The 72,089-nt window shown below is 36.8% G+C and overlaps 2 protein-coding genes and 1 pseudogene across 2 annotated transcripts in view; 2 read left to right on the top strand and 1 right to left on the bottom strand.

Annotated features, from left to right (window-relative positions):
* LOC113233872 (probable cytochrome P450 9f2) overlaps positions 1-4,867 on the top strand; it is a 13,505-nt gene extending 8,638 nt beyond the window's left edge. Inside the window, exons 8-10 of the mRNA XM_026469096.1 lie at positions 1-81; positions 3,452-3,620; positions 4,591-4,867. The exon at positions 1-81 is cut by the window's left edge and continues 20 nt beyond it. Of these exons, the coding sequence (XP_026324881.1) occupies positions 1-81; positions 3,452-3,620; positions 4,591-4,763 (423 nt within the window). The 3' untranslated portion in view covers positions 4,764-4,867. The remainder of the gene's footprint in view (positions 82-3,451; positions 3,621-4,590) is intronic.
* A 3,769-nt stretch (positions 4,868-8,636) lies between these two features.
* LOC113233866 lies at positions 8,637-28,305 on the top strand (annotated as a pseudogene).
* Positions 28,306-31,360: 3,055 nt separating this feature from the next.
* Positions 31,361-64,384, bottom strand: LOC113233928. The gene is made up of 21 exons (XM_026469163.1): positions 64,272-64,384; positions 63,657-63,856; positions 60,705-60,868; positions 60,271-60,408; positions 59,652-59,854; positions 58,231-58,366; positions 56,673-56,768; positions 55,952-56,173; positions 55,092-55,192; positions 54,044-54,212; positions 53,408-53,571; positions 46,703-46,902; positions 45,496-45,659; positions 45,221-45,358; positions 44,812-45,014; positions 41,282-41,417; positions 37,003-37,095; positions 35,125-35,346; positions 34,057-34,157; positions 32,911-33,079; positions 31,361-31,598 (listed from the first exon to the last, which is right to left on the bottom strand). The coding sequence occupies exons 2-21, from the start codon at positions 63,854-63,856 to the stop codon at positions 31,426-31,428; spliced, it is 3,192 nt and encodes a 1,063-aa protein (XP_026324948.1). The 5' UTR covers positions 64,272-64,384; the 3' UTR covers positions 31,361-31,425.
* Positions 64,385-72,089: the final 7,705 nt, after the last annotated feature.

Below are 72,089 nucleotides of genomic sequence, written 5' to 3'. Positions count from 1 at the left end.
CCAAGTTTTGCCCTGGACAGATACTGTACCAAAGACTACAACATGGGCAAACCTAATGACGAAGCTACTGATGAGTACATTGTAAGTGTCCAAACGCATTCTATCTAATCCTTCGCTTCTAACACTCTTTGCTTTCGAAAGATCCCCTCGAGAAGACTGGTGAGATAGTAACTTTTGTCTCCATAAAATAGTTTTTGTTGAGTTTAGAACAATGCTATTATTCCATGCGTTTCTGACAGACTTGGAGAAGATGTCTCTTACCCAATGATCTTACATTCGGATCAAAAATATGATATAACATTATCGACACTGGAAAGCAATCTTGTCGTATATAGAAACATGGAACTTGTCAAAAGTCCGTGTCAAAACGACGACATCACGAGTTCTAGACTAAAGAAATCCCGATTTCTTTTCTTCTTCCAAATAAATAGAGTTATTTACAAAATAATAACAAACTCCCAGAACTATATTTTTTTATTACTAACATCTTAGAATAATAACGCACAGAAACCCGCACACGCTAAGTGAGGCAAATTGAAGCGCTCCCAATGGGCCTACACGAGCGGGTGGGCCGTCAGTGCTCAAGGTCAACTTGCACCGCGAACAGCTCCAGAATTTTAGCTAAAAACGACGAAATGTGCGGTAAATGTGTGTAAAAATACGTCATACAAACATAAAATAGATACTAACATCACATTCCACAAGGAAGTAACGCGTTTCAACTTGTATTTTTATATAAATATTCAATAAAACCGAAAATTAACCTACTTCTAAAACTAGCCTACATGAATTTGATTTTTGCCTCACTTGTAACAGTTTGTTTGATATGAAACTATCATTCTATGCGTTATTATTCTAAGACTAACATCATAAACAACGACTTGGGTTCCATGACTTTTAATAATTCATCAAATTTTACTTTTGTTTATGTACAAAAATAAAAATATTTAATTAGATCGCTCTGAATGGTGATAACTACAAAGTTCTGGGTTTTGCGTCGTACGTACAGACGTACGACGCAAAACGCAGGGGCGATGGTGGAGGACATCGGGTCTTAGTAATGTAGTCCTGTGACGTTGTAAGTATCTTACAAATAATCCTATATAAAATAGTCGTTTTCTTAACATCTCAAGATACGACAAGATGACATTCCAGCGTCTATTATTAATGTTCCAAGCTTAAGCTAAAAATAACAAAAAATTGTATATTTTTATTTATTTATTTTTTTGTTGACCAAAATACAGGAAAAATATTTTTTTACTAATGACAAGCTTCGCTCACAAATACCTTCCGGCTTTACCCGCGGCGAAGGAGTTTAATTTATTTAAGTAAAGATGTATAATAGAGCAAAACTCTTAAAAAAAACTAACATAATCACTTCTAGACAGGTACAAAAACATGCTCACTTACATGTGCATATAAATGGCATATCATAAGCAATTTACAAAACAAAGTTTATATCTTTAGTTTTCAAAACATGTTTCTTAATGTATGATTCATAGTGTTTGTTGTTTTGATAATTACATATAAATTCCTCACTTATTTTGTTCGTTAATGCAGGTAACAAATATTTCCAATTTCCTTTTCCATAATAGTTATTTAATTAAGGTAGTATTAATTTCATGTGATGAATTATTTTTCTTAATGTAGTGTGACGAAAGTGCGGGGTAATCTTTGTGAAGTTATATTATGATATATATGAAACTGTTTACGAGGTAATGCAAAGTAAAAACATAAAATATGTACTTGCGTATGGAATAATACAACATCGCACACCTAAGCACCTGCTCTATAAAGCCTGGATTGTGTGTCACATTGAAATTTAAATGGTGGTGCTTCATTCACATGGCTATTTGTATTTGCGTATTTGATATACAGTGTGTTTATTTGCATTCTCGCCATATTTAAGAAATTAATAATAAAAATAATGCCAAATAATCTAGAAATATTAAAAAAATATTCTGTTCAATATTCTGACTAATTGTACCTAGTAAAGTTTTTCAAAATTGTCTCGAAGTCATATGCACCACGCAAAGGCAGTGACCCCGCCACCCGCTTCACCTTTTACTTATTTTTTTATAGAATGTACCTATGCGGGATGTCAGCGTGACGTAGACGTAGGTCGACTGATATACCAATCGCGCGCTCGATACGACACTAACCCGCCATCGCGACATATAGACCTAAAATGTGTTCTGCGTATTTAAGGTCATTGTTCAAAATGTTTGCAAGTGCCGATGCCGTGCAAGTCAATGACCTTTGGATCAAATTTGTTTACCGCAATTAAATAAAAAATAGAAAGGTACGAAATTTTTTTTCGATTTATTTTTTAGTGATTTGGGTTCAGTTTCGGATATAGAATAACCTCTGTAAATATGGCGAGAATGCAAATCAACACATTGTATTTAGCAAACAATCACCATGTTTAGATGGCATGTGTGACAAAGCATTTGCCTTGTTTATCTATTCGACAAATACAGGAAACACAAAACTTGCTTCACCGCGCGCTGATCGGTTTCTCGACACACATCAAAGGAGTCAAATACGCATGTAAACCGACCTATGGTCATATTCATTATTTTAACTCCTTCTTTGGCTCCATGTGTAGACGGTCATATTTGTCAGTGCTGCATGTTTGTCTGTAATATTTGACATATTTTTCCAAGTACGTACATCAAACACCCGATAACGTATGCAAATAGCCATGTCAAGTGCCGCCATAAGAATGACTTTGCGCAGAAGATAAAGTATAGTTCGTTCCAATTCATTTACAACTAATCACTCAATAAATAGAATAAGTAACACTTTCACTTATATTTCGAAGATTTCGACGATATCTTATCAATTTTTCCAACAATAAATATTTATTTGAGTTGCATCGTAAAATTTTGTATGAAAAATGGGAGTCCAAAAGTGAGGTTACTTTTCATCTATACATCTATGACTTCTCTATGGTTGCATAGTGCTATATGAAACAAAACATTCGGTTAATTCAATTAAAGTTTTTGTAATCGATTAGTAAATCGAATATTTCAATGGCAATCGAACGAGTATCTAAGTTTAAGGATTTGAAGGAGGACTTAAAATTAAGATTTCGAAAATTTTAAATATGCTCAATAGGTTACGTAGGGAAAACCGCTAATATGACTCAATTGAACAAATCGATTCATTCAATTAATTAATCGATTTGTAGTTGGCATTACAATTGGCCATCACTAAACCGTCCATGGTCGGGTCAATGGCTTGTTTGTTTACATTTTGTTGAAAATGGATTGAAACGAAGTATATTACATACACGACAAACGTTACAAGGCGCATCGCGTTGTTCACCGCACTGCCCGCTTGTACATGTCGGTACATGTTATAGAAAATAGGAAAGACTAAAACGCTTTGGAGTGTATCTTTTTTACCAAGGCCTGCTGAAATTTTCATTGTTATCTTATTTAATTAGATCCGCAAAGGCGATGGTCTTCAGATCCCGGTATTCGCGATCCACCGCGACCCTAAGTACTTCCAGAACCCGGACAAGTTCGACCCTGAGAGGTTCTCTGAAGAGAACAAACATAAGATCCAGCCCTTCACCTACATGCCGTTTGGACTTGGACCCAGAAATTGTATCGGTGAGAATTTTTTAGTGTATCCTATCTCTCTATGTTGTCTTCTTGCCGCGGGCGGTACGCGTGCGGTACGCGTGCGGTTCGCAATGATCCGTCTGATTGAAGACTGTTTCAAGCGTACACACTAGAACCTCGTTACTGTATCTGTCACGTTACAGTTACAGCTCGCTAATGAGTATACCCGGCTTTAAGTAACTAGAAATCATAATGTTTCATCACGATTGTATCCTTGGTTAAGTCGTGCTTGTTTGTAAAGGTAGATATGCTGCTAAAAGTCGTATGTAACAGCTCTAAGGCGCAACAATATTCCACAGGTACTAATAACACAAGCAACACTGTAGATAACCAGCAGAGTTTTATATCGTGCATGGTTTAAATGTTTCTCCTTCAATTATCACCAATGTTTCAAACATTTGACATGCACTTTTCTCGTAATGGTTTCACGTTTCACAGAACTATACAGATCGTTTGAGAATTAGGGACACGTCTTCAAAGAGTTTTTATAAGCCTACATCATTTTTTTTTATCGCGCGAGTACAAATAAGTCTAAATTTGGATTGAATTGATATTCAATTTTTTTTTTTGTGAAATTACTCCAGTAGTTTGTTATAATTATTAATACAATTAATAGCGACATCTCTAGCCGCGGCTGGTAGCTGTAAAATTACTTACCTGGGTGTCGCAATACTTTCATAGATTTCTCATAGATGGCGTTACAGCTAAAAAGTCGTTGAAAACCAAATACAAAGATACGACAATTAACACAGAAAAATACATGAGGCCCGCTGGTTTTCTGTGGCTTAGTTGGTATAGCGTCTGGCACGGTTTGCTAGGAAACCTCGATTCGAATCCGGCCGGACCGAAGGAATTTTTTCTAAGTGTTCGACCTTTGTATTAATAATTGTAACAAATTGTAATTAATGTTACTTCCTATATGCCTTCGGTTATAAAATAACTAATGCTTATTTTTCAGGTTCAAGATTCGCCCTCTGCGAACTGAAAGTAATGACATATCTGCTCCTAAACTCCTTCGAAGTGTCGCCATCTAAGAAAACCCCTATACCTGCCAAAATGGAGCCTTCCTCGTTTAACATTTGCATAAAGGGGGGTCATTGGGCCCAATTTCGGACTCGGAAGGAGGTGTAAATGAAAATTAATATAAATTAGAAATCCATCCTAATGAAACAAACACTATGGTTTCGTTTTTTTAATTAATTCATGACAGTCATTGTATTCCATACCAAATTTGAGTACGTATTAAAATCTGTGTTTGCATGCAGTATCTACTGTATGCAAACACAGATACCTTAAAGTTTTAAGTCGGTTAAGTGGTCAGGTACCTTAAGGTATCTGACCACTTAACCGACTATTATATTATTTAGTTCTCAGTAGATCAGTGTGAAGTAAGGTGTTATACAATCTTAACCTTAAACCAATGAGCCGTAAAATTCATTTTGATATGACTTCTTTATTGCATCATTAGTGAATGACGTTTTAAGAAACTTTAAAGCCAATTTGATTTTTATTTTATTTTACTTGGGATAACAACAGCCATACTTAACACAATTTTAACCTTAACATACGGTTACCACACAAGATCTTTGATTATATTACATACATACAAATTTCGACCTAAAAGCTGGAACGTGTAGAAGGCTTTCAGAACCGTACCATAGGTACCGTGGACGTCAACTCGACGTCAGTAATCTGTGAATTGTGGTAAAGTTTTAATACACATCTCTATTACTTACTATATTTCAAAAACAATTTTTTTAAACTAATGGTCACGTACTCATTAATTTCCATTAAGTGTACCATGTTCATTTAATAAATTGTTTTGTTGTTCTTGAATTGTACTTAAGTGTTTTAATTAATAAATTTTACCTTTCGTCACAAAGATTTCTCAACGAGTTTCATTTGTTTTTCAACCGACTTTGAAGCGTATGCGCGCGCTGTACGGACACATTCGCATAATAATGAAAGACGTGTTGGGACGACCAGTGTTGAACTCTAGTACGTCGCTAGATTATGCAAATATGTGCGTCCGTAAACGGTGCGCGGCGGGCGTGTACACATACAAGCCGCGCTGCTAAGTTTGTGTGAAGTTACGATACCTACTTATCTTATGTGTTCGCGCGCTCAATAGTTCAATACAATGAACGTAACGAATATATCTAAAGTGCCGGTTTTTTAATAAAAAAATTATAATTATTTTGAAAACGAATTCCAAAAGGTAACTTTCTAAAGCGTTTACCTACTTAATGAATAATTATTATTCCTTCCAACTGTTCCTTTTATTATATTTGAATAGAAAAGTCATAAATCGATATTAATCAGTACAGGGCTAATCTAACTCTATGCCACACCCCGGACACTCCATACAACAGTCGATAGTTATTTACCTACTACTATTACATACAGCAAAGCGCTATCCGCACACCCGCAAGTGTGGTCGTGAAGTGACAGGGTTACCCATCACTGTCTCGTACTATTACGTTACGTGATCAGAGAGGCAATTTATCGAACATTCTAGCGCGAATCTGTTACCTATAATTCTATTAATAGAATCCTACTAATTACACATGTTCATTAGGTACCTATATCGATATAATATCATATTTTTCATTAATTCACTAACTAGAATAATATTGAAGATTTATTTAAAAAATATATTAACAAGCACTTAAAATGTTATATTTTTGGACAGGTACTTTTAAATAATTTAACCAAGGTATTTGAAATTGCTTGTCCAAGTTTATTATTACCTAGTTAATAATTATTTACTGCATAATATTTATGGACAATACAGATTGAAAATTCGAGAACCCTTGTTTACTACCTCAGGAAGTTATGGCGTCTTATTATACTGATATAATAAATCTGTATTATATATTGAAGAAAACAATAACGGAATGAGTCTCAGACATAAGTTTTCTTTTACTTACTTCGTTTCATCTTTCGGTAATCGAAAGAAACTCCTCTCTTTGTCCCTTTTAGATCATGATAAACAGCCGTACACTGCACAATTCACAAACATTGTAAATAGTAACGTAAAATTATGTTATATATTAACATACAAGTGTCGTAATGAATAAATGAAAACTTCATTCAAATATCAAAGCCGTCTTTGCGCGAAAACGGCTCGCCGACAGCCTTGTTGTCGTTCAGTCAATGTGACCGTCAATGTGCGGGGCGTGTTGCGGTATCTAAAACTAGGGAGGGGCGGTGAATGTCCATTCTCTTTACTTTTTATTCTCTGTCTATGTCGCTTACGATAAGAACAGTCTAAAGTACAAAGTGTCAAGCTTGATGTGCTCTTGACTGCCCTTGTAATTTATAATTATTATTTTTAACATAAGTAAACAGCAATGCAATTTAGTAGCAGTAGAGCTCCTTGTGAAAGAGTTCGTCGAGGGAAGTACTGCCACTTTATCTATTTCTGCAGCCAAGCAGCAATGTGAGCATTACTGCGCTTCGGTTTTGAAGGAGTGACAGGCGCAGTGGCAGTGCCACTCAGATCTTTGCGATTTAAAACTCTAAGTGGCACTGTAACCAGACGCACGAGTTAAACGTCCCGTTACTTGGTATATTTAAAAAAAAAACTACATTATTGGGACGTTCCTGTAAAAACATTACAGTTGTCAATTCACGGCGCCGGTTATAAAAGCGAAAATACCGCGTCTCAGGTCCATTTACTCATTCTTGTGGGTGTCATTGCGTTCGTTCAAATTTAGTAATATTCTGGCGCTCGCACCGACTAGATTTTCTCGAGACGTCAGTGCTACGACAGCTCAGGATATTGTAACCAAATAAGTTTGTTTCGTAACACTTTGAAGTATTTGAATTAAGTGTATTCAAACCAGGAAGGTAAATGTTTTTGTTTCTGTTTATTGTATTTTAATCAAGTTAGTATTTTGGATAACATTGCATACTGTCGTGAAGTTGGTTTAATAAACAAAGGTTGTAACATGGACTTTTAAAAATAGCTCCGACTTACAATCAGGAAAATTTTGTAGATTCAAATGTAATGCGAAAGTATATTTACGATTACGCACCAAATATGTTGTTTTTATTTTCAATTTACAATTTAAATTACAATTGACTACCTCCGTGATCGAGTGGCTTGCACACCGGTTTTCACGACGTCGCCACCTCTGAGGTCCCGGGTTCGATCCCCCGCCGTGTCAACGTAGGGAATAACTACACTTTCTATATTGTCTCGGGTCTGGGTGTTTGTGGTACCGTCGTTATTTTCATGGCACAAGTGGTTTAGTTACTTACTTTGGGATCAGAGCAACGTATTTGATGTTGTCTAATATTTATTACAATTTATTTAAGAAATCCGCGTTAGAGTGTTAATGTTTTCTGTTTTTTACCTAATTAAGCGTAGATACTACAAATTTTTCCCATACTAATACGGTTTATTTTGCTTGGGTCGGGCGGCAGGGACGCTGGTTTTATTTCAGCATTTATTTTTTTATATTATAGTTATATCGTATACTATACGTGTTCTAGTTACTTCAATTGATATAAAAAAGCATTGGTACGTGTGAAGTATCCATTGAATACAGCGGTTTTCTTGTAAAATTACGAGGTAAGTTTGAAATTTTTTTCCATAGTGAAAATGTTTAGGAATCGTGTTTTCACACTGTATAGTAATCAGTGTATATTCTCAATTGTACTATATATTTCTTTCCAAAGTGATTGGTTCAACACTTTCATTATTATGCGGAACCAATCAAAGCCATTTGAGGTTGTATGGACTCGTAAGGTAAAATAGAAATCGTTTTTTTTTTCACGTTAGGTAATTTTAAAGTAATATTAACTAGTTCTTACTTTTTCTCGATTGTTATACACAGTGAAAAATGAAAATATTTTACGGATCTATAAATCGCGTATATTTGTATTTTCAAACAAATGACGTTTCGGGTCCTTTAGAGGTACCACGTACAGTCAGCCGTGACCATGGGACCAGTACAGAATTGAATTTGAAATTCCTAATCTAGAGTATTTTTCCAGATGCTGGTCTGGATATGGCTGGGTTGCCTCCTGGCGGCAGTGCTTTTGTATTTTCGGCAAGTTTACAGCTTCTTCAAAAGGCGGGGTGTAAAGACACCCAGAATCATTCCACCTTTTGGCACGGTGATTAGTATTGTTTTACAGCGAGAGCATATAGCTGAACAAAGTACAAGAGTTTATAAAGAATTTCCAGATCAGAGGTTAGTACAAAAGTAATATTTGTAAGTGATAAGTGACACGCCTGTCCATAACAGTTGCAGTACCATGCAGAGCTTTAAATCATAAAGATTTCATTGTTTCCCAGGTCCCAGGTTCCATTCCCGGGCCGGGAGAAATATTTGTATGACCTACACTTATTTCTCTCGTGAGTTTGGGTGTAATTTGTGGTTGTCTATGTGTGTGTCCATGGCACCCGCGACACAGGGTTTCCCTAGTGCGGGGCTATGTTGAGTGTGTGCGTTATTATTATTATTATTTGATTGAAAATCAACGAGTTTCAATTAACGTGTCCAAGCCTCTGCCGCTGGGGGCCCCTGCCGTTTTACCTATCTAGTCCCATATGACCAATTTAGTCCGCAACACTATTCTGAATATGCTTGCCGATAAGGCGGAAACGCGGTTCAAGCGCTAATGAGGCTGTCGTAGTGCTCTTTTTGTTCCCAAACTTATTAACATAGTAGGTTATTAATTAATTTTCTTTACTAACACCAATATAAATATATTTTATTGTGGTACTTTCGTGGTAAATTTTACATGTTCAATCGTCTTGGGTGCATTAATTCCATTTTATTTATTTATTTATTTATTTATTTTTCAGGGATAACAAACAATTGTACATGAAATGTTTACAATCAGAGTTAAATATTTCTAACATAGGTACACATAGAATCAACAACATTATCCACAAGTTACTATTAGAATTAAAATTAAAATTGTCGTGTGTGATGGGTAGTGCTAAATAAACTAAAATAAATAAAAGGTAAATAAGAAATTAGCTCAGGGCATCAATAATAGCTTTTTTAAATTTAGAAGCAGGCAAATGGAATATGTCAATATTGCTAAACAAATCATTGTAATGAGAAAGAATACGACGTAGAGGAACTCGCTTGCCAGCATTTGTTCTGCAGGTCGCCGTTTTAAACAACGAGTAGGAGCGCACTCGCCGTCGATAAACTCTCATTGGTACATTATATCTAATATGTTGCACAAGAAGATTTTATTCTGTAGTATACTAAAAATTATATTTGAACTTTTACTTGCGGCCGGCAGTGGCTTTCATGTAGATCTAACAACTTTTTTTATTTTCGTTTCTCATTTTCTTTCAATTTGCTTTATTCCTGTTCATCTTTTAACTAATATAACAACCAACGCCACGCTCAACTTGACACGTAGCTGTATTTTTATTGAATTGGATTCTTGTAGACTTTTGACCTTCACAAATTGATGCTCTCACCATCGTCGTCAATTAACTATGATTCACCGTGATCTTCAACGCTCGTGTAAGCGATCGAGGTAGACGTGTGTGTTCTCTATTGTTACTTACGTTATGCAATTACTTTTCGCTATATCTGAAAAGCTAATTATGAATGAGTTCTTATCATTTGTGTAGAACAAAATTGACGCTGTTGGCGAGCTTAGTATTGTGCATTAAATATTTCGAAAGCTGTAAAGGTATTTTGTCACCCAGTTGGTGACAAAATACTTAAGATTTCTCATAGATGGCGCTACGGCTAAAAAGTCTATGAAAAAACCAAATTGTTGTCCGCTGGTTCGTTCCGTGGTTTAGTTGGTATAGCGTCTGCCATGGTATGCTAGAAGACGTCGGTTCGAGTCCGGCTGGATCGAAGGATTTTTGCTGAGTGTTCGATCTTTGTATTAATAATTATCAAAGATGAAGTTTTAAGAAAAGGACCACTTACTCCAGTCAACATCCTTCGCAAAAAATTTGAAACGCGTTCCTCCTGTACAATTCGACCTATTGACGTCACGTTATTACTTAACTTATTTTTTTACCATCCTCTAAGTTACATAAGGACTCCATGGATAAAAAAAAAGGATGTAGGCAGTTACTAACACAATAATCTCAGTACAGAGTACTAAAAAAACCGACCTCAAAAGTACGTGGAATTACGTCTATTTGCTAAGTTTTATTGAAATATCCCCTAGTTCGCCACTATACAGGACTTGACACTGGAGATAATAAAAATCGGTTCTCACTACTCAAAGTATATCGAGAGAAAAACGCCTTGAATTGGAGAAATAGCAAAATCAACCATTAAAGTAATTGCTCCTAAATTAATGTTAGGCGCTATTTATGAAAATGAATCTGCATGCATGAACAGCCACCCTTCGAGGTGGATGATTTTCTTCAAAATGAAATGGGACCACTATGGAAGCACCCCCTTTCCAACAAAAAAAGAATAATGAAAATCGGTTCACAAATACCGGAGTTATCGCGTAACATACATACAAAAAAAGAACATACAGTCGAATTGAGAACCTCCTCCTTTTTTGAAGTCGGTTAAAAATAAGACACAAATTTGAGCTCTTAAGTTACAGTTGGTAAACAAAATATTCTTGTATTTTTAAGGACGATTTCTAGCCTGCAGGAGTCATGTTCCGTAGGTTCCGTGAGCGTACTATAAAAAAACAATTAACACAAACATATTCTAGTAACAATCATAAAATAGTTGCAATCCTTTCGATTGCGAATAGTATACATACAAATCATAATATAATTATAATCTCCTTTCATTGCAAATCACTGAAATCGTCTGCACTGCAAGATAACTGGCTGTTACCTCATGATCTGGACTTTTTCCACGAGTTGGATAGTCAGATTGACGTCATGTACATCATCGGGGTGTCCTAAGAAGACCTAACAGTTTTCAATTCTGTTAGGTTCTACGGCGCGTTCCAATTCCTGATGCCACGTCTGCAGGTGAGGGATATCGAGATAATCAAGAAAATTGGCGTCAAGGACTACGAGCACTTCCTCGACCACAATAATTTTGTCAATGAGGAGTCGGACCCCATGTTTGGGAGGAATCTTTTATTTTTGAAAGGTATGTAGTGGTTAATGCTGTATCTATTAAAGACCGTTTTAAATAATCTTCCCAAATTATATGCTTCTTCTAAAACTATAATCTCAGTACAGAGTACTAAAAAACCGACCTCAAAAGTACGCGGAATTACGTCTATTTGCTAACTTTCATTGAAATATCCCCTAGTTCGCCACTATACAGGACTTGATACTGGAGATAATAAAAATAGGCTCTCACTACGACACTACTCAAACTATAGCAAGGGAAAAACGCCTTGAATTGGAGAAATAGCAAAATCAACTAAATAATTGCTAAAAGTAATTACTTCTAAATTAAAGTTAGGCGCTATTTATAAAAATGAATCTTCATGCGTCAACAGCCACCCTTAGAGGTGGATGATTTTCTTCAAAATAAAATGGGACTACTATAGAAGTACCCCCTTTCCAACAAAAAAAGAATCATGAAAATCGGTTCACAAATACCGGAGTTATCGCGTAACATACATACAAAAAAAAAACATACAGTCGAATTGAGAACATCCTCCTTTTTTGAAGTCGGTTAAAAAGAGGAAAATTCCCGTTTTCTATAATGACAACATAAGCATCTCGCTTGTATTGGTTTCGTCGATGAGTTTACAATCACCTAGATAAGCATAAATGCCGTTTATCTTAGAATGATTCCGAGTCGAGTACGATGAACAAGATACCAACGGCTTTCAGGTGTGTGTGTGTGTTTGCAAAAATACTATCTTCAATTATACAACTCTTGATCAACAGGTCACGAATGGAAGGACATGCGATCGACCCTCAGCCCAGCTTTCACCAGCTACAAAATAAAGATGATGTTGTCACTGATGGTGGAGGTTGGAGATCAATTAATCTTCTCGCTTAAAAACAAAATAAAAGAGACTAAACGTAAGTGGATCTTGGACATTTATCATCATTTCGAAAAACCTAACGTGCTGGTTTATGGATTTTTCTTCGCTATTGAATGCAAGTAAGTTTACGAAAGTTGGTGTGAAACGACTGGCAGACAAACAAAGACGTCGACACTACCACACAAAATGCTTATTTTAGATTAGGATTTCGTCTACAGTGCCATGGACAAATGGACTTCAAGGCATTAAACCTCTTGGTAATGTCAGGGCTCCGTTATTCGCCCAAGGTCACGCGATTAATGCCTACCGTTGAGTGTCGGAACAAACTCTCAGAAAGAACGCCTGGAAGGTGTTCGTACAGGTGTCGCAAAACATATAACTGCACTAGCTTCAATACTCTGTTACCTACTAGAGAAACTCAAAGTTAGTGAAGCCACACTGTACCTACAGTAAAAGTTCCACCATAAATATTTATATGAGAAAAAGTATTTTTAAGTAATTTTGACATTCTCTAATGAGCAGGAAAGTCCTATTTTAGAAATTTAGAAAAAGTTGATGCAACACCTCTTTGCTCCTATTTTCCCACAACAATTTACTTAAATTATTCACGCGTTTCCGAATGTTCCCTGTAATAAAATTCAACAGCAACGATTCATCACACTCTAACCGCTCCCGCGATGCGCTCCTCCTACCGTAAAATGGCGGCTATTTGGTTTCGCAAATTAGAAAAGCATTCAGTTTAAATACAAGTTTTTATAAATAAAAATTATTATTCTGCATTGCTAAATAAATACCCTCCGTACTACCAACAAAAACATCTCAAATAAAATGCAGTAATACACCGCAAATCCTGCACTTAAAAAGCACTAATGAAATTTTTGGTGTACTTGGATAAATATATATATATTCCGTTTCAGTGGTTCTAACGTTTACCATGAAATTACTCCTTTAAAGTATAGTTTATAAACATTTATATTCAGGGTAAACTTAAAAAACGCTACTTACGGTATGTTTTCAATAAATAAACACCGAAATCACCAGCCCAAAAAATAACACACACGATTGTCGTGACGTATTTTTGAAGTTATTTTTTTTTTTTTAATGACAGACCCAGGCATTAAAAACTTTATGGTTTGCTAGAGTAGTTACCGAAATAGCAATTAATATTAATTCTTTTACCTGTTATAACTTCGATATCCGATCAATCGGTATAAAATCATCACCGGCACCTCTAGGTGTGGTATGCGTCTACGGCTGCATGTATCGCGTGAGCGAATAAAGTCTTTTGAAATTGACGTACATTTAAAAAGTAAATAAATAATTGTACTTTCAAAGCCTCAAACAAGTGCATTATAATCTTTATAAAACCCTAGCGTACTGGGTATTTTTTACTTTTCAGCGCAAGCCTTTGGGTTCATTTCTCCTCGCAGTGTGCATCTGGAGTTATTATTGAGATTTTGGTATTTTCTATTTTGTATGAGAGTGATGTGTCTGTTACATAGTAATTATTAGTAACTAATCTATGATAATATCTGTATTTTTATAATTCCTTTAATTTACAGAGGGTTATTTGGACGTTGATGTGAAAGACCTTGCGAGCAGATACGGGAGTGACGTGATTGCCTCTTGCGCGTTTGGTCTGAAGGTGGATTCTTACAAGGACGAGAACAACCAGTTTTATGCAATGGGAAACAGTGCTTCAAGCTTTAACTTCCGTCAGATACTCGTATTCTTACTTTCGACTTCTTTTCCGACGGTGTCTAGAGTGAGTACCTTTAATGTTCTCCGTTATTATTTACATAATGACGTTTGTGACGTGTACGGATACGTCTATATCACACGAATGTAAATAAAACATATTCTCATAGGATAGAATACGTTTATTTGCCAGAGTACAGTAATTACAAAGGTCTTAAGTTAAATTAGGTACATTGTATTCAACCTGCAAGCAGATGTGCAAATATTAATGGGATTCAATGTTTCTTTAGTCTCTATAGTTTCTAATTAATGTAATGAATTTGTAAATTCTAAGTATTCTTTATTACTATAGAAGCAATGTGTCAAAAGCCATTTTGTCAATTTTAATTTAAAAGTATGTCCTTGTAACAATTTGATTTCTTTAAATTATAATTATACACATGTTGAAGCAGTTATTCTTATAAATTACTTTATGGCAACGAGGTTGGTATAAGAGATTCATAGTTTTTGGTCTAGTTTGCCTTTGAATGACTTCACCGCGTGTTTTAAAATATTGAGGATGAGAGTTGACAAATACGCAGATATCCCTAATGTACATGTATGGCAAAGGTCAGTACATAGTGCTAAAAAACCGACCTCAAAAGTTCGTGGAATCACATCTATGTGCCAAGTTTTATTGGAATCGGTTACCGGAAAGTGCGCGACATCGGCTAGTTTGCCACCCTTGGAAGTGGAATATTTTCTTCAAATTTAAATGGCCCTTGTACCGAGGTATACCCTCTTTCCAACAAAAAATCGTCAATAGCATAACACGTGATTAGCATTTCTTAGTTTTCAACCGACTTCAAAAAAGGAGGAGGTTCTCAATTCGACTGTATGTTCTTTTTTTTCTTTTTTTTTTGTATGTATGTTACGCGATAACTCTGGTATTTGTGAACTGATTTTCATGATTCTTTTTTTGTTGGAAAGGGGGTACTTCCATAGTGATCCCATTTAATTTTGAAAGAAATCATGACCTCTAAGGGTGGCTGTTCACGCATGAAGATTCATTTTTATAAATAGCGCCTAACTTTAATTTAGGAGCAATTACTTTTAGCAATTATTTAGTTGATTTTGCTATTTTTCCAATTCAAGGCGTTTTTCCCTCGATATACTTTGAGTAGTGTCGTAGTGAGAACCTATTTTTATTATCTCCAGTATCAAGTCCTGTATAGTGGCGAACTAGGGAATATTTCAATGAAACTTAGCAAATAGACGTAATTCCATATTCAGCAAAACTCGTTACGGACATAGAGTATTATAAAATCCTAGATATCGGTTAGATGAACAACCACAATTTATTTTATAATTATACTCATTTCAGTGAATTCAAAACTTTAAAACGCTCCCCTGTAAACTTAGCAATTTCAACATACGATACTGTACGTAGGAGGAGTCGAATGAAGTTCGAGAAGTTCTTCCGTGTGCTATAAAGAAATCTATTCATTATATCACGTTGATGAACATTTGCTTTATCGCAGAATGTTAATTTCGTGACGTAAATTATATTTTTTAATTACTAAATCGCGTGTACAATGAAATTTAAATTAAGAAAAACAGAATTTTCTAAAGATAATTCAGTAAAACACCATTTTAAAGCTAAAAGCTAAAATGGGTAGGGAGAGTAATCACAATTAGGTACACGAGATTTGGAATCTTCTGTCCTAAAGCCGACAACGCCTTTGTTTTGTTCAATCAATTAACTCAGTATCGCTAATAACCTATAAGTGAACGTTTCCACTATTTTCCGTTACGCGGATCGCTCTGTCAGAGGCTGGACTTAATCTGGTTTGTTAACATAGAAGTTGATTTTGGTAGATAAATCAATACACAATCTAGTTTGTTTTTAATTAAATATTTACTAAATATATTTTATCATCTTTTTAGATATTCAAATGGAGTGTTTTCTCTGAGTCTGTACAAAACTTCTTTAGGACGCTGGTGAAGGATATGATGCAAAATAGGGAGTTATAAATATAATTCGGCCTGATATGATACATTTGCTAATGGAGGCTAAAAAAGGCAATATTTTACTTTCTTCGCTTGTTCAGTAGTTTACCGTCCTAACGATAGCTCCGATCCCTGTAAAACCAAATTAGGATTTATTTTACTAAACCGACTTATCTATTTTAACTTTACAGAATCATTTTTCTAAATCTTTGATATTTTTTGATATTATCTACACATACACATGTAAGACCCGTCGAACTACAGAAAGGGTCAGATTTTAAACCTCAAATTTAAGTACCAAATAAATGAATAAAGCCACATCTGCAAAATGGCAACTATTTAGAGAGAGAAAAGGTTCTAAGAACAAAATTAGTTCGTATTATTTTTATGAATTTCACGTCATAAAAACACTTTTGATATCCAGGGACGTATTTATTGTACTTTTTTTACTTTTTAGGTAAACTTACCAATGACGAAAAATCAAGCAACGATAAGGACACTGGCTTCGCCACCGTCGAGGAATCGGCCGTTGGCCTGAAGCAAGTCCACAGAGGTATTTCAAATCAAAATAGTTACCTAGACATTGAAACCCTATTGGTAGTACTGGCTTGAGCCAATGTTGACAATTGGTGGAAGAATGGTCCGTCAAAGCAACCAACAGGGAAAATACACTAAAGTAACCTCCCCCCACGACTTACTATTTCTTTTTTATTATTTTGAATGCTATCGATACTTTATGAAGACGAAGGAACAATTTCTGCCACGACGTCAGCATCTGGCGTTCTACCATATAATAAAACAAATATGGTAACTCTATACAAACTTTACAGCGCGGCTTGTATGTGTGCACGCCCGCCACTCGCCGTGTACAGACGCGCACATTTGCATAATCTCACGTTGCAAAGCGCGGGTTGTCGTATACGCCATTTATTGTAGAATTGCAGCTGTCGCTCGTATTTAGCTCGGTAGGTATTTAAATAATAACATTAAACAGTAGACGTGTTTATTGTTTTGTTTGTGGGTGTTCTTTTTTGAACAAGAGAGCCGGAAATTCAGAATTGTTCAGTATTTCATTTCTATTTCATAAGAATCTCACAATCAATCTGTATACACAATTTCAATACGAAAGTACCTATTGCATTTAACAAAGGTTATTTCAGTATAGCACAAGAATACTGTGATGAATACTTCATTTTTTTGCAAATTACATATACGACCTGTAAGTACAACTAAAATAATAATGTAACAACCCTACGAAGTGTAGGCATTTACGCGCCGAACAAGCAGCCCTACTTGCGCTTATTATACTATGGTTCCAATTCCTAATTGCGGAAATGTTTGCCTAAGCATGGTTTCGTTACAATAAAACCACACCCCAGACACTCCGTACAACGGTCGAAAGTTATTTACCTACTACTACTACATATAGCAAGGTGCTATCTGCACACGCGCAAATGTGTGCGTGAAGTGGCAGGGTTACCCATCACCCGGGCGGCGTCGTGGTGAATGTTCACTGATCCCACGGCGCCGACTCAACCGGCGAGAGGGAAACCCGGGGGGGTTTTAGTGGGGTAGGCCCTCCAGTCTGGAGGGAGAGTCCCCACATAACCCCTGAGTCTCCCTGGGCTCAGGGGTATCCATAAAGATTTCTCCCCCGTAAAAAAAAAAGGGGGTTACCGATCATTTTCTTGTACTATTACGTTACGTGGTTAGAACGGCAACATAGCGAGAATTCTAACGCGAATCTGTTATCTATAATTCTATTAATAGAATCCTAATAATTACACATGTTCATTATGTATTTATATCGATATATTATTATATTTTTCATTTATTCACTAACTGGAATAATATGGGAGATTTATTTAAAAAATATATTAAAAGCTCTTCAAATGTTATATTTTGGACAGGTACTTTTAAATAAGGTAACTAAGGTATGTGAAATTGCATGTACAAGATTACCTAGTTAATAATTTGGCATATTCACTACATAATATTTATCGGTAATACAAATTGAAAATTCGAGAACCCTTGTCTACTAGGTCACGAACTTATGGCGTCTCATTATACTGATATAATAAATGTGTATTATATATTACTCTGCATTAAATAAATCAAGAAAACAATAACTGAATTAATCTCAGTCATAAGTTCTTTTTACTTACTTCGTTTCATCTTCCGGAAAACGAAAGAAAGAAACTCCTCTCTTTATCCCGTTTAGATGATTATAAACTACACGTAGAGAGCACAATTCATGATCGTTATAAATAGTAACGGACAATGGTGTTATACGTTAATGTACAAGTTTCGTAATGAAATTAAAACTATTTATATTCAAATATCAAAACCGCGAAAACGGCTCGCCGACAGCATTGTCGTCGTTCAGTCAATGTGACCTGCGGAGTGTCCATTCTCGTTTTTTTTTCTCTGCTATAACTTGCCTTTATTACCTTTAAGAGGCCTATTACATTTTTATGCATCAAATGGCCAACTTTGGCTTTCTTATTATGAGAAACTAAAAGACTTCGACAACTGCGACTTATTTAATAGTGTAGAATGGTTATTATTGTAATTCATAGCGGCATCGTTTTTTGGAATTTCTTCCTAAATATTTATTTAGAGCCAAAATTCCGCAGCAAGTTTTTCATAAAATGCGCGACAGCACTTTTTCGAGCTCGTGGATTGAACTACTGTCGCAAGCAAACTAAATAAAAAAAATATAATTATGTCTCTTAATTAGTGGTTTAGTTCATAGCGACCTTGGAATTTTGAAATATGTATAGAATGTGTAGAAAAAAAAAAACAATCAAAACCATACAACTACTAAAAACGCTCAGAATTAACTGCAAATTTCTCCTCACTACATCAATATTATTACGTAAAATTCATACCAGAGTAATCGTTAGTTCATAGGAAATTAAAATTTTATACTTTAAAATAACTATAATATTTTAAATAAACGTAATTACAACTGCCAAATCAGTTCGCGATGCGTCAGCCGTTCGAGTCTCAGTCAGTAGTGCGCGAGCGCTCGTTGACGTTGGATTTGTGCCGAATTTTTTCCCGCCAAACTATCGAGCGTAAACCGTATTGTGCGACCACTTAGTTTTGATCATGTAAGTATTCATTGTAATAAATGTTGTATGGAAAAGCTTATATTATGTTGACTCGTTATATTTCTAAATACGAATCTTTACTTATTGACTTTTAAAATGTTTTTTTCTAGCATGGGTCGAAAAGGTTCCGTGTACAGATGTGTCAAAAAGAAAAGATATACTTCTACATTAAAAAATGCAAATGAAGCAAGGTACATCTGTCTTCAATAAACCTATAACATCTTATTTTCATGCGTTACTTTTTAGCAATTTCTAGAGTGATTTATGGAAATGTTTCAGAAAGAATAAATGTCCGGCCAAGAAGTCAGTTTCAACTCCGGTAGATATAGAAAACCTCAACATAGAGGATGCGGTAACACCCTTTTTCCATTATATATTAGTAGGTACATACGTAATATAAATTTTGTTAATATAGATTTTTTAACGTAATTTTTTTTAGATCCCTACTGGCGACGTTTATTCTTCGCCTACGAACATTTCAAATAAAACAGATGAACTGCGAATACCAGCACTTGACGAGATAGATACTACGTTGACGATAGAAATGGAGAACAGTGCCGTAAGAAAAAAACCTATTGATTTTTATAAAGTTAAAATAGAAAATTCTTGTTCTTTTCTATTTAAAATAATAATAATGAAGAATGTGTATTTCTCTTAAAAATATACATTCACTTACAGATAAATTAAAGTACTTACATCAGACATTTAATATTTGTTACAGAGAGCAGATTACGTAGTTCAGGGGCGGAGAATAATCGATTTCCAGTTCTTTTTAAATCAATTATTTGATATTGAGAAGCACAACGCGAAATTCGGTTGCAAACTGAGTAATTTGAAATTAATTAAAGAAAAACAAAATGGATTAATATCAACAATTCACTTAAACTGTCGCATGTGTGGTTCTATTTTTAAAATAAAAACTTGCAACGATACTGAACCGAAATTAGATGTAAATGCTGGAGCGGTATCAGGAGCCATTTTAACAGGAATCGGTTTATCAAGTCTCAACGAACTCAATGCCTCCATGGATTTACCATCAATACCATTTCGCTTATTTAGCTCTACACATGATGATGTTGCTGAAATATGGCGAATTACTGCTGAAAAGTCAATGACAGACGCGGCCAAAGAAGAACGAGAAGCTGCAATATCTCGTGGTGACGTCAATAGTGCTGGAATAGCAACGATACCAGTAGAAGCTGATGCTTGTTGGAGCAAACGTTCATATAAAACTAATTATTCGGCTTTATCTGGATGTGCAGCTATAATTGGAGAACATACCGGAAAGGTCCTGCACATTGGAGTCCGTAACAAATATTGCGTAACATGCGTTCGCGCCTCTTCTAAAAATGTGCCACCAGGAACTCACGTTTGCACAAAAAATCATTCTGGATCGTCCACCAGCATGGAGCAAGCAATTCTGGTTGAAGGTTTTAAGTGCTCAATAGAGGAACGAAATCTCATATACAATATATTAATAGCTGATGGTGACTCAAGCACATATAAGAACATTCTCGAGAGCAGGCCGTATCCGGACGTAACTGTACAAAAAATAGAGTGTACCAACCATTTATTGCGGAACTACAACAGTAAAAATATGCAGTTGCAAAAAGATACTACGATCCCCCTTAGTGAACGTAAAATTTTAACTGGTAATCGCCTTACTAAGCTACGTACTGCCATCCGCTCGGCGAGTAAGTTTAGAAATGAACAAAATGTTTCTACAGAGACAAAAATAAATAGTTTACAGAAAGATATATTAAATAGTACACGTCATGTTTTTGGAGACCACGCGGACTGTGAAGATTATTACTGCACACCGGAAAGGAAAGCCGAACAAAATCTGGTTCCGATATTACCAAATTTACTTCTGAAATTACGGAAAAACGCATCTCAGTTAGCATTTCATTCCAGAAGCCTGCTCCAAAATTTCACAAACAATCGTGCCGAGCAATTTAACAGTGTCGTAGCCAAAATGGTGGGTGGCAAGAGAATAAATTATTCTTTAAAAGGGTCCTATCAAGCACGCTGCTACGCAGCAGTAGTCGCTTTCAATAGCGGTAAACCGCAATACACATTGTATAAGACACTGTGGGGCAGAAGCCCGGGAAAGTTTCAAAAGGAACTAGAACGTAAACGACATGCCCAAAGTACGTTCTACACAACCCGTCCAAAGCGTTGTAAAACTAAATTTAATTTTGTTAAAACTGACGAACATTATGGCAATGAATGTCAACGTCCAGATATGAACCAAGATGATTTTAACAATGCTAAGAAGCTGTTTTTAAACAACCTTAAGCAACAGACTATAAACCGTCATGAGATCGAGCGCAATACCATTCAGCAAGCAGAAAGCGCATTATGGGTCGATCTTCGGAGATGCCTATTAACGGCATCAAAATTTTCAAAAGTATGCAAGAGACGTGCAAATCAAAATTCGGATGCACTGGTTAAAAGTATTTTGTATACGTATAACTTGAGTCATATACCTGCCATCAGGCACGGAACAGAAAACGAAGCTAAGGCCTTGGAACAGCTTTGTGTACAAGAAAATATCAAAATTGAAAAATGTGGGCTATTTATTGATGATGGGCACTGCTTTCTGGGAGCTTCTCCTGACGGCATTTGTGAAGAAGGACTGGTAGAAATTAAATGTCCCTCTACCGCATTTGGTATCGACCCAGAAGATGCGATTGCAAGAAAAAAAATTAAATGTTTCAAAAGGAACCATGCCGGTGAACTAACTATGAACGAAAAGCACGATTGGTTTTATCAAGTCCAGGGCCAACTTCATATTGCGAATAGGAATATCTGCTTATTTGCAGTGTGGACTGGTCCGGATTACGCTATAAAAGTAGTAAGGGTTCACAGAGACAATGATTTTTGGAAAACTGAAATGTTACCCAAGTTGACGCGTTTTTACCACGACTGTATGCTTCCAGAAATAATCGATTCTCGAAAAGCCAGATCCATGCCACTAAGGCACATCGTTTTCTAATTTCCTTAATATTTCAGCAAAAATAGTAAATAATGTCTTTTTCATATCAACCGAAAAAGACCACAGCTGGATATTTCCCGCTATCGTCTTAATAAATATGTAATAATTATCATATATGTTTTATTGAATTAATATTTAAGAAAATAAAATCCTATTACTCGTAGTTAAAGAAAACATCTACAGGCGTTTACAAAGTTAGAAAATTATTTTTATTCCGATAAAAATAGACAACAATATCATAGTCCAACAATATCTAGTCAAGTTACTCATCATTATTATTAACATATTTCAAGTGAATAAGTAAGACAAATTACTCAAAAATAAACAAAGTATCAAAATCGTTTAATCATAGCTGCAACACAGTGTCGTGAACTCGTGACATCGAGCGTATCATCGCCGTGCTTCAATATACCTAATCTTTCAGGACGAAATTTTGTGATAGGCCTCTTAAGTAATAATAGAATATGTTCGATATTATGTGTCATTGATTAAAAGTTATCACTGCCTCTTTTTGGCTCTATAAATATCAAACCTCTCGTCATACCTTTGATTTTCTGAAAGAGAAAGAAGTAACATACAAGTCTTAGATAATTGTCTGAAAATTTTCAAATAGTGGACTTTTTTAATACGTTTCAAGGGTCATTTTGTTTCAAGTGTCATTCAACTTTAAAATGCTCTCTGTAAACTTGACAATTTCGACATACGATAGGTACTTTATGTATTAGAGGTAGATTTATATTTGAAGATTCTATCATCATTTAAAATTTGTTTAATTTATAATTATTATAACATAGAACAAAACACTAATAAAAACTCATTCGATCTGCCTGAAATTGAACAGCACCCTCAGCGTCCAGTTACACGACGAGAAAATTTCGCCCGGCCGCCGTGCGGCGACCGCTCCGCTACCGCGCTTTCACGTACATTACTTACATAAATCTGAATTCTATTTACTAGGCAACAACATTTAAATTCCCCAGAGTAATACAACCGCGCGGTCGCCGCCCGGTTGCCGCCAAAGCCAAATAAATAGAGCGTATCTAGATGCGGCGCGGCGTGAGCGCGATGATATTCGTGTCGAATAATCGCACCCTCTGGCAATCCGTGCCAGATGCTCTGCCAATTAAGCCACGGAGCGAACCAGCAGACGTTCCGATTTTTTCTGTATTTGTTGCAGACTTTGGTTTTGGTTTGGTAACGCCTTTTTTCGATCTTTGTTATAATAACTAACACAAACTACTTTCAAACAATTGAATATCATGGTAGTAAAATATCGTGACATTCAATAAACTTAAAAATTACGATACATATTTATTTGCAAAATATTGTATTTCAATTGTTTTTGTCAGAAACAAGGAAATTTATTAATTTCCTTCAAAAGCTCACACATTGAGAAATATAATGTAAATTAAAGTGTTTGCCTTTTTACAGTAACTTTTTACAGTACCTGTGCGCGCAAGCCATCCTCTTCGTTTTGGGTGGCTTTGAGACCGTATCCTCTACCATGTCGTTCCTGTTGTACGAGCTGGCCGTCAACCCTGACTTGCAAGAGAAACTGTACCAGGAAATTAGAAAGAACGAGGTCGAGAACAATGGGAAATTGGACTTTAATTCTATACAGAATATGGTTTATATGGACATGGTGATATCAAGTAACTTTCTTCTTTTGTCTTTGCAAAAACCTCATCATGACAAAAATTAAATAAGCCGGTCTCGCTAAGTAATCCTTGATGTTCAAACGAACTTCTGGAAGTGAAGTTTGATCAATATTATATTAGTATTATCCGATTTCGATTCCGATTCAATTCACTCCAAATCGATACCTTAATATCGATTTGTTTTTCAATCCACTCTTGGCATTCGCCACGCCAGGAGCTGTCATTTCTTTTGAGAAGAGAACGCAATAAACTTTTCTGTATATATGACTTATTTCTTCGAATATAGCAAATATTATCTCGATCGAACTTCATTTCCCAGAAGTTCGTTTGATCATCAATTATATTTCGCTGCTTCATTCTTCAGATACAATAATGCCTAGGTAGATGTTCAGAGAATTTGTTTTTAATATTTACCATCAAAAGAAAAATATTGGTACAATATACATAACCTTGACAATAATGTTTATTTATTTATTTATTTTCTTATAATATATAAGAAATCTTAATTAGGTCTAGAGAAGATGAATCCGGCGAAAACTCATTCATCAGTAACTGGACGATTATAAAATTTAGCAAATGTAAGTGAAAAGCTAGTCCAGCCAGCTGTTTTTCAGATGGTGTCAATGGACACTCCTGAAGCGGCTACAGCCGATGTGACGAGTACCGTGTGCTCCAAAAATATTTGTGTCGACACCGCATACCGCGAGAGTTTGCCTGATACATCGACTGATGGTTTGAGATGTAACATTTTAATAGGGACGTTCAAAAGTAATGAATAATTTATCTGTATTGTTCTGACGTTTATCGGCTGTCATTAAAAGATAATCGTTTAAAGTTTTAGCAGGGCTTATTTTGAAGTTTTCAACAAAAATAGAAAACTAACTTTTCTATATAGTCTCGGGTCTGAGTGTTTGTGGTTGTTCTTGTTTCCGATTTCCATAACACAAGTGCTTTAGCTACTTACTTTGGGATCAGAGCAACGTTCGTGATGTGGTCTCTAATACTATGGTGTCTAATATTAAAGAGTAGGAATGTCGAATTACAAGGGTTCGAGCAAATAAAGCATAACTAGAAATATATTGAAACATTTGAAGTTTCCTTAAATGAATATTTTATATTTCAGAAACATTAAGATTATGGCCACCCGGATTTAACCTGGACAGACACTGCACCAAAGACTACAACTTGGGCAAACCTAATGACGAAGCTACTGAGGACTATATTGTAAGTATTAAAAATAAAACTACCCTAATATGTTTATAAGATTATAGGTAAATCATTATACCAGGAATTCGAAGAACAAAAAATACTTAGTTAAACTAATATCAACAAAGTTTTTATAGAGTTTAAAGCAATACCCGTATTTCAGACATTTTTAGTAATAAGGTATCCCTATATACAGTTTTAATCTTCGCGTTGCATGTACTAACGTTTGAAAACGAGAATAAATGCATTTAAATAATTTAATAGGTATTTTTACACGTACCCTCCCGAAGAAATGTTCTAGACCAAAATTAGTATAAGATAACAAACAGAGAAAATAACTATTAAAAAAAAACCCTCATCATCATCACCTCAGCCTATTCAACCACTGTTGGGTATAGGCCTCCTCTTTTGCACACCAGCTCAATATGTCCTGTGCGAGTCTCATCCACAGTCTTCCGGCCACGCCGACTATGTCGTCCGACCATCTAGCAAGTGGTCTGCCCCGAGGACGTCTCGCTCCTACAGGATACCACCCTTGGTCGTGTGTCCTGTCAAATGAAACTAAAAATAGCAAAAACAATTCAAATGCACAAAATGGCGTACTACACAGCGTTGACGCTATTTGAAGGATGAACATAAATTATATACATTGGACACGCATAGGTTCTTATTTTTTTGTATATATAAAAAAAATCGTAACGTTTTTGCACCGTTTTTTCTTGTTCGTCTATCGTAGTGATCTAATTACAAGTGTAACCTATATTGTATCCTCCACTACACCTTTCACAGAATAATATTTACTCAGTATTACAGAATAACATGAGTATTGAGTAATTATTAAGATGACTTGAAGAAATAATTGATTACATCAACTTTCCCCAGTTAAAAATATACAGAAATACGAACGAAACCCTGTACCTGCATCAAGGGGTCAAACTATCAAAGGGATGATATGATATCTGTAAGTCTTTCCTGGAACTTACACCGTGTAAATTTACAATAAAAAATATACAAGCGGGCAGCCCGGCCAACAACGTGATGTGCCTTAATTTATTTTTCGTTTTACTTATTTTCTATGGCAAACTATACAGGAACAATACCCAACTTGCATGTTGTACTAGACCAAGTAAATGACAGTTGACCATGTGACACTTTAAAAGATACAGTACACTCGAAAAGTAAAACAAGGTGCATCGTGTTATTCGCCGCGCTCCCCACTTGTATATTTATTATTGTAAATTTACACGGTAGGTACATGTTATAGGAAATAGACTTAAAGACTATTGAGAATCCTTTTGAAAATTTTCTGACGAATATCGTGCGTGAATGGGAACGAAGAACACAAACTTTCCTTATTCTCAATCTTTTTTTCAAATTGTTATGTATCCGCCTAGATCCGCAAAGGCGACGCCCTTGAAATACCCGTGTGCGCCATCCACCGCGACCCAAAGTACTACCCAAACCCAGACAAGTTCGACCCTGAGAGGTTCTCTGAAGAGAACAAGCAAAAGATCCAACCCTTCACCTATTTGCCGTTTGGACTTGGACCTAGGAATTGTATCGGTGAGAATTTTCTCGTATCTCCTTCTTGCCATTTAGCCTCGTGGTTGTACAAATTTATCACGCCGCACCTCTGGTGTGATACAGCTTAATATCTACCTACCAGTATGCCTACTTCAGCATAAATGATTAAACCTCGTGTAGCATTCGGGCAACGCTACTCAATGCTCTATAGCGCAAATAGTCGCCATCAATACATTGAAGTGTATTATTAACTTTATCGGAACGAGTTTGAGCTAGAGCAACGAACATCGAGTATATAACCAGAAATAGAGGCGAAACGTCATTTAATTTGTTTGAAAACTTTTCTGCCGTATCATTACTGTGATAACTGCGCTCCGAATGGCTAGCCCGAATTCAAAACAATTGACGGGTGTCGTCAATGGGTGTCGTCAACTGTTTCACTTCAAACCGACCAGTTAACTTGAGCTTTGCTATAATAGACGAAAATTGCAAAATTACATATTTAATATTTAATTACCGATGAAATGTGACTCCGTTTGTTTTGTAATTAGATGTTTTGCTGTTTTTCCCATACCACCGAATTGAACAGCACAGCATTGTTAGAGATATTATCTTTATTATAATAAATACAGAATATTTTTTGTAATATATGGAGACGTACACACAGGTCAGTAGTTGGCCTGTCTGTATTTCAATGCAAACGAGGGTTAATATTTATAAGAGCTGTATCGCTAATGTGTTACCAGGATTATATGGCCCTCATTTCGTCTCTATTTCTGGTTATATACTCGATGGCAACGAATGACACCACATTTAACAATAAGACGTGAAAATACTTCAGGTAGGTATTATTAATATCTAAAGCACTGAACCATAAACGTTGTGTCTGCTTCTATATCATTCAATTCAAGCATTCTCATGTCCGAAAAGTTCTACCTTTGACAAGCACATTTTTCCCAATGGTAGTGGTTCGTCACCATCTTTGCTACACTGATCCTGAGGATTGGAAATACGTCTTCGATGAATGCAGGTTTCACTCCAGTTTTTGTTTTTAGCTTATTTATTAATAATCTTGGTAGTACAAGATTCGGAATGACATCCCGGTAAAACTCAAACTGATGTCACCTTCATGGCTAGCCAAGTAAGCAATCACTCTTGCCGTCGCCGTTAATTAGTATCATCAACCGGTATACGTACCACTAATGGACACGGATCCAAGGCCCTAAGTGTATAGGGCATGATTACTACTCTGGCCATTTTAGCTTCTTGGATTTGTGACTCGTAAATGATGATTTAGCCACTCACCAATGGAATATTATATCTTCGATCATAAATTAATTGGTGCTTATTTTTCAGGTTCAAGATTCGCCCTCTGCGAACTGAAAGTAATGACATATCAGCTCCTAAACTCCTTCGAAGTGTCGCCATGTAAGAGAACGCCTATAATTGCCAAATTGGAGCCTTCCTCGTTCAATAATCGATTAAAAGGGGGTCATTGGATGCGGTTTAGGACTCGGGTAGAACAATGATGGATGAATGAAGCAAATACGGTGTTGTTTTAGTTATGAGAGTTATTGTATTCTATAATAAATTTGACTTCATTTCAAAACCTGTGTTTTGTGTCTTCGGCATGAACACGTAATCATCCATAATCATGTTACTGCGTTAAGAACTGATGCACAACTGTTACGTTTTAATAAATTTTAACTATATGGATCTCTCTATGGTCACACCTAACTTCAACTCTGTTACCCATTATTGGTTCAGCTGTTGTATTGACTGCTTTAGTACCGCTTCACCGCTTTGGACCATCCTATCATAGTAGAATAAGGTCCAATGATTTTCACACCCAATTTCACAATATCACCTCCGCTAGAGTTTTTAAAAGGTAAGGACGGGCCACTCCGTCTTGATCCGATAGTGAACTTGGAAAATACCAGTGAATTTAATCTAAATATAAAGGAAGTGAAATCGGAGTTGGATTTTATACAGCGGCTACAAAACCGTATCTCTTAGATTCGACCATGGGTGTCAACGAAGCAATCAACAGCTCTAGATTAAAACTGAAATATTTTGGTTTTCTCTCCCCGAACTTAAATTTGCGCTTGCCAGAAACAAGAAAAAGTAACAATTTTTTTATGATACCAATTAGCAGAACGAGCAATTCGTGCGTCTGGTGATAAGCGACATGCCTGACTACAGCTGTTGCAGTACTACTAAGAGCTTTAAGTCGTAAAGATCTGAAGGACACTGCCACTGCGCTTGTCACCCTGAGAAATAGGTTGACAGAGGTTTAGGTGCCTGTAATTTCACCAGCACATTTAGGGTCAACACACACTGAAAGAGCAGCTCCTGAAGGAGCATTATTGGTGCAAATTATTACTTAGCATTTTGAATCTTATCTTTTAAAGAAACACGTTCAAATTGATTTGAAATGATAATGTATAGTGCGGCTGTGGGACAGCCGCGAGGCTGCGCGAGACTTGTAGCGACTAGTCCAAAGAGGCACCGTGCTAGCTCCACTGGCCGCAACGTGCCTCTGTTCTTTCAGTGTGACTTGACCCTTAGCCTTCAAAATATGAACGCAGTAAAGCTCACATTATTGCTTAGCGGCAGAAACAGGTAAGGAGGTACTTACTGTATTTCCCTGAACGAATTTGTTCACAAGGAGCCTACTTGACTCTCCCTCCAGGCTGGAGGGCCTACCCACTAAAACCCCCCCGGGTTTACCTCTCGCCGGTTGAGTCGGTGAATATTCACCACGACGAAGGAGCCTACTGCTACTAAAAATTTTCAAATATATTTCATAACAAACATTAAAATTTGTGATTTTGAATTTGCAAAATCATTGTGTACAACAAATGAGAATATTTTATAGTCATAATTGTATAGTCATTATTACCATGCTGGTATTTTAAGATAGACCAACTTTTTTATACAATTAGATTCAATTATTATGATAAGACTGTCATAATGTCTTTGCAATATAAAATAAACGTTACTAAAATATGGTATGGTTAATGAAATTGTTCCACGTGTTGGGACGAACAAGTTGTGCGCCACTCGGAGCTTTAATGACGAAGATCTGAACTATGGACACCTTCAAATTAGGCGCTTGCAGAAGCGATGTAGGGCGTTCAGTAATTTTTAGTTCACTAATTGTGACTGCATAAAAGGCGCGCGAGTTAAGGATGCTGCCTCGGCATTCTCAGATGTTTGTTTTACCTAAATTAGTTCGTTGAGTCCACCAGGACCCCTAGCCCAATCCCCCAAAGGATCTTTGTGAACTCAGCAGTTCATTAGAATCCCCTAAGTTAAATGTATGTAAAGTAGCAATCACATTGCGACAATAAATAATTACTTATTGTACCCATCGGGTACCTTGTCGTAACGTTTTTTGACTTGGGTAATGACTGGCGAGAAATACAATGGCATCAATAAAATGGCATTAATGTTGAAATTAGTGGCTGTCTATGGATCTTAGCACTTGCGTAGCTTTATTTATTAAACTGTAAAATTGCAACTTTTAGCACTTTCGTTGTTACTTTAATTAGAAGCAATATAAGCTTACTACAATAGTAATACTCGAGGTTCTTCTTGTACCAGACTTCAGAATATATAATAAACTAGCTCCCGTACGACTGCCTTTTACTTTTTCTTAAGTGGCGCAACCGGTTGAGCCGTCTAAGTGTCGTATTCTAGAACTCTACTCAATGCTCAAGTTAGGATTGCACTGGAAACACAAGCACTGGAAATACGACCCTAATGGCAGGGACTTGAGTATGATTTCGAGTGATTTAAACCATAACTGCCTCCGCGGCCGAACGGTTACCATGCCGGACTGCCACGCAGAGGTCCCAGGTTCGATTCCCGGGCCGGGAGAAATACTTGTATAGCCTACATTTATTTCTCTCATGAGTTTGGGTGTAATTTGTAGTTGTCTATGTGTGTGTCCATGGCACCCGCGACACAGGGTTGCCCTAGTGCGGGGCTATGTTGATTGTGAGCGTTATTATTATTATTATACTCTAATCCTGACTTGAGCATTGAGTAGAGTTCGAGAATGACCCTTAGAAACGCATCGAGCAGCGGAGCCATTGCCAACGCCGAGAGAGGAGAATCAAGGAGACGACCGTCTCCACACTTTGAAGACGGCCAGTGAACCTACAAATTTCTTAAGACAAGGAGAGGCATCGTCGAAAGAGCATCCAGTTTATATATTGTGAAGATACTATACAAGGGATCCACGGCATGGAAATCAAAAGTACAACGGTTATGTGAGTAAATATTTGTCACTACCCTCTCTATTCCCTTCCGTTTTATCTCATTACTGTATATGTTACCTTACAGTTACAGCTCGGTAATGACTACACGGCTTTGCCTTTCAAAACCGAAACGCAGTTAGTAAAACGACAGGCAATAGAATAGAAGAGTTTGAAATACAAACTTAATAACTACATACATCTAATAAGAAATATTTAATAAAGAAACTAAAACATTGAAATGTTTTTTTATTAAATAAAAAGAAAAGATTTCTTATACAAAGAAATTACAGTACGTCCTAAGTTAGGAATATCAGGCCGTAAAATTAATTTACAATTTGTAGGTAAAATAAGGAGTTTGTCAGCGATCATGTTGTAATGCACGATCTGCATGTTTTCACTTGGTTTTCATTTCATTTATGCCACTTTCCGAGCCTTCAATTGAATCCAATGACCTCCCTTTATGCAAATAGTGAATGAAGACGGGTCCAACTTGGGAGGTATAATCGTTCTTTTCGAAGGCGACACTTCGAAGGAACTTAGGAATTGATATGCCATTACCTTCACTTCGCAGAGGGCGAATCTTGAACCTGTAAAATAAAGTCAGATTGTGTATGATTTGAGACGTTATTACGTCACTACGTTGATACGCCAATTATTTGGGCCAGTGTGGTTAAGTATGCCGTAAACCATCTCCTTGAAGGTGATCCAGGCTTAGTAATGCGACGTGTATGGGCTGGTAATGATTATGATGAACGGCAACTGGAGCAGTGAAAATTTTTGCTCTGCTACCCGAGAAGCCAAGCTGCTTAGACGTTGAATCGTTCAGAAGCATGAGCATTTAGTTTTCATATTAATAAACTAGGTAAAAGAAAACTGCTTTTTAAACTTGCATATTGGAGAAGGTTTAATAATAACACTATACAATATACTATACAATCGATAATCCGTATTGAATCGAATAGTAACGAGATACTATTGCAGGAAAGAGAGAACTCTTCATAATTCCATACTTATTAGGAATTTCAATGTAAAAAAGAGGCAACTCCACGCAATGGCTATCATGCAATCCTGTGGACTCTCACTTACTACTAGGAATTCAAATAATTTCAATGCTATTTTCAAGAGAATCGATTAAATAGAACGGAAAAATATGCGAGCGAGCAATAAACATTTTGTAATAATATCATTACAGAACAAAACTCCATTTACAAATATTTAGTTGTAAATCGTTTTTTCCCTCGATTTCTGTTAATGGATTTTAACCCGATTTAAACCAGGCTTATCTCTGCCTGAGGGACCCTTTCCCAAAAGCATTTGTTTTTTTATGACAAGACCAACGAGTCGTGCGCCTGCAGCACTGCAACTTACCGCGTTGCAGTGTTACTCAGTGTTTTCATCGCGAAGATCTGTGGGGCACTGTTAATAAATTAATAAAGTTCCCGTTTACTGTAATTTCATCAATAACATTACCCGTCACCACCGGAACGCAGAAATGCTGTCATAGTAATGAGCTTAGTGGCTGTACTTACCTAGTTGAACTCAATCACAAAGAGCTCCACTGCTATGAAAGTATCTAATATTCATGCCATGATTATAAGATTTTTGATTACTGCTGCTGGTGTTATTAGAGTAAATGTGCGATAACATTTTTATAATAACCTGTACGCTCTTCCTGCATGGGTCGACCTCCTCATTAGTGTTCACACAATACTGGCTACATTCACTATGCAGTAGCAGTAATAAACATCTATGGACCTCATCACATCCCGCAATAGGTGCACTAATAGGCACTTTTGCAGCGCGGTAACACAAATATATGACCACGAGTGTAAACGGCATTTGAAGTTTCTGAGAGAATGCTTACACTGTTACGTTTAAATAGAAGATACGAAATCTCACCGATACAATTCCTAGGTCCAAGTCCAAACGGCATGTAAGTGAAAGGCTGAATCTTGTATTTGGTCTCTTCAGAGAATCTGTCAGGGTCGAAGTTATCCGGGTTCGGGTAGTACTTAGGATCGCGGTGAATCGCCCACACGGGGATCTGAAGACCGTCACCTTCGCGGATCTAATGAATAAAATAAGAATGAAAATTTTAAATTATAAAAACATACACTAAGGGAAGTTTGTGGTCTTCTTGGTTTAAACTCCATACCATAAGTAATTTCTTAATATTATACAAAAGTATGAAATCTTACTCATTCTTTGCAAGGTTTAACTCATTGGCTTTTCCAATGAGCAAAATGTTCAAAATATGCTGACAATTTGTAGTATACTTCTTGCATTGACTTATTTTATTGGTAAGTTAATGACTTCATGTCAACGAAGGTAATTACGAAATACACTATACATTCTTTTTACGATACCATGGGACAGGACGAACAAGTCGTGCGCCTGGTGGTAAGCGACACACCTGTCCATAACAGATGCGGTGCCGGTCAGCTTCAAATTGCAAAAATCTGAAGGCAGCCATTGCGCCCGTCACCCTGAGATATATAACTACTAAAATATATGATAATTGCCTCGGAGGCCCAACGGTTACTATATTCATTTGCCATGCAGAGGTCCTGTGTTCGATTACCTGGCCGGGAGAAATATTTATATGGCCTACATTTATATCCCTCGTGGGTTTGGGTGTAATTTGTGGCTATCTACGTCCATGACAACCGCGACACGGAGTACTAATAAAACCGACTCAAAAGTTCGTGGAATTACATTTATCTGCCAAATTTTATCGAAATCGGTTACCAGATGTGCGTGAAACCGGATTCAACCCCCAGTTTACCACCCTTAGAGGTGGAATATTTTCTTCAAATTTAAACGGGACCAATTCCGAGGTACCATCTTTCCAACAAAAAACGAATCATCAAAATCGGTTCACAAATGCTGCCGGACTTATCGCGTAACATATATACTGTCAAAATGCAGTTATGGTCACATTACTGCTTGGCAATAGAAAGAAGTAAGGTGGCAGTACCTCCCTGTACGAACTTTTATAAATATAATATGAAATCAAACAATTATACTTTGCGTTTGAACCCTTACAACGAAGTCATGAGTAGCTTTGTCATTAGGTTTGCCCAAGTTGTAATCTTTATTGCAGTATCTGTCCAGGTTAAAGTTGGGCGGCCATAACCTCATTGTTTCTGGAATACAAAAAATCAATACTTTGTAGCACTCCAAAAGTAATGCAATTCACACAAATAACTTTTGTTCTACGGCGTCAGCTATTTACAATCGTTTTTGTGTCTTAATTATGACTGAAGCTGATTTTTAACCCACAAGGCTTTTTATCAAAAGAGGACAGTCAGAGCGGTTACACACGGCGAGTTTGAACTGCGATCCAAACGCGCGACTGCATCGATACAAAACGCGCAACTTAATCGATACAAACGCGCGACTGCATCCATACAAACGCATTGTTTTGTTTTGATCATTGTAAATTTAAAAGTAAAATAAGTACTTAGATAAAATAAATAAATCAGTTAATTAATTAAGAACGTGCATCGCGTTTGCATAGCATTAGTATCGCGTTTGTATCACGTTTGCATCGCAGCTTATAAAGTCGCCCGTGTGTGTAAATATAGACAATTAGCGACTGCATCGTGTTTGCATTGCTGCTAAAAATTGCCTTATATTACCGTTCATATTAGTTTGAAGCCTTTGTGTGTATGAGAATCTGTGGCATCTTAGCTCTGAAATGAATCGCTTGACCTCAAGGTCTTTTTTCAGAAGTATCGGGTTGTCGGTCATTATAATGAATAATAATTAATATATTTTCACTTGTGCGATCGACTTGAAATTTGGTATACCATGGAAATTTTATGACATTACAATAACACGGTAACCTCGATTTGATGTTGCAACCAGAACAGTCTACAGACTATCCAACTCCTCGACTGCTCACAATAAAACTATAGTGTGAGCTCATTAAATAATTGGTATCTACGAGTTATTGACTTACGGATGGTGGCTTTATTGTCTTTTTGGTCTAAATAAAATTCACAAATATAGAATATGCAATGACATCATATAGAAGAGATTAACATATGGTTTTTGTTACATTTCAATGTTGTAAAGAATATGAAAGAAAGTTTTTCGTCATACCCTTACCTGATACAACCATGTCCATATAAACCATATTCTGTATAGAGTTATAGTCAAATTGTCCTTTGTTGCTGTCCTCGTTCTCTCTGATTTCCTTGTATAGTTTCTCTTGAATGTCAGGGTTGACAGCCAGCTCGTACATCAGGAACGACATAACACTGGATATGGTTTCAAAGCCAGCTAAGAAGAACAGGACGGCTTGGGCGCATAGGTCATCGTCGGACCATACTGGAGAGGAATGATTCTAGTTTTGACAGAACATTTTGAAATAAAACACACATCAATTAAGTGGTTTTCATCGTAAGTATGAACCTGTGAATTATTGCTCGTAAGTCATAGAATCCTTCGTCTTACAAAGATAATTCAAATAATGGGTTGTCCAAAACGTCCTTGCGGTATTTGCCACTAGCTAACTTTAAAAAGAAAACTTTTTTCTTTTATAATATTATATTGTTGGTAATTTTAAAAATAATATTATAGCACGCATTATAAGAAGCGACAGGGTTATATATTTTATTTCGAGAATGCCAAACCACTCACGATTTAAAAAAACTGTCAAAAACTTTTGTAGTTACTTTGGGATGTGTTACGCCATCCATCGTACTCGCTTTAGATAGTGACATGACTTTGATAGCAAAGAGACCATTGCGTTTTGAAGAGTACTTATAGCTGTAGTTTATAAGTAAACCAACGCAACGTATTCATAGATTTCCCAGATTTGATAGTCTCGCACTAAAATACTTACAGACAGTAAAGTTGTTACCAGTGTTCACAACGGGACATTTGCTTCAGCTGTACCAAACACAAGTCCGGTCGTGTATGGAGCACTGCTACTGCATAATAGCAACTGGTCACCTTAGATTTAATAGACAAGCGTGCCAAGAGGCGAAGCTGCAGTGCTTTGAACACTGCTGTAGAGTTGCCTGCTTATTGGTATTTTAAGAGGGAGCAGAAGCAAAATTCCTAATCTTCGATTTGATTTTAGAGGAGTATATCCACTTTAAAGTTAAAAATAAAATATTGTATGAGTAACTACACGATATATTCAAGCATAGACACTAATCAGAAACATAAAACAATAAAGTTTCCTCGATAGATAAAAATCAAGAAATGACCTCTAATTTTCACATTTTTTCGATTCATCCTCGAAATGCTACAGGTTATTAGGACAAAAATTAGATAATTAATTATATTTATGCATGATCGAGAACTGTCACTACGGATTTTTTTTAATCCCTTTAGTTTTAGAGTTATTCCGCTTAAACGAATTTGGTACTTTTAATGCGCAAAATTCAACATCTTCTGTCGCAAGTCACGCGAACTTCAGGCACATATTTGTTTCACAAATTTGGGCGGGGCCAACGTCAAAACTGTTTTGGCATGCTCCCTCTTAAAGGATATATCACAGAGAGTGTGCGATGGAATTACATAATTTGATTCCGCCATTCCCCTATACATCGTCGGGGATATAGACGAGGGCTGGGGTTATACCCTTATGTTGTGGATGTTTCCAAGATTCGCACGAAACGTTTCGCTTCACCTTTTTTTTGAATTTTTTTGATTGGAATTCACTGCCTGTGGACTTGTTTCCCGAACGCTACAACTTGGAATTTTCAATGCGAGAGTGAATAGGCATTATTTAGGTGTGCATGCTACATCGTCGACCTCATCATCACTTTCCATGAGGTGAGATGGAGGTCAAATGCGCACTTATTTTTTATCTAAAAATAAAACAAAAGTTTGTTTATCGGAAACAATTTCAGTCACAATTTCGTCAAGGAACTTTCTTTATCGGTCTTCTCCTGAATGATAACATTGTTTTAAGTCAATACTAACTAAACCATATTGAGTATTAATTATTGTGCCTATTTTGATTTACCATACCCTTGTTTATTTGCTTCCGGCCCACGGATGATTCTTCGGCGGTGGCAAAGCCGACGTCCTTGTCGCTTGCTTTCTCTTCATGGGTCAATTTTCCTGTAAAATAAAAAAATGTATAAACAATATTTACATTGTTCGAATTTGTACTTTGAAACATGTATCAAGAAATATGATGAAAAAATTCAACGCAAAATATGATTACAAATAGGTTGACTTGATTCTTAAGTAATGACACTATTTTTCCGGATTAAAATCGCGTATATTTGTTTTTTCAAACCGTGACCACGGAACTGTAAAGGGTCCGAAACGTCGGTTTGTTTCTATGTGTAACAATTTCGAAAACCTAAGAACTTGACACTTAACACTTTATTGACCCAATACAACACTTCTTAGTGTTAGGGCGCGTTCAAATCAGCCGCTGTTAGCGGCGCTGCAGCAGCGCTGCAGCCGCGTGGCGGCCGCGTGATGGCCGCGCGACTGTCACTTTCATACAATTCTAGACGCGCTGCAGCAGCGCGACTGTCGCGCGGCCGCCGCTCGGTTGCAGCGCTTCTAGAAATTGTATGAAAAGTGACAATCGCGCGGCCGCCGCGCGGCTGCTGCGCGGCTTGCATCGGCTAATTTGAACGCGCCCTTATACGGGGTCAACGATTCTGAATTTTTGGGGTTAACTCGTGCTACCACAGATTCCACCTGGAAGAGGTGGGCTGGGTTAATGGGTAGGGAAGCATTCGGTTTTGAAGCTGTCGACGTAGGTATCCTTTTCATTCTTTATTTATCTTAAAGGAAGACCAACAGCTTAAAACTAACTTAAGTAATAATAATAACAACTGAGCGCCAATCACAGATCCTCACAAATAGAAATATGAGAAGGATGCCCAATTCAATTGACCTATCGCATAGAACATAACATATTACGTAAAGCATAAAAATGCAACCGCAGTTGCAAACCTCGTTATGAGTAATAAAAAATAAGTGGGCATTTTTTGTGTGGTGCTCTCCTCATCGAAATCACACTCGTATTGAAAAGATCTAGATCAAAAGAAGTAGATAGAATGTTAAAATTATTGCTTTTAGTCTAATGCTAAGTAAAGTTGTCTAGTCCAGTCTAAAGTTGATTCGATTAATACCTCTAGAATGTTTCTGGTCTACAGTGATACATTTTAGAGAACAGATTAGTTGCAAGAGCGTTGGTAAGTTTATGTAAATTGCCGCGACTAGCTTTAATAACCAATGGAATCAATCCTGTGGTTGGTAACTAGTAATAATATACTTAATTTTATTAATAATCCATCATTGTTATCTACGACCTTATTTTTACTAATGAAAGCTATTATCATTGTTTTCATATTATCAATTAAGTAGTAATTGATGTAATCATATCACATGTTATTTTTGCTTTTTCATTTTGAAACGTACATTTGAATTACGAGAAATCTTCGTAATTATAAATAGCATTGATGAAAATAATTGCATAAAAGCATGGATATAGTGCAGGTTAAGGTAATATAAGCGATGTATCCATGAAGATTTAATTTTTTTATGTAGCTATCAGTGAAGTATGTAAACATAGTGTGTAAATAATTGTGATTGATTGAATGATATTTAATAATCTACATTGCTCAAATACTTGATTTCTCGTAGACGGCGCTACGGCTAAAAAATTGTTGAAAAACCAACGATTACGTTAGTTATGATAAGGAGGGCAGTATTTATACAATAATCTATTTAGTTCAGGTAAGATGGCGTTAGATGGCATTGACCACTTTTTTGTGTATTTTCTAAAACGCGCTATCAGGTTGTTAATACAAATTGTGCTATTATATCATTGACTTACACTTATATGGACGTCGGGTCCGCGCTAAAAAGTGTCCGAACTTGTAGGGCGTTAAAATCGTATACAGAGCGTCATTCACGCTTTAGTCTTCGTTTGTTCGACTGACAGCGAAGCAAGCAAAATTAGACAGTAGTAATTTTAGCTTTTTCATATTCCTTTACATATCACTACGTTTAAATAGGTTGACTTCGGACATTTTTTTCGTGGTTTTTGTATTAGACCCGTCGTCCATTTATTTGTAAGTCAATGTATTATATATATTTTTTTTATCAAGTAATGGGACGGACAAGTCGTGCACCTGATGGTAAGATACACGCCTGTCAATAACAGTTGCAGTGCCACTCAGAGCTTTAAAACGCAAAGATCTAATGGGCACTTCCACTGCGCCCGTCACCCTGAGATATAAGTTGATAATGTGTCTGTAATTTCACCAGTAATTTTACCCTTCTAAACCGGAATGCAATAATGTAAGCATTACCGCTTGGCGGCAGAAATGGGTAAAGTGGCAGTTACGCTCGTGTTTATTACGTATTATATTATTACGCGGAGGAATCTAAAGCCGTGTTGATACAATCACTGCCCTAGCCACCTCCATCCTGCATGCCTTCAAGATATCTCTTCACGCCTGAATCTTCCTTTAAGATATTCTGCCTATATAATTTATTAACTGCCTCCGTGGCCGAACGGTTACCATGCCGGACTGCCACGCAGAGGTCCCAGGTTCGATTCCCGGGCCGGGAGAAATATTTGTATGGCCTACATTGATTTCTCTCGTGAGTTTGGGTGTAATTTGTGGTTGTCTATGTGTGTGTCCAAGGCACCCGCGACACAGGGTTTCCCTAGTGCGGGGCTATGTTGATTGTGAGCGTTATTATTATTATTATTATTATTATTGTCTTTATGCTAAATAAGATAAGTCACAGTCAAAGTCAAAGATTATTTATTCCATAGGTAAAATAAATTTACACTTGAAAACGTCACATTTAAGCTAGTGCTCGTTCACTACGCTGACCTCCCTGAGAAGAACGAGCAAGAAACTCTAGGGATTGCTCTTTTCAAATAAACTTAAATGCTATGGAATACACTTTTGAATCAAATTTGTGTGGATTCTGAAGCCATGTCGTCTTTCCATATATCTTTATCTAACACGTAGTCTTCAATTTTGTAATATGATTTTTCGATCAAAATATTTTTAATGTAGTTTTTAAACTTAGGAAATGATAAACTTAATATATGCTCCGGAATCTTATTATAAAAACGTATACAGTTCTCCATAAAAGAGTTGTTTACCTTGGTTAAACGAAATCGGGGTACCATGAGTTTGGACTTAGCTCTAAGGTTAATATTATGGATATCTTCTTTCTTCTTGAAATTATGTATATTTTTACGGGCAAATAAAATATTTGAGTAAATGTACTGTGATGCCACAGTCATGATACCAGTCTCCTTAAACTTTTCTCTGAGAGAAACCTGAACGAATCGCTCGTTTTTGCAATACAAATATGGTTTGAATATCTGCCGCCTTACCCCACATGAGAACGTTATACTATGGAAGTAACTAAAGTAATCTAGTCTAGCTTTTTTGTAATGAGGGGTAGCTCAGGATGCGTAGCGAGAGGTACTTCTAATAATATAAACCGGGATCATCTTAAGAACTCTGGTTTATTTCACCATTTTACAGTACTAACATCGGTAAGCTCACGTATTCTGCGGACTGCGTATGCAGCGGAGCTTAATCTGCTGGCTAGGGAAGATATATGTGGAAACCATTGAAGTTTACTATCTAAGGTCACTCTCAAGAAGACTGCTTTATTAACAAGGTCTAACTTTCTCTGTTTATTTCTATGCTTGAACTAGTCGATTTTACGTTGGGTAATTCAAATTTAACACATTTTGTCTTCTTGGCATTGAGTAATAAATTGTTAGCATTAAACCAACAAACTACCTTAGAGAGAGTATCATTAATATGGTCATAGTTAATGTCATGTCTGTCTGTTTTAAAAATCAAGGATGTGTCATCAGCAAACAACACTATTTCGCAATGGTCCTTAACAAAGAATGGCAGATCATTAATATAAATCAGAAATAAGAAAGGCCCAAGTATTGACCCCCGCGGAACACCCATTTTTACCGGAGAACCCAAAAAGGTCACACCATTTATTAGATAAATGAGTACGTATTAGATAATAAAATTAATTCTCGGGGCAGTACTAAATTACATATCTAGACCCGAAATAATTTAGTAAAAAGTTAAAGTATTTTTTTTTATATTATTTTATTTATTTTATTTTTATTTAGTATGTTAGGTATAAAGTATGTTAGGTAACCCGCCAAATTAAAACATTCAAACCTAAATCTTGTTTTTTTTTAATTGGTTACACCGGGATTTGATTGTAGAACTCCATGACGCTACACTATTGAACCAGCTAACGAAAACACTGTTACCTTTCTTAGCTTCCATTAGCAGATGTATCATGTCAGGACGAATGATATGTTTGAGCTCCCTGTTCTGCATCGTCTCCTTCACCAGCGTCCTGAAGAAGTTCTGCACCGACTCCGGGAACATACTCCATTTCAATATCTAAAAATATGAGCACATTAGTTAATTTGGTCAAACTAGGGAATTTCCTATACTATGAGTAACCATAGCTACGAAATTGACTGTTCTGGATAATACATGCAGTAAAGTTCGTTTCCCAAATTGGTCCTACGGGGAATCGAACCCGGATCATCCAGTGTTCGCACGCAAACCATTGAACCGAAGTCCTCATAAAAAGTACCTATATATTGAATTATCAACCAAACTTAACTTCTATATTAACAAACAAGCAAGCCGCCTGACGGACCGATCCACCTAGCGGCAAATGGCCACATTCACTTATAGTTACTATTTTATACGAAGGATGTAATTTTATAGAAATAATTTACATTAATTCATTCACCAAAAATTGTATTTTTGATGTTAAGTTAAGAAGCCGCCAGACAAACCGGTCTGTGACGATGCGACCTCGTTCATCGTCATCCCCTCTTTTGTCACTCTTTTCTCTGGCTCCTGACCACTTACTTTTGAAATTTTGAATCGTTCTCTAATTCTTTTTCTTCTCCATTGTTACTTTGCTCCATTCCGTCATCACTCCGTACGAAATTCTCGAGACGAGCAGGCATGCTCTTTATGCCCTTTTGGGGTAAGATCACTAATCAAATAATAATAAACTAACAAGTTCTAATCTGCACGGGGTGTTTGTATATTATTGTACCTTTTTTATGCTATTGTTTTGTTGTAACTGTTTTTGTTATAGTCTGTACTTTCTTTCTTTTTTCCCTCACCTATTTCTGTTATAGTTATACAATAAATTCATGTGGAATACGCGAGAACCGCGAGATAGGTCGAACTAGCTAGTCTAGCTGAAAAGTGATTACCACCACCAATAGGTGGTAACCATAATACACTTGCAGTTGTCATATTGATCATACTATTCTACTATCTCATAAGGCAGATTCTCCTGAGAAGTATGAGTAAGAAACATCAGGCGTTTCTCTTTGTATAAAAACATTTGTCATTTAAGATTATTTATTTCAAATATCAGATCAAGACAACCTGCATGAGCTAAACCACTTCGGGTCAATACCACTTATTACTATGAATTTTTATCATCCTAGTAAGCAGGCTCGCAAAAAAATTTTTGTTTCGTTAAGGTTTGAAGCTTCATATATAGTAAATTTTTAATATCAACCGGAATCTTATTATAAAAGCTTAGTATGTTTATGTATATTACCCTGTTAATTAATTTGTGACCTTGTAAATATGCGAATACGACTGTCAAGGACAGCAAGTTTATTTTTATTTCTCGTATTAATGTAACGTTTTCCACTATTTTCCACAAGGGTGCATATAGATCTGGCGAATTCGCCGTGTACGCACTGCATGTGCACTGCGCGCGAGCTGCTCGCATAGTGCACGAATTAAGTGACTGAGACGAACTTTGTTATAAAAAAATACTTTATTTGTTATGCCAACCTAACTACATGAAATTCGAAATTACAATCAACCTTGTCTAACTTAAAATATGTAATAATAGGGGTTAAAGTATGAAATTGCCGATTTGTACTGAAAATCTAAATTGTTTATTTTTTAAATTTTTAACAAATTTATTTAATCAAAATAGTTGCCATTATTATCTATACATTGCTGCCATCTAATGGGAAGGTTATTAATGCCTTTGCGATAGAACTCCGACGATCTAGACTGCACAAACTGTGTGAAAGCATTTTGTACTGCCTCCTGGGAAGAAAACTTCTTGTCACGTAGATAATTGTCCAAATCACGAAAAAAATGGTAGTCCGTTGGAGCAAGGTCTGGTGAATACGGAGGATGACGAATGGTTTCTAACTGCAGTTCCTGAAGGGTCAAAATGGTTTCTCGTGCTGTGTGAGGTCTCGCGTTGTCGTGGAGCAATAATGGTGAAGATCGATTCATGAGTCGGGGCTGTTTTACTGCTAGTTTTGTCAACATGGTTCGGAGTTCGGCACAATAGACATCTGCCGTTATTGCTTGACCAGATCGGAGAAAACTATAGTGAATAACACCATGCTGAGACCACCAAACAGTTACCATTACCTTTTTATTGGTAAGTTTTGCTTTAGGACACTGTTGTGGCATTTGACCTGGGGTCAGCCATTGCATTTTTCTTTTCCGGTTATCATAAAGAATCCACTTTTCATCACATGTTACAATTCGATCCAATATTCCTTCATTTCTGTACCGGTTCAACAAGGCAACACAAGTTTCAACACGCGTTTCTTTCTGCAGATCAGTCAAATCATGAGGCACCCATTTTTCGTATTTTTTTATTTTATTGATTTGACGCAAGTGAGTCAATATTGTGGGTAAGGTAACGTTAAACCATGCCGCTAATTCCTGGGTAGTTTGACTAGGATCGGCTTCCACTATCTCTCTTAATTCATCGTTATTCACCTGTGTGGGCGGTCTTCCTCGTGCCTCGTTCTTTAAGTCGAAATTTCCATCACGAAAGCGTTTAAACCAAAATCGCACGGTGCGTTCATTAGTAGACCCCTCTCCAAACGCAGCATTGATATTGCGGGCTGTTTCTGCCGCGTTAGTTTCGCGTCGGAACTCGTATTCAAAAATCACTCGAATTTTCGCAGTATCCATCTTTCTTGTCTAAATTGAATAACAAAAACAATTGAAAGTCGATATTCAAATGTTTCAAATTAAAAAAAAAAAAATCACAGAAACCATTTGAAAAAAGTTTCATTCGAAAACCTCAAACCATGAAGATTCTATGAAAATTCAAAGAACTATTGCAATAAAACGGCAATTTCATACTTTAACCCCTAATATATAGAAGTTACAAAGCGTTGTCAGCTATGTGTTGTCATACCGCTTGTCCTACTTAGATGGGTGCTGTCGCGGCGGCTTGGCAGGGCTGACGAAGCTGGTAAATGAGCGTTTCTTACACTTAACACACGTGTGCTGCATGCGTGTAATTAAATACATGTTAACACAAACGGCGTGCGAACGGCACGCAAATAGAGCGCACAACGTAATACTCGCGTGCAGCTCGCGAGTCTTTCGTAAACAGGCGCATTTGCGGCGCATTCGTCAGATCTGTACGCATCCTAAAAAAATATTGTTCTTCTCAACATAAATTATATTCGTAAATGTACTTGACAGTGTTGAAACTGCCTCCGTGGCCGAACGGTTACCATGCCGGACTGCCACGCAGAGGTGCCAGGTTCGATTCCCGGGCTGGGAGAAATATTTGTATGGTCTACATTTATTTATCTCGTGAGTTTTGGTGTAATTTGTGGTTGTCTATGTGTGTGTCCATGGCACCCGCGACACAGGGTTTCCCTAGTAGGCTATTTTGAGTGTGTGCGTTATTTATTGTAAGAATGTTAATTTCTCTAAACGACTTTCTTAGACACTTTGATTGAAAACTCAAAATACTCACTGCAGCCACATTGGGAAAAGAATTCGACAATAAGAACACGAGTAATTGACGAAAACTGAAAGTGGAAGCATTTTTTCCCATTAAGTAAAATTGATTGTGCTCATCTTTATGAGAATCCACCTTCAAGCCAAAAACACAAGATGCAATTACGTCATTCGCGTATCTAGTTGTCAGGTCTTTCACATCGATATCCAAATAACCCTCTGCAAATAAAAGAAGCTATAAATTACACAGACATTACAAAATGGTTAAATAATACCAAGGTATTATCCCAAAGGCATACACCTACCACCCTCAAAAGATATTCAAGAACTTTCACCAAAACAAAAAAACATTAGGGTGCGACAGCGCGTGCGCAGCGCACATGTAGCGCGTTCGCTGTCTTCGCGATGCACCAAAATCCACTTACGTTTACATTCTTGGATTTTTTTCTCAAGCGAAAGGATCATCTGGTCTCCCACCTCCACCATCAGTGGCAACATCATCTTCATTTTGGAGCTGGTGAAAGCTGGGCTGAGGGTCGATCGCATATCCTTCCATTCTTGACCTGATGAACAAAAGTCGTAAATTTGAAAATGCATTTTTGCACACATCTATTTTACATTTACATCCATCGTAAGACAAAATCCGAAACCGCGTTTAGTAGTATAACATGGCAATAGCATAATACACTATTGTACTTACCTCTTAAAGATATAAGATTCCTTCCAAAAAGCGGGTCGCATTCTTCATTGATGAAAACATTGTGGTCAAGGAAGTGTTCAAAGTCCTTGACGGTAATCTTCTTGATCAGTTCGATATCCCTCACCTGTAGAAACGGCGTCAGGAATTGGAACGCGCCGTAGAACCTGAAATAATCATTAGAATACTAATAAATTTATTTCATTTATTCGGTAAAACGCTTTTAGTAGCTTTCATAATAGAAGAATTATTATTTTACAGGATACATCACGGAGAATACGGGAATGGGACAAGTTGTCATTTTGCGATATGGTCTTACTACAACAAGGGTGATATTTTTTTTAATTGACCGTTTTAGATATTTTACGATATAAGTGTGACAGCATATCCATATGCATTTTTTACAGTTTCTTTTTAGGAAAAGGACAATTCAGATAAACCTTTTTCAAAAACAATAAATGACTATACAAGCATTACGATTTATTTTAAATTACAAAACATTTTATGTTTAAACAAAAAAGCCGTGGTAGCGTAGTGGGTTGACCTACCGCTACTCAAGCAAAGGCTGTGGGTTCGAATCCGGGTTCGCACCTCTGAGTTTGGGATTTTTTTATTGAGTGACGGGACGAACAATATGTGCGCCTGATGGTAAGCTACACACCTGTCCAAAAAAAGACGAGAATGGTCTTGTACATGACAAGAACTTTGTCGGATCCAGGCACGAAAACATTTCGTGTCTGTTGCAGATGAGAAAATGATGAGTATGTACACGATACGAATGCTTTGCGACAGATGTGTGTAGGGTAAAATGTGTCAGTGTATAACGTGTCTTCCAGGTAGCAATCGTTTTACTACCGACTGTGGGAAGAAATACGTTGACTACTAAGCAACACCAACGTCCTCGCGCATAAACGATCGTATACTGATAATGGACCTCACCCCACACAGTAGCGGCAGAGCGCATCGTTTCGGGGGTAGACAAGTGTACATAGATCGTGTGTAGAAACGACACGAATTCTTGCATAGACCCGGCGACTTTTCTTAGCGTGGACACGCGCCCTAATTTACTTTAAGCCAGTGTGGCGGACTATGATTTAAACACTCGCCTGAGAGGAGACCCGAACCTAGCAGTAAGATAAAAGGGTTGATGATGATAATGACGGTAACTACCGTCTCGTGAACACTGTTTGTATATTATTTTTGGATTTACCTTTGATCAGAAAATTGGTTGTAAGTCTTAGTAATTTGTTCAGTAAAATGCTCTCGCTGTAACAAAATTCTCGTCATAGTACCGAAAGGCGGGATGATTTTGGATGTCTTCACACCTTGCCTTTTAAAGGTGCCATATACTTGCCGCAAGTACAGAAATACCGCAACCACAAGGCAACCCAGCCAAATCCAGACCAGCATCTGGAAAAATACCCTAGGTTATATCGAGTTGTTAGGTTTTCGCGATTGTTACACATAGGCAATGAAACTATTTTTCCGGAATTAAATTGCGTGTATTTGTGTTTTGAAACGTTTCGGGCCCTTTACAGGTCCCATGGTCACGGTTGACTGAGGTGGGAAAGTATAATATTAATACTAACCACCCTATTTTGGCACTGTAGATACAAAAGTTATTAATTAAATACCTTATTTTTAATTTTACAAAGATACATTTCAATTTACGCTACACTACGTTGTACAAATGATTTTATTTTAAGAATATGAATTTTTATTAAGTCAAATTTATTATTAATTAATAATGGAATTAGAATGAATTAAAACATATTAATTAGTATTGCAATCTTATATCTGTTTGGCATTTTTCATCAATGACAATACTGGATCCCAAACTTGTTGATGACTGTACCACCTCAATCAACCGTAACCACCTGTAAAGGGCCCGAAACCTTGGTTTGTTTGAAACAACAAATTTACGCGACTTAAGTACGGAAAAATACTTTCATTTCCTACTCTAGATTACTTTGAATTTACCCAAAGCGAATACAGGGTGGTTTCTCTTTTACCGCATTCACATTCAGTAAAAAAAAGCCACGAAATCTTAAACAGTCTAATTCAGATTCGCCATGTATGCAAGATTACCAAAAAGACTACATTAATTTAAAATGCCGTAGACGTATTCTTCATTCCTAAATATCCTTCCTGATTTAGATACACTGAATTAAAATAGTTCAAAGTATTATACTAAACTTTGTTTGGTTACAATGCCGTGAGTCGCCACAGCGACGTGTTGCATGTGGAGAAGAGGACGTGGGATCGGCCAAAATGCCAAAATTTTACTTACACTTACTGCCAGAACTTAGAAACAGCGATAACCGCTTAATAAGCAAAAAAAGCTGGACTGAGCGCAATAATTCATTAGAAACAGTAACACACAGCGGTTTTAAGTCGAAATATAGTAACGATGCGGTCGCTAATCGTCTACCTTACACACGCGCGCGACGTAAGCAGCGATAGAATCACGTTGCACGTTAGAAAATTCGCCATGTAACCGCTCCTAAGGCAGCTTCACACGGCCCGTTTTTAAAACTTCAATATTCGCTTGAAAAAGTGTATAATTACTATAGTAGCACTAATATAACGAAATATAAACAGGAAGGTTTACCTCAGTGGTTGGAATACACACTTATATACCAAAAATTCTAAACTAAATCAAGGCCAACTTGGTTGACAAATGATAACACACACATAAATGGCGACGTGACGTAAGACGTCCGGTGCGCGCGTGCGCCAAAACAGTACCAACCATAGACCGCTATACTCACTCACATTTTACTAATAGTGTAAAGCTCATTTTACATTGCCGCAGACCGGAATAGAAGCTAATTTTTAACATAATAAACTTTCTGTCAATTATGTAACGTACAAACCAGATACTGCACGGTAGCTGCTGGAATTCCTGAGATTATGCAAGAATTTTCCGGAAGATACGCAATCTGTTTCTTGGCTCGTCCGTTCATTATGTTCAGTCGCCGTTAGTTGACGGGACGCATGTGACATTTAAAAAAATTGTTGTCTAAACTGCCATGATCAGTAAAAAAGGCCGATCTGTCACCATTTTTATTTTTTCTCTAAGTGGTTAAGGTATAAAATTAATGCAAGAGAAAAGTAGATATTTTTTAATTTCATTTCTACATTATTTTCTCGGTTTTGAGTTTTGTCTCAACTAACGGCGACAGTGCTATGGTTACATAAATTGTTTTATATAAGTACCTATATAGACATTATTAAAAACTAAAATCAAAATGGGGAGGCTATGCACCAAGTTTCACTGCGAGATCCAATCAGGAATGGAATGGATATCCGAAAATCCGAAAAAGAACCGGAGTAACCCACATAGCACAAAGAATTACTGTATGGGCCACCTTACTCCATACATAGATTGTAGTGGTAGTTCGCAGAGAAAAGCTTGCGAAGAAAATAATAATAAGTATATTGGTATAAAATACAGGTGTAATGGTGGCAAAACTTTCCTTGATATAGAGTATCGGTGGACAGTTGGTGATTACCAACATTAATAAAATGTGAATCACCTATTTAAAAGTGCGGTACGTGGCTAAAGTAAATCGCCGCGTGCGCAGTGTTACATCAAAGAATGTATGAGATCATACAATTACAAAACTCTAGTGGCAGTGGGCGGGATACATTACTCACAGAACAGCTGATCGGGAAGACGCAGCGTGGGCAGACCACCCACAAAATGGACCGATGACCTGGTGAAGCTTGAGGGAATTCGCTGGATGCAAGTAGTGCAAGATCGGTAGTTGTGGCGATCTTTGGGGGAGGTTTATGCCCAGCAGTGGAAGTCTAAAATGATTATGATGATGACACAAATTCGTTTCGATTCCGTTCTGCAGCAATGTAAATTGAGCTTCACAATCTACGAGTCGGTGCTATGCTAAATATAGTTGATTGGAATCCCACCAAAAATATTTACAGATAATTTTGCTCTTTGTGATAAAAAATATCTTTTAGAATTAGCACGAAGTAAATAAAGTACACCATTATTAATTTAATCATTTACTCTCTGGATTGAGTATGTACCACTATACTTACTTTTAGTTGCGGGGAGAACATTGACTTACAATTATATAGACGTCGGGTCCGCGCTAAAAAGTGTCCGAACTTATAGGGCGTTAAAATCATATACAGAGCGTCATTCACGCTGTAGTCTTTGTTTGTTCGACTGACAGCGAAGCAAGCAAAATTAGACAGTACTACGATGACATTACAATTTAAATTCAACGTTTTAGCTTTTTCATATTCCTTTACATGTCACTACGTTTCAATAGGTTGACTTGGGACATTTTTTTCGTGGTTTTTGTATTAGACCCGTCGTCCATTTATTTGTAAGTCAATGGGAGAGAAGTAAAATTTGACTTCCGGATTAGTTTAGAAATCAAAGTCAATATTGTTACCTATTCATCAAGTTTTATGTTTGAAAATGCTTAATTTATTAATGGAATAGCCCTGAATAACAATTTAGGTGACCAGTATTTATATAATATATAAACAAAAACATAAATTAATAATTTTGCGCTTTGTCATAAAAAGCAAAGTATCTGTTACACTTAATGCGTGTCATAATGCTTAAAGTTAGTTGCGGAGAAGAATTGAATTTAACCTCCGAAATAATTTGGAGGTCATGCCCAAATCATACCCATATTATTACTTAATCATCAAGTCTTATATAGATTTTAAGACTTTCGTGGTTATTCACTAAATGATTATCACTAGTATCAGGTTTCTTACCACGGTATGACTTTTTTTTTTCAACCCGTCAACCCGTCAACCCGTGACCATGGAGCGTGCAACCGTTCCGAAATATCGGGAAAATAAAAAGAAGTCATACCGTGGTAAGAAACCTGATACTAGTGATAATCAAGTCTTATGTTTGAAAATGCTTCATTTATGAACCGAGTAGTGCCGAATAACAATTTAGGTAACCCACATACCCGTAATATGTCAGAATAAAAAAAATCTATGTATTTCTGGAAACAAGGTCATTAGACGCCACTAAACACAACTGTGATATCATTTGCTTTCATACCCAAGTATCTTATATTATATTAATTAAACAAGGGACTTCAAAACGGAATTTCTTCCTAAATATTCACGCGTAAAAGTCAACCACGTGTTCCATGCTCTTCATTGCTGCCACATCGATTCCCGCTACGTGGATGCGTTCCAGGAGCTCTACCATTCAGCCACTCTGCAGGTACGAGTTCACCATTTAACCGATCCCGTTCCAATCCAGCGAGGAGTGAGACAAGGAGATACCATTTCCCCAAAATTATTCACAGCAGCACTTGAGGATGTCGTAAAAACCCTTAAATGGGATAACCACGACATTAACATCAATGATGTCCATGTGTCTCACCTAAGATTCGCGGACGATCTCGTGCTACTTGCAGAAAGTTTCGACGATCTCCAAAGGATGCTGGAACAACTATATGACGCTTCTTTGAGAGTTGGCCAGAGGATGAATATGTTCAAGACGAAAATTATGGCGAACCTCTCCAGTCCCTCAAGTACCACTGTCACGGTGGGAAATGAGAGGCTGGAGAGAGTCGATCAGTACGTCTATCTCGGACATGTTCTGTCCTTTGGCAAAGAGTATCAGCCTAAAGTGATCACAAAAAGAATCCATCTGGGATGGGTTGTGTTTGGCAAGTTAGATGACATCCTTAAAGCGGATAAGGTTCCACAGTGTCTGAAGACCCGCTTGTTTAATCAGTCTGTTCTGCCCACCATGACGTATGGTGCCGAGACATGTCCATGTCTCGGCACCTCACGCAGGAAACTGTATACAGGTTGAGAGTTGCACAGAGGGTCATGGAGCGCGCCATGCTCGGCATCAGCCTTGTAGACTGAGTTCCGAACGTTGAGTTCCGACGACGGACAAAAATCCAGGATGCTGGATCTCGGATCATGGAACTCAAATGGGGCTGGGCGGGACGTCGACTGATTGGCGGTCGAGGTGGGTCGACGACATAGTACGCGTCGCGGGGCGTCAATGGATGCGGCTAATACGGGACCTTGGTGGATGGCACAAACTTCGAGGCTTATACCCAGCAGTGGGTGAAATCAGGCTGTGGATGATGATGATGATGATAAAGTCAGCCAGCAAAGGCGCATATATAAAATATGACTTTAACCATTTTCATTATACAGTTTTTTGTTGATAGTCGGCACCCTTTATTTGACCAGAAACTCCCACCAGTACGATTATCAAGCCGTAGAAGCTTCCTTCGACATACCACCACTATAGAAGGTAGCCAACAAACGCGAGACGCAAACTTGGGCAAGCCAAGCTCGCTGCTCCTCTTGATGTTATATCCCCAGCCGAAAGTCTTTCCCGCGGGCACCTGTTGCGGTGGTCAATATGGAAATCCCTGAACCGTCTCATGTCATAAGCTGGCTGATGTAGAGACTACATGGTGAAATACATCAACTGAACTCAAAACCATGGTGCAAACGGATCCCCCATTCAAAGCATGTCTCACTTGCTCTCGTGCTCATTGTGCCCGACCAGCTGCACCCGCGAAGACCTGCTACAGGCAACAAATAGGGGCATAAAGGTGACTGCTTACTGGGCCAAAATATAACACTGGTTTGTCATTGACTCGACAAGAACAACGTTACAGCTTGAGGGAATAAAGGTCCGCACAACAACAAGCACATAGATAATTTCGTAATACCTACTGTTTGACATGTTGCTAAGTTGGTGAAAGCGGTAGCCTTGGTGAGGCAACAGACATTTGTTCGAGTTCATCTAAGGAATTTTTCTTCGTGATTGTTCGATCCTTGTATCCATAATAATAATAATACTACTAAAGGTATTAAGTAAACAACTAAAACACTAAAATACAATTAAACATTTTATTTAAACAATATAATACACAAGCAACTAAATGAATTACAGTGTAGCTGACTTTATACATATAGGTAAAAAGGAAGAATCCAGCTCATTTGTTAGAAAAGTTTCCGAAATTTTGACTTTTCTTATGATATCAAGTGACGAACGAGTCGTGGACCTGGTGCTAAGCGACACGCCTATTCATAACAATTACAGTACCACTCAAAGCTTTAAATCACAAAGCATAGATCTTTCTTTCAGGGCACTGCCACTGTTCCCGTCGTCCTAGGATATAAAGTAGACAAGTCCCACTGCTTAAAACAGAACGCAATGATGCTCACATTATAGCTTGGCAGCAGAAATACGTAAGCTGACAGTACTTTTCTGAATAAACTCTTTCACAAGCAGCTCTACTGCTACTAAATGACACGAGGTGGTGTGTTAACAGGAATATTAAGACGCTTTATTTTTTATTCACGATCATATTTAAATCCCCCGCATAAATATGCATATAATTATATTAGTAACCTGTCTTGAATATATAGGTACCTACGTACGGAATATATCATTAATTTTAAAGATTCCGAATTACATTAAAATAGAGTATTCTGAAATTTCTAATGGACCAGTGGAACAAAATTGTATAAGCAGACCATTTTCCTGCTTTGGTTGAAATTTTGGAACTACGCATCCAAAAGAGAGTACTTCTCGCTTACCAATCCAAGGCAGCTATCCATGTCCCGAAAGCGACAGCAGTACTTCATATATCAGCGAACATGTGCTTGATAAAGACTTTAAAGCGGCTCAGTTGTAAAGTACCGTTTGACCTTGAAAAGCATGACTAGCTTTTGAGCAGCAAATTTTGCCAAGCACTCGATATAACGACCAAAGTTGAATGACAAGTCCAAACCAAATAACTAGCTCCAGTATTAACTCTTATCAAAAAAGACAACACAATAACTTTTATTAAACATAATATAGATACAGAATATGACCTTAGTGCTTTGTTCGCATGGGTTTTCGATTTTTGACAATTTTCATTGACACCTATTTTCGAAGCTCAAATCGTACCAATTGAGACCCTTTTGTGCGAATACCGCTCGTAGAGGGGTCCAATTTGCGAGGTATAACCGTTTTGTTCGACGGTGACACTTCGATGGAGTTGAAGAGTTGATACGCCATTACCTTCACTTCGCAGAGGGCAAATCTTGAGCCTGTAAGATAAACGTTTAAATTCTATTAAAGTTAAAAATTATAATCTATACCGTCCAACTTCTTTTAGAACTCGTAAAACCTTCATGTATAAAATTATTTTATATTAACGAAAACAACAATCACGTCTACACAATTTTCTAAGAAACATCTAAACATGCACGCATGCTATTAAACTTGTAGTCACGCCGACTACCACTTTTCTAGTTACCCACAACCGTTGTGTTATCAAAACCTCTATAAAATATGTAAATTATTACTTTACCAGATCTTCTCGACCAGATAGTTCGTACTTTTTTGAGTTTATATTGGTTGCACATTCTACGTAAAATTACATAGCGCTAGAGCGTAACATACGCGCTAAAAGATCTTCAGTAGGAATATTGAAAGGCACCTGTGGTTCGGCAAGACAAAATGATATGACTACAAGTTTAATAGCATTTGAAGTTAAAGTACCCAAGGAGAGAATCTCACCGATACAATTCCTGGGTCCAAGACCAAACGGTATGTAGGTGAAGGGTTGGATTTTGTGTTTGTTCTCTTCAGAGAACCTCTCTGGGTCGAACTTGTCCGGGTTTGGATAGTATTTCGGGTCACGGTGGATTGCCCACAAGGGGATCTGGATACCTTCGCCTTTGCGGATCTAAAAGGATAAAATTATAGATTAAGAACAGATATATTTCACTCGTATACATAAATTTCAGCCAGTTTCCTAACTTTACAATAAAAAATATACAAGCAAGAAGCGGCGCGAGCTGGCTGTTTTATTGCTAGGCATATTTTAGTGTACTAAATGAAGTTGTATTTAAATCCACTCCCCAATGTTCCAATTAGATTGGAGACGTTACGAAGCAGGGTAGGATGACAGAGATTTTATGGTTACGAAGCCAAGCAGCATTGGGCCAGCGGTATAGATAATCCTCTAAATCCGCTCTTTAGATGTGATCCTTATCCAGTACTGAGAAATATGGCTTAATGATGATGAACGGTGACGGGAGCAGTAATAATTTATTTGGAAAAAGTGTAAGAGGCTGCTTGACCATTGAATTGTTCCGAATCACGTGCAGTTATGGAACAGGGGCAGGTTTGATTGCAGAGATATATTTTTGATCCACCAGCGTGATGATAGGCACACTGGCGTTAAGTACGCGGTATCATGGTATTTATATAAATGTATGTTTATCCAAAGTTGCGTCATTTGTTTCATTAAGAATTGTTTTCCTTGATTTGCTGGGACATTCTTATTTGAAAACTTGAATTATTTTTGTGATTTGTAATGTGTACCATTTAAAATTTAATCAGCAGCGACCTATGTGTTAGTTTAAAATGCGTGTGAAAATGTTCCAAATGGTCCACACAAACTACATATTTTATGTTGGCAAAAGTGCAGCTATTTTATTTCTTGTTTTTTTTATGGGAGTTACGACTTCTGAGTGAGTCAAAGTCAAGATATGCTGTCGATTTCCAGTACGTACATTTTGATTAACCATTAAATAAGGACAGTTTACGTTTGAACACTTACAATGTAATCTTCAGTAGCTGTGTCATTAGGTTTGCCGAGGTTGTAATCTTTGGTACAGTGTCTGTCCAGACCAACGACAGCCGGCCATAACCTCAATGTTTCTGGAAAAAAAAATCATTTCAAGATATTCGAAATATGATATGGTCATTTATGATTGACGCATCAAGTTAAGATCTTATTTGTTTTTCAATTTCAGCTCATCTACGGTAAACTGTGGTTTTGAAGTACAATCAACATGTTTTCGTATTTCTGCTTGTACAGGGCATACTACCGCTGCATTTGCAGAAGGAAGCTTTAGGTATTTGGCTACTAATTGTTGGAATAACATTTCTCCTTTTATCCATAGTGTGATTTTCGTCCAATTAAAAGTTACTGTTACTGTTTCATAATTTGTGGATTTGTAATATTTGTCCACTTGAAATCATATTTGTCCACTTGAATCATCTCGATGCTTCGACATTAAACGCCATATTAGTGTTGTAATCTATTGTATTTAACACATCCACTATTTAGATGGTTTAATAAGCTTTAAAGCTAAGGTCTAAAATCTTATCTTGTCTTATTTTATCTACTTTTATTTTACTTCTGTTAAAGTGAGTCCAGAAACTTTTCTTTTACTAAACAACTGATACAACATTACGGGAAGTACGAGAAATTTTCAAAATCAGATTTTTTAAATCGTCAACTAAATTTGTTTGTTGTAATAATAAAATTGTATGGTTTCAAACTACTTAAAACTAAATCTATACAATCTTTTGAAGAAGAGCCTTACCTAGAACTTAAGGGAGATTAACATTTGGTTTTGGTTATACTGATGCTATTACAAATAATCGAAAGACAGTTCTTCTTCATACCCTTACCTGATACCACCATATCCATATAAACCATATTCTGTACAGAATTATAGTCAAATTTCCCGTTGTTCTTGACTTCATTCTCTCTGATTTCCTGGTACAATTTATCTTGCACATCAGGGTTGATAGCCAGCTCGTACACTAGAGACGTCATGATAGAAGATACAGTCTCAAAGCCAGCTACGAAGAAGAGCGTGGCTTGAGCGCACAGGTCATCGTCGGACCATACTGCGGAAATAATAAATAATTAGTTTAAAAAAATACACGCTAAAATTTAAATCTGCCTCATAACTAACGTAAACGACATTTTTAGCGAAATTGGGTTATTAACATATGTATCTGGAAGCGAAACGGGATCTACAGCACACTCTAATCGATTGTTTATTATCTTTAGTTTCATTGTCATAATCAGCTCTTAATTAATATATTTTTAGGAGACACTAATACTTTAGGTGCCCATACCGAAGTGCAAATTCGTGAGTTATATAACAAGGAGAGCAGAAATGTAATAAAGCCATTGTGTCATAAAACAATATTATATAATACTATATTGACATAGATAGGTGTTCTGACGCCAAATGCGTTAATGCCGTGACAGAAGTTGTTTCCAATTGGTTCCCTTGATGATCCTTTCCTCCACCAATTGCCAAAAATGTGTTATCAATACTAGCAACACAATTCCAATATTAAAACAATGCAAGTACCTATTTTGATTTGACATACCTACCTCTATTGACTTGCTTCAGGCCAACGGATGACTCCTCTACAGTGGCGAAACCGGCGTCTGCGTCGTGAGTTGATTTCTCATCATGGGTTAGTTTACCTGAAAAGTAAAACATAATTACGTTCCAATGTGGTAGATTATAACATCTCACGTTATTTACATGTTTACATTACATTACAGTATGAATATAGCTCCTTGTGAAAGAGTTCGTGACACTCATTGACTTACAATTATATGGACGTCGGGTCCGTGCTAAAAAGTGTCCGCACTTGTAAGGCGCTAAAATCGTATACAGAGCGCCAAACTCCGCTTTAGTCTTCATTTGTTCTACTGACAGCGCGATACTGCGATGAAATTACAATTTAAATTTCGAATAGGTTGACTTGGGACATTTTTTTCGTGGTTTTTGTATTAGACCCGTCGTCCATTTATTTGTAAGTCAATGGTGACACTACAAGTTTCATGGACAGGCGTGTAACGTACCACCAGGCACACGACTTGGTCGTTCAATCACTTGGCGTCATAAAAAAAATTACAGTTTCTGCGGCTTGATGGAATTATGTATGTACAGTATCAAGAAATCTTCAAGAAATTCGGATGTGTGATTCGGCATTGTCTATTTCTTTCAAATACACTGTTTTGTCATGTCACGTCTGCCAGCTGTGGGGGAAATTGAAGGGGGCCTCCATTTTCACAAACTTCACCGATAATACAAACCCGTTACGACAAACCACATTCAAAGGCATGATATGTAATTTGATCGCATAATCTAACCGATTCTATTACGTATATACCGATATACACATATATCGATAGCGCATTCGATTTTGTAGATTTTTTATTGTACTTTTTACTACGACTATTGTTAAAGAAGTTTTACAATGAAAATTAAACGTCATGTTTGGAAGAGTAAAAATGTATACATAGGTCATTTTATAATTCTTCGTGAGTTATTAGCACCACCCATTTACAGTTTTCGCTTTAACTAACAATAAAGCATTTATTAAATACCAGCTCACAGGCTGGTTAAATTATTAGTTAAAAAAAAGGTGGCGTCTTTAAGATGGCTTTCCACGGTCCGTTATTTTATAAATTTCCTCGCACGGACGACGGCCACCGACAGCCAGACACCGGCCTAGCCCTTTCATATTAATAACCAATCACAGAATGACTACCTGTCGCCACAGACTGGCCCCGCCCAGTTTTCGCTATGTATTGAACCCACAACACCACGCTGCGGCCGCGTCTGCGAACGACCGTTTGTGCACGATTGCGAACTCATCAGTACGTAATAAGTAAAGTCAAGAACTGTGGGATACTCAACCAGGCTGTAGATTCGCCCATCTGGACTCGGTCCCACAATTAGAATATTTACTTTCTTATGAGCACCTGATGAGTATGCCAGAGCAATAAAATTAGTTCTGAGGGCAGAACTCAAAGTAATTTAGAAAAAGAATATCACTTTACTAAATTAACAAACCCAGAAAACAAAAAGGATAAGCCAATTTAGAAAAACAAATGTTGCTGAACGAGCTGAACAAGCGGAGAATGAAAATGTTACCCTTTTTAGTTTCCATTAGCAGATGTATCATGTCAGGCCGCTTAATCTGTTTGAGCTCCCTATTCTGCATCGTCTCCATCACCAGCGACCTGAAGAAGTCTTGCACCGACTTTGAGAACATAGACCATTTGAATATCTAAAAATAGGATAAAATATGTTTTGTAATATTCTCCGTACAGAGTACTAAAAAAACCGACCTCAAAAGTACGTGGAATTACGTCTATTTGCTAAGTTTTATTGAAATATCCCCTAGTTCGCCACTATACAGGACTTGACACTGGATAATAATAAACGGTTCTCACTACTCAAAGTATATTGAGAGAAAAACGCCTTGAATTGGAGAAATAGCAAAATCAACCATTAAAATAATTGCTCCTAAATTAAAAATACAATAAAAACAAAAAACATACAGTCGAATTGAGAACCTTCTCCTTTTTTGAAGTCGATTAAAAAATAGGTTTATTCGTAAATTATTAATAACCTCGCAGGACTATATTACTTACTTACATCATAAACAATAACTTTTGTATTATGGCGTTTAACAAAACATAATAAATTTACCAAAAATAAACTTTTAAGTGTACGCTGTACGATCTGACACTTTTTAGATCTGTATTTAATAAGTTTATACATGCAAGTGAATAACCCGCGCTCTCCGGCGTTTTACACAGAATTATCATCCTTTAGAGCATTGGTTTAGAGCGATCTATTTAAATAGCTTTATTTTTGTACGGAAATAAATATTGATGATTAAAAGTCATGAAACATAAATAGTTATTTACGATGTTAGTAGTATCGTCCTACGAGGTTGTTAGTACTTTACAAAGAACCCTGTAATTGATGACGCACAAGTCGTGCGCCTGATGGTAAGCTCGCGTGCCACTCAGAGTTTTAAATTGCAAAGACCTGAGGGGCACTGCCAATGCGACCTTCAGAAACAGGTAAGGTGACAGTTGCTTCCTTGGACGAGCTTTTTCAAGAGTAGCTCTACTGCTACTAAATGTATGTTAATAGACCAGCAAGCCGCCTAACGGACCGATCCACGTAATGGAAAGTGATGGTAATATTAACCTACAGTTAATGGTGATGCTGAGGCAGTGGATTTAACATTAAAAGACGAGCCGGCCTTAGGACAGAAGATCTAAAATCACGTCTCTTCGGGATTACTCTCCTTCCTCCATCTAAGCTTTTAGCTTTAAATAGGTGCTTTACAAGTATCTTTACAAAATTCTGGTTTATTTGATTAAAATCTTTGCTATTATGCGACTTATATAAAAATGTAATATGCGTCACAAAATCAACATTGAATGAATAAATTTCTTGATAACATATGGGAGAACTTCTTGAACTTCATTTTGTGACGACCAAGTCACAGACGTCATTACAAGAACACAATAACGAAGAACATCAAAGGTACTCACTCTAGATATCGTCGGTAAAGTATTTGAAAGTAAAAACACGAGTATCTGACGGTAACCAAAGCCGGAAGCACTTTTTCCCATTGCGTAAAACTGACTGTTTTCGTCCTTGTAAGAATTCACCTTTAGGCCAAATGCACAAGAGGCTATCACGTCATTCGCGTATCTGCTCGTTAGGTCTTTCACATCAACGTCCAGGTAACCCTCTGCAAACACAAGGAACTATAAAAATACTGATATTATCATAAATTACTAACAGTTAACTAATATTATGAAAAGGTTCAAGTGCTTTGAGATATGAAATCGTACATGACACTGCGGATCTTTAGCTAGTAATAAATACTATAGTCTAAAAAAATCATTATGCGTTGCAGCGCAACAACGAAAGAAAAAACGTATCGAAAAACGTTCTTAGGGTTTCGTGATAGGTACACATTTGAAAAAAAATTACTTTTTTGGGTTCTAAATCATGTACATTTGTGTTTTCAAACAAATCGGGCCCTTTACAGGTAAAATAGTCATACATATTTAGTAACGTTTTGTTGAAGCGCCAGTCATTTGACACTGAAGAAAAATTCAAAAACCTTCACGACAAAATGATAAATGTCCAAAATCCACTTACGTTTAGACTCCTTGATTTTCTTCTGAAGTGAGAGGAATAATTGATCACCAACCTCCACCATTAGTGGCAGCATCATTTTCATTTTGGAGCTGGTGAAAGCAGGGCTGAGAGTCGACCGCATGTCCTTCCATTCCTGACCTGTTGATCACGTGTTGTAAAATTGATGATGGTATTTTTTCATATTTTTGTTCGACACCAAAAGCAGTTAGCGTCCTAACCTTTGAGTTACCCTTAAATCCGTTACTTTCCGATGTAACGGCATTTAAGGTTTCCTCTACAACTGCCAGCTCACCTACCAAGTCCAGACAAGCTTGATATTTGTGTTTCAATTATAGAAAATGATAATTTTGCTCTTCCGTTTTTAAAAGAAGTGTATATTTGGGAAGATATTTAATGTGGTCCATATTCATACCAGCATTACACACATTAGATACCTGTTAAAGATAAAATACTCCTCCCAAACATGGGGTCCGACTCTTCATTGACAAAATTATTGTGGTCGAGGAAGTGCTCGTAGTCCTTGACACCAATTTTCTTGATTAGCTCGACATCTCTCACCAGCAGACGCGGCGTCAGGAATTGGAACCCGCCGTAGAACCTAACATAATAATTGAATATAGCAGTCACATCGTTTTATCTATTTATCGAAAAGTAATTTTAGTAACTTTTGTAAGTGAAGACAAATCAGTAGATAGTATTATAATATGTAGCATTATAATAAGCAGCATTATAATATATACTACTATTAAGAAATCCATAATTAACAAATAAATGTATATTATTCTTCACATGTGCAACTTTACTTCTAAAACACGACACGAATTTAAATAAATTACATCTTCAAATAGGAAATGAAACTATTTTTCCGGATTTAAATCGCGTATATTTGTTTTTTCAAACAAAATGACGTTTCGGGCCCTTTACAGGTCCCATGGTCACGGTTGACTGAGGTGGTACAGTCTTCAACCAGTTAATAAAAACAAATATACGCGATTTAAATCCGCAAAAATAGTTTCATTTCCTATGTGTAACAATCGCGAAAACCTAAGAACTCGATATACATCTTCAAATGTTAAAGTCTGCGCCAAAATAATTTGAACTCTCAAACTAACCAATAATTGAACGCCATACCATTCAAATAATAGAAAGAGATCTGTGATAGTCATTTTTTTTGATAATATTAAGTGATGGGACTAACAAGTCGTGCGCCTGATGGTAAGCTTCACGCCTGTCCATAACAATTGCAGTGCCACTCAGAGCTTTATATCGGAAAGCTCTAAGTCACCCTGAGACATAAGTTGACCAAGTCCCATAAGCCTGTAATTTCACCAGCAGCCTTACCCTTCAAAACCGGAACACAGTAATGCTGACATCACTGCTTGGCGGCAGAAATAGGTAAGAGGGCAGTACTTCCCTTGACGAACTCTCACAAGGAGCTCTACGAAAAATCACTTATGTACATTAAAATGGACGTTATTTGGGATAGGTAGGTAGAGGTATATTTATAAAAATTTTGAATTTTTTTGTTGGCATTTTTCTAAATATTCCGAGAAATTGGTGGCTGCAGCAACTCCTCGCTAAGTTTAGATAAACATAATCTACCTTACTACATATCCCAAATAATGTCAATTTTTAATCTACTAAAGTGATTTCTCGAATCGAAAAAATCTGGGACAAAAAATGTAGTCGCAAGGGAGTCTCCACTTACTGTCTCTATTCTTCGAGGTTCAGGTAAATATACTCTATTTATCTAACCTATTCCGATCGCTGGTTTATGATAAATAAATGAACATACAAAAAAATTTTCGATCCGGCTGGAACCGAACTAGCTTAAGCTGAAAAACAAAGATCTGCATCAAGCATATAGAGAAAATCTGCAGACTCGTCCCGAGAGTGGTAGCCACGGTTTGGCAAAGTCGCTGGTTCGAGTCCAGTCCAGTCCAGTCCACAAAGAAATTTTTCTTAGTGTTATTGTTCGATTTTTCCATCAATAATAGCAACAAACTAGAGGAGTATTTTCCCAAAAAAATGTAAGAATGTCATCGTTGTAAAAGTATCATGATAACTCAATAAAATAAACAATCAAATTTATTATTTTAACAACACGGAGTTTTTAATTCAGCAAAGCGGGAACCCACATTAATTTGACAGTCTATCTTAGCCATCAGATTGTCTCACTATAACTGCACAGAACGAGCACAGAAGTTGAAATGTAGAAATACGATACGTCACGATCTTGACGCATGGACGCGGAAAATATTACCAATTGAATAACTTTGCTTATAGAAGAAAGAAAGGGCTGGATCGAGGTCTTTGCCCAAGAACGGGACACCTTACAGGCTTATAGAAAAACGCGGTACCCGCCGTTTACACACTCAGCACGACACTGGTTATACGCAACGCATTAATGATTTTAAACAAAACTATAAAAACTTTAACAAGGACTCACATTTTTTTAGTATCTTTATACATTAGGTTATTTACATGTTCCAATAACGGTGAATTCTTAATTATGTTGCTCGGTATGAAATGACAAAGCTACTGTTGTTCAAACTTTTAAACTATTGGATGTTCGTGGTAAACATTTTGAAAAACAAAAATGTCCATAGTTTAAAAATTGGTAATTTCAAAAAAAGACTAAACATCACATTTATTCTGGCCGGTGGCTGTATATCAATAGAAACGACAATATCCTAAATGATGAAAGAATGAATATAACCAGATTGATAGAAAATATGTTATGTTTTAATTCAAAATGTATAATAAGGTCGAATACATTGCACATTGGGAAAACTAGGAATTCACGAATATATCCGAAAGCTGTTGTCGCGAAATATATATTGAAGTGTTATTCGTTTATGTATTTATGACAACGAAATAAGAAACTTTATTGTCATTGTTTTAGGTAAAAACCTTAGAATAATAACGCATAGATTAGTAGCATAGAATAGTTTCATATCAAACAAACTGTCACAAGTGAGGCAAAAATCAAATTCATGTAGGCTAGTTTTAGTAGTAGGTTAATTCTCGGTTTTAGTGAATATTTATATAAAAATACAAGTTGAAAAGCGTTACTTCCTTGTGGAATGTGATGTATCTATTTTACGTTTGTCTGACGTATTTTTACACTCATTTACCGCATATTTCGTCATTTTTAGCTAAAATTCTGGAGCTGTTCGCGGTGCAAGTTGACCTTGAGCACTGAAGGCCCGCCCGCTCGTGTGGGCCCATTGGGCGCGCTTCAATTTGCCTCACTTAGCGTGTGCGGACTAGGTTTCTATGCGTTATTATTCTAAGGTAAAAACATTATTACAAATAAAATATATGATACAAATATTCTAAGCACCGTGTACTTTACCTTGTTAGTTTATTAACTGTGTACTTACCTCTGATCAGGAAATTCTTTGTAAATTCTTACAATTTGTTCACTAATATGCTCTCGCTGTAAAACAATACTAAACGAATTTCCGAAAGGCGGGATTATTCTGGGTGTTTTCACACCCCGCCTTTTAAAGAAGCTGTAAACTTGCCGAAAGTACAAAAGCACTGCCGCCGCGAGGCAACCCAGCCATATCCAGACCAGCATCTGGGAAAATACTCTAGATTAATTTGAAATTATTTAAAGTGAAAATGGAATGGTTTCTATTGTACCACATTCACATGGAGTATACATTAGACTATCCACAAAAAATTCGTGAAAACATCATCTTCATTTGTTATTCAACTTTTTGAATTGTAAATTGAAAATCAAAACAAGTTCTTTGGTATTGCTATTGCATTTACAAAAACTTTTTGATTGTAAGTCCAGAACAATCCAATAAAACCCTATGATGCTACTTTTGTTTACTAAATCAAATTCACAACTTATCCAAGATTACCAAAAACTGTCGGTTTAAAATCATCAGACGCACAAAAATCCTTAATGGCATTAAATCCCTTGTGTTGTGCAATAAAGGTTAAGAAATAATACGATTATCAAAAACAACCAGAGAAAAAATTACCTTCCTGGTTTAAATACACTGAATTCAAATAGTTCAAAGTATTATATAACAAAGTTTGGTCACTACTACACATCGACGTGTGGCTTGTAGAGAGGTGGACGGGTGATCAGAAGGAACGCCAAAATGTTACTAACTTCGAACCAAGGAGAACCGCTTAATAAGTAAAAGAGGCTCGACTGAGCGTATTTATCCGGGAGATACAAAATTATTATTGCTGTATATTGATAATACAATCTATTTTATTTCTGATATCAATCTAAATGGACATTGGAATTATCTGCATGCGAAAATAAATGTTGGTGAACAAAATACAGTCAAGGCAGCTTATGACTGTACATTGGTTAACAAACTTTTTTGTCTCGTAGACCACGTGTAAATTATTTCTGTTTTGCGTATAGCGCCCATCTTTTTTTTATATTTTATTTTTTTTACTCAGTGCAACATACTTTGGTAAATTAAGCACTAGAAAAAAAAATTAAAAAATTAAGAACATTTATAAAAAAAACACATGCTAAATTTCATACATTAATCTGAACGAACAAATTAAACTCCATGCCTTATTTCTTGTGAAATGTTTACCTCATAGGTAATTTATGTCTACTTGCATACCTTATCTGCATAATGTGGATTATTCCACTTATGAAATGCCAAAATTTTTGTAACGATCTTCCTAAACGGGTTCCTCTCTCGATGAGAGACGGGACGAACAAGTCGTGCGCCTGATGGGAAGCTGCACGCCTGTTCATAACAGTTGCAGTGCTATTCAGAGCTTTATATCTCAAAGATCTGAGGGGCTCAGCTACTGCGTCACCTTGAGACATAAGTTGACAAGTCCCATGTGCTTGTAATTTCATCAACTACTATGCATACTTTAAGAGTCATCGGTCTAGAAGACCAATAATTGTATTAGTGGATATTATCAATTTCTGATCTTCTGTACTAGATACTATCAGACAACATATACGACGCACAGGGTTATCAAATGTACTCTGAGTACACATGATTAGCATAGACCTAAAGCCAATCATTAAATCCAGAGACCTGAAATAACGTTCAGAAATTTTGTTCTGAAGTCAGTTCAGGTAAAAACATCTGATCTTTGAGTACTTGGTACTTGGTACTTGGTGCAACGGGCTGGTATCCGCAACTCGACGACAAAGTGCCTATTTTGCGTGTGGTGGGTACAGGGTCCTACTCGTGCCACCCAAGCTCCTCCAGCAGCCTCCTTGGTTTGCTGAAACCTTCGGGGAGCGACCTTGGCACTCCAAGGTATTTTGCTCTGTAGTTGGCCACGCCGGAGCACTGAAGTAGGATGTGCGCAGCCGTTTCCTCCCCCTCCATGCACGCTCTGCATAGAGGGCTGTCTGTGATACCTAAATTGAAAAGGTGTTTATGTATGGACCATGACCCGTTAGGGCGGCAGTTAGAGTGCGAAGCTCTTGCCTTTTAAGTTTAATTAGTATTCGAGATAGATTGGCATTGAGCGTTGGGAGTGCTTCCCTCGCCTGTCTACAAACCGTAAGGGTGTGGTCTTTGAGTATTACGAATATCTAACAACGTTCAAATTATAGTTCGTTTCAATCCGTTTAAAACAAAAAGTAAACAAACAAGTCACTGGCCCGACCATAGACAATTTAGTGATGGCCAATTTTACTACCAACTACAAATCAATTAATTAATTAATTGAAATAATCATTTTGTGAAATTGAGTCATACTAGCGGTTTTTGTTAAAGCATATGTAAAATTTCCGAAATTTTAACTTTAAATCCTTCCTTCAAATCCTTACACTTAGATACTCGTTCGATGGCAATTGAAATTTTCGATTTACTAATCGATTACAAAACTTTAATTGAATGAACTGAATGTTTTTTCCTGTACAGCGCTATGCAGCCAGAGACTATTCACACATCTTTAATAAAAAAATAACCTCACTTTTTGACTATCATTTTTCAAATACGTTTTTACGATGTCATTCAATTTGAATGAAAAAAATATTGTTGGAAAAAGCGATGAGATACCAAATCAAAATTTTCGAAATATACGTAAAATTGTTACTTATTTGATTTATTGGCTGGTTAGTTTAGAAATTCATCCGAGCAGTTTTGTTTACATTTTGTTTAAAATTTATTGGAACTGACTGTAGAATATACGTTATTTCTAGCCCAAAATATATATATAGATTAAAGATAACAAACAATTAGATATATTTAATTCTAAGTGGCACGTATTTAAAAAGTCCAGTTAAAGTATAAAAATATTTTATGTGTTTGTACTAACATAAATTTTGTAAAATTATAATTAATTAACAATAACTTTTCTAAACGTGCCATACACGCTCCTGGTTGGCATTTAGTAGCAGTAGAACTCCATGTGAAAGAATTCGTCCAGTGAAGTACTGCCACCTTGCCTATTTCTGCCGCCAAGCAGTAATGTCAGCATTACTGTGTGCATCTTACCAGCACAAGCTGGTTATTTCTTTCCCTGCAATGACAAGCTTATGCTATATCTGACGCCTATATTTCGTAATAATGTTTAATTTAGACGTCTATTGTCATTCATTTTAATAGCGTCTCGGAAAGTAAGATGATAGAGAAAGGAAAACGCGTGACAGAAAAGTTTATAATAGGGACACATGTACGACGGAGCTCATGAAAAAGAAAAAAATGCAAACGGATCTTATAGCGGTTTTAGTGGATATTGTGGAGAACAACTCATACAGACTTTAATACATATATATATATATATATATATATACACTACTACTGACAAGAGAGTGAATGTTTTGAGTAGGTACTATACTAGGAAATGAAACTATTTTTCCGGATTTAAATCGCGTATATTTGTTTTTTCAAACAAATGTCCCATGGTCACGGTTGACTGAGGTGGTACATTCTTCAACCAGTTATGTCTAATATTGATGCAAATCTTAAAAATTAATAATAAATTGAACTTAATAAAAATTCATTCAATAAATTAATTTGTAAAACTTAATGTAGCGTAAATTGGAATGTTTTCTTAGTAAAATTAAAAATAAGATATTTAACTAATAACTATTGTAACTATAGTGAAAACATAGGGTGGTTTGCATCAATATTAGACATAACTGGTTGAAGACTGTACCACCTCAGTCAACCGTGACCATGGGACCTGTAAAGGACCCGAAACGTCGATTTGTTTGAAAAAACAAATATACGCGATTTAAATCCGGAAAAATAGTTTCATTTCCTATGTGTAACAATCGCGAAAACCTAAGAACTCGATAGGTACTATAATATTGGGTTTTTTAGGCAACAGTATTAGGTTTCATAAAAGAGCATACCAATAACGTTTTCCTTACATTGCAAAGCAATGCTGACACGCCACTGTGTTATCATAATCATTGAGTCTAATTAGATAAAAATAGATCTTAAGATCTTTTGCATGATAACAATGATGTATGTATTCAATCTATCTAAAAAATTATATGAATTTTGACATTTTGTTTATTGTACACAATGATTGCGCAAAAAAACGAATAATAAAGTAATCTTAACATCTTTTGCATGATAACAATGACTACGTGTTTAATGTATCCAAGACAATATTTAGAGATTGATTTACATTAAGATACCAACTTTAACAATTACCTTGTTCTACACAACGATTGCGCAAAATTTTTGTAATGTTCTCTTCTCCTATTGTTGACATTTTATTTTATTTAAAAAATTCACATTACAGATAAACGTAAACTAAACTTGAGTTCAGGAACAGAAGGACAAAATATTTTCTTTTTTTTTATTAATGGCTTTGCATTGGCATTTAACCAATGAAAGTGTGGGAAAGCAGAATTACAGATTATGGAAGAAATACGAAATTTGGATAAAAAAGGATATGGTGGGTTGGATAAGTGGCTAGCTATTATGTATCGGTATATGTATTAAAGCTTGATATATTATTTTCGAAAAATACAGTCAGTACATTATAAACATCTTTGTTACATGAATACAATAAACTTGTTTTGAAGGTGGGGAATGGGACACTGATGGAAAGTATCGTGGACAATTGAGGAGTAGGAAAAGAAGATATGATTTAGGTCCCCATAGGCCCCGCATGAGCATGCAGGATCAGCTACAATTTTTTATAATTGTTAATACAAAGATCGAACACTCAGAAAAAATTCATTTGATCCAGCCGGATTCGAACCTACGTCTTTTAGCTTACCGTGCCTGACGCTATACCAACTAAGCCACGGAACGATCCAGCGGACCTCACGAATTTTTCTATGTGCTTGCGTCGTGTCTTTGTATTTGGTTTTCCAACGACTTTTTAGTCGTAGCGCCATCCATGAGAAATTTATGAAAGATTTCTCACCCAGTTAGTACCTTTACAGCTACCAGTCCTGGCGAGAGATGTCGCTATTCGCTGTATTTTAAATTTTTATTTAGAAGCGTAACGCTTCGTGCGAATTCTTGGAATATCCACGATATAGGGGTGGAACCCCAGCCTACACCTGGTCCCCCGGTGATGGAAAAGGGAAGGCGGAATTAATTCGTGCAATTCCCTCGGTACAGCTGAAGCAACTGTCCTGATGTAAGGTAACGCCTCATCCTGGAAGGAATGCTAAGCCTTTTGGCTGCATTTTTGGCCATGGATCATATGTATCTGCCGAAGTTCAAATTGGACGACAGGTCCATTCCAAATAACTGGAGACAGTCAGCTATCAGTACAGATTTATTACGAAAAGTTGGAGTCAGGTCAAAGGGACTCCGTTTTGTAGCGAATAGATACGCTTGCGTTTTAGTAGCGTTAAATTTGACAACATTGGCATCATCCCAATCGGTGACAGCATCAAGTGTCGAATCCTAACGACTAACCATGGACTCTCGACAACACTGGATTTCCCCTCCACTGACATTTGCATTGGTCAAGTACAGCAAATGTACCTGGAATTAACATATCATTGATATGCAGCAAAAAGAGAGTTGCAGACAGTACGGAACCCTGAGGAACTCTGAGCCTCTATCGCCCGATGTTCGGAAGAGTAGCCTTCCAAGACCACTCAAATAGAACGTTCCCTCAAGAAATCCGAGATCCAATTAAAAAGGTCAGTGAGAAGCCCATAGGAAGGAAACTTGCTTAAAAGGCTTGGTGCCAAAGCCTGTCAAAGGCTTTAGAAATGTCCAAAAACACTGCAAGTGCTTCTCCTTGCTACTGTATAGCCTCGCTCCATATGTGACAGGCATACACAAGAAAATCCCCAGTAGATCGCCCTCGTCGGAATCCGTTCTGGCGATCACTGAGGAGATCGTTGTCTTCAAGGTACGACCTTGAAGAGTTGTTAAGTACACGTTCCATAGTCTTGCAGAGTATGGAAGGGACTGAGATAGGTCTATAGTTGACAGGGTCAGCTCTGTTCCTTTTTTAGGCACAGGTTGCACGTTTACAAGCTTCCACGACCTGGGAACTATACCAGTCTCAAGTGAAACGTAAAACAAGCGTGTGAGGACAGGAAACAACTCTGGTGCTCAGTTACGCAAGACTATTGCTGGGATACCATCTGGCCTGCTAGCTTTAATCACGTCTGAATTTCTCAGAGTACTAAATCTTAGTTTTAATTCTAAACAGGTGCCCTGCAGTTGTCACGTGACTACGTCGGAGCTTACAAATAATGGAGGTAGTTTTTTTTACTAAACCATGGCTTGCGAGGGATAGACTCTTGAATCAAGCGGACGTGCTTCCCTTTGAAGATATCTATCATCCAGCATCTATTCCATGCCTCGAATAATCGTTTCGGTAGGTTTACTAGATCATGGTTATAGTTCGCGTAAGAATCAATGTCTCCATCTCGAATAGCTTCGTTTGCCAGCCTGTCAGCTTTCTCATTGCCAGGGATGACCGCATGGCTTGGAATCCAGCAAAAGCGACGGCGTAGGCCTTCGACGAGCATTGGAAGAGGAGATTTCTGGTTTCAAAAATAACAGGGGCTTGTTTATGGCTTTTAAAGGAAAACCGCGTTACAGATATTACTGCTTTTGACAGTCTCATTATAATCACATTTTCAATGACTTTCAGTACGCCGAAGCATTCACCTGTTTAGACCGAGGACTCTGAAGATAATTTAACTTTTTGAATTATTTTGTATTGTGAATGGTAGATTCTCAAGCCAACACAAGAGCCATATGCTATGAGGCATCTGTGTAGACTACATCTACAGCTTCAATGTTCTTAAACTTCTAAAAGCTTTTCACAAGTCAGGGTTCCTCTTTATGTCAACAATAACTGAAAGAGCTTACTTCCCCAGCAAGATGGTGGAATTTATTCAATAGAGGATGGTGTTTTATTTGTAAACTACGATAGACGAACCTATTACTTAGATATCGTCTTCTTAAATTAAGAGGTGGATTGCAGCATTCACCTTGTAGGCATAGTATTATGCTGGATTTCATTAAGAAGACATCAAATGAAAGTTTTAAAAAGGGTTAGGGAAGAAAGAAATTGAAGTATAAAAGAGGGTAAATGTTTGGACATTTGTTACATTATGACGAATATGTGAGAATTATAATTGAGGGGGAATAGAGGAAAAAGAAAGAGGGAAAAACCAAGAACGGCGTACAGTGAGCAAATAAAGAAGAACATCAAAGTGAGCATCTATATGGAGCTGGCTATGAACCGCGAGGAGTGGAGGAAGCTACACTGACTAGAGCCTGACTCTTACATAGGATATGGTAGTAAAAAACATATTCACATTATAAAAAATATTCACACACTATTCCTATTAAGAGTGACGTAACACTCGATATAACGCCCTCCAAGTTTTTGATGCACCTATGCTCTTTTCTAGATTTCCATGTTTACCTTTATTTTCAAGGAGTCATATTATATAACTTATCCCAAAAGCAACTTTGTATGTATTAACGTTCTGAATACGGCGATCAGTGCAAAATGTTACACTAAGGTACGATACATGTACCGTGCGCCTACGCAGATTTGATACTCATTTACGATTATTAATTATTTACATTTTTTTAATTACGCAACACACTTCTCGAGTGGAGATTTGCATTTGTTTTTTATATATGATCCAAATAAAGCCAAGTGTTCACTAGGCAACAAAAGTTGCCCGTTACGTACGTTAAAATTTGTTTAGCAAACATCCATACTGTATCATCTAGCGACATAAGAGCGTGCAACACAAGATGATGCATCATAAATATTGTACAGCAAAATAAACTCATTAAAAAACTTTCTTTAAAAAGTTCGCATTAAGCAACAAAAAACAATACTTCGGTTGTGTCTGGCAGTGAAAGACAGCGCAATTAATTAATACAGAATTTATTTCGTTTACATAGTTATAATAATAAAGAACGACGTACGAAAAATTGGGAAAAAATGTGTGACCGGTGCAACCTATAGTGCAATTTGGATACACTACAACTTCCAATAGGTTTTTAGTAAATAACTAAAACACTCAAGTACAATGAAACATTTTATTAATTGAACATGATGTACATTCTTAAGTAGACAACTACCATGAGACTCAGACATATTAGCTAAACTAACGGATAACTCCGAGTTTCCGTCGAGTTATCGCCGCGGAAGCTCATGATTAGGGATGACGAGCGAAAATTCGGCTTAAATACGTTAGTTATCCATTAGTTTACTGAATATCAGCTCAAATGACAATCTTCGCTTTGTGGCTGGTAGGGAGACTGCCCAATCATGCTTCATTGCATGATCCGCCTTTAATTTGAGATAGGTAGATCCTGATGGGACTACATGCATAATTATGTAACTAGTACTAGTATAAGATTATGGACTGCATCTGTCTGAAATAAATG

Source organism: Hyposmocoma kahamanoa, unplaced genomic scaffold, assembly GCF_003589595.1.
Source record: "Hyposmocoma kahamanoa isolate Upper Pololo Valley unplaced genomic scaffold, ASM358959v1 80, whole genome shotgun sequence".
Classification (NCBI taxonomy): Eukaryota; Metazoa; Arthropoda; class Insecta; order Lepidoptera; family Cosmopterigidae; genus Hyposmocoma; species Hyposmocoma kahamanoa.
Note: the sequence above shows the minus strand (reverse complement) of the source record. Positions and strands in the feature narration are given on the sequence as shown.

Bases quoted from the DNA above. Each gene is read 5' to 3' on its own strand.
- LOC113233928 (XM_026469163.1), bottom strand. From the start codon at position 63,856: ATGCTGGTCTGGATATGGCTGGGTTGCCTCGCGGCGGCAGTGCTTTTG. The intron at 55,193-55,951 runs GTAAGGGTATGA...TTTTTTTTCCAG, and splicing joins TATGGATATGGTGGTATCAG to AAACATTGAGGTTATGGCCG. The intron at 45,660-46,702 runs GTAAATCCAAAA...TGATTATTTCAG, and splicing joins AACCAATTTTCTGATCAAAG to GTTCTACGGCGCGTTCCAAT.